Source organism: Lathyrus oleraceus, chromosome 5, assembly GCF_024323335.1.
Source record: "Lathyrus oleraceus cultivar Zhongwan6 chromosome 5, CAAS_Psat_ZW6_1.0, whole genome shotgun sequence".
In the NCBI taxonomy this organism is placed as follows: domain Eukaryota; kingdom Viridiplantae; phylum Streptophyta; class Magnoliopsida; order Fabales; family Fabaceae; genus Lathyrus; species Lathyrus oleraceus.
The window spans coordinates 526,408,712-526,469,659 of NC_066583.1; the positions used below are offsets into that span (position 1 = coordinate 526,408,712).

Here is a 60,948-nt window from a genome sequence, read left to right on the forward strand (position 1 = left end):
GGTTAAAAAGCGAACAAAAACCTAAGAAGTTTTACACGTAGAAAACTAATGAAAAGATCAGAGAGTCTGGGTAAGGGGTAAATTACGCAATGGGAAGGTGTTAGGCACCCATCACGTCCTAGGTACTCCTAGGGAGCCCTTTTCACACTTGTCGTATAAAAATGTTTATTTGTTTTTGACATATTGTGCAAACATGAATGGGATGATGAGAAAAGAATGTACAAGTTAGTTATTTTTGTGTTTGAACGGATGAACCCGTTGCCTACGTACCTTCCATCAAAGGTAAGGATCAAAACGCCGTAGTTCGGCTAAAAGATTTCCAAAAATTAGTGAGTTCATTTTAAAACACAAGCATTAAGGCTTTTCATTACCAATGGGAGAAAACTCAACCCGAATCAACGATCCACCATGCGAGGACGGCTTCGACGTACTAGAGGGGTTAACCCTGTTTTCAGTACGGAAGTCTTACAATCGACTCACTAAGGACAAGGTAAGATTTACATCAACCACTATGGTAATTGAAACCTATGGCTAATGTGTGAAAACATATTAACAATGGGCAAAGCCACAAAACAATTGAATGTGTGAAGTTAATTGATTATGAGTATTCACAAAATATGGTCAAGGTATGATTAAGATTGATTCAAAGAAGTGTTATGAAAAGTGAAGTTTGAAAAGTCAAGGACTTAAGGTCCAGGTTTCTAATTTGAAAAGACATGAAGATGTTTGCACAACAAGTCAAAGTTTTAGAAAGCAAAGTGTGAGAAGGTTTAGGACAAAGAGGGTATGGATGATGGAATGTAAAACTTCTTAGAAAGGTTCACCTCTTGAAATCATATAGAAGATGATTCAAGTGTGTCCTTAGGAATGGGGCAACTGAGCAATAACAAATAAAAGCAAGGTGATACCGGATGCCATCAATGGACTTATACCAATCTCACAAACAAAAGCGGATACCGGATACCAATAAATGGGTTTACACCAATCTCCTAAAACAAAACAATGATACCGGATGCCATCAATGGGCTTATACCAATCTCACAAAGCAAACGCGGATATCGGATACCAATAAATGGATTTACACCAATCTCCTAAGGTAAAACAAAACCTGGATGTCAGATGCCAATCTGTCTGGACTTATACCAACCTCCAAAGGATGATCATAGGAATACAAAAGCCAACAACATGGTCTTACACTTGCATCCTCACATACAACAAACAAGCAAAAGCAATGGACATAAGTAGCCAAATGAAATGGTCTTAGACTTTATCCCTTCCAAATCATAGGAACAATGGCCAATGAGTGGACTTACAGTTGTCCTCAATGGGTAAACCAAACATGGATCACAGAGATATGCAATGATGATCATGCAATAATGAACAATTTATGATGATAAGTGCACAAAGGCATGCAAGCAAACATGTACAAATGCACCAAGCAATCAATCAAACAAAGTCATTTAGCACATACTATAACCAAACAATCAGGCTCAATCAAAGGGTTAGACTTAAAAGTCAACTGGAATAGGGTGAATGGTGCTCTTAACCTTGACATTGAGAGCTAAGGTGAAGCAGATGAAAGGATATGAGGGGTGTGCCTCATCACTCTTATCCCTGGTCAGGGAGAGCATTGAATAGCAGAAGGTGTGGGAGTTCAGAAAGATGGAACTCTCTCCACAAGTTAAGGACTCGATAGATCTTGGGTTTTTACTCACTATGCATCAACACATGTGGTGTGAGCAAGGTGAGTGACTCACAGAATAGTAGGAGATAGGCTACATATCTCTTTTGTCTACCAATTTCCTCATATGAGGTCTTTTCCTGCTTGGGGACAAAGTTAAACAATCACAAACATTGCCTCTTAAGGAGGACTTCAGACAGGTGCCTGGCTAAGTAACAAGCCAGGTCTTCCAGACTACATGGAGACAAGAGATTCTACCTCAATGCTTAAGCAAAGCAAAGCAATAGCAAGTTCTCAAAGGAACTAAAGCAACTATGGTACCTGAAATCAATCAAATATAATCAGCATTCAAGTCACAAAGTCAAAACAGACAAGATAAGAACCAACAGTCAACACAATCAACCACATGTGCAAAGCACAAACTCAAAGCAAACGAGTTAGCATCCTACAAAACAAACCAAGTTAGTTCATCACAATCAAGTAAACCAAACTCAATCAACTTGAATTAATCTCCTTAAAGCAATTGCTTCTTTAACCTGAAAACAAATCCAAATGTGAGAAGTGAACCCTTAGGCCAAAGCCTAGGGTCAAAGGAGGAGAAAGAATTTAAAACAGAACATGAAACTTGATCAAAATCAAGATTTATCAAATAAGAACAAATTCCAGTTGGTCTCATGTCAAAAGCAATCATCGATTGCATTTCATAAGCAAAACATGTCAAACTAGGCAAGATGAGAACTCAATGATGTAAACAGAATGAACACAAGCATATCAATACCAAAATGGCTCAATAAATTCCAGGAAAAAACATGTTTAAACAGAACACATTGAATAAGCAACACACCAAATTTCATGGCATTTGGATAAAGGGAAGCAAGTCAATTAAAATCAACAAGTCAAAGCATGTTCATACAAGCTCATACAAGACCACAAATCATGTATCAAGTTCATGCAATCATAAAATAGGAATCAAACATGATAAATGAATGCAATCAAATCCATGGCAACCTTTAAGATGTCTATAATATACATGCCAAATTTCAAAGTCATCCAACAAACCACAAGGATTTCACAAATCATATGATATCATGACTCTCAAAATATTCACAATTGACCAAACAGAGGGAAAATTCTCAAACAAATAGAAAATGCACTCAAAAATCCCAGGAAAAATCAGAAACAAACTAGACATCCCTAAGCATTAGCATGCAAAAATCCAGGGCAATTGGTATAGCATAAGCAGGGAAAATAAAATCAAGAACATGAACAAGACATGGTGTGACATACATTGTCACACCTCCAAAGATCACATCATATCTCACAATCCAGAAATGAAAAATTAGCAAACCATATACCAAATATGCCAGGGGTGAGTCTAGATCATGCATATAAAGTTTCAAGCATTCTGGAGCAAGCATCAAGATTTCATGATCAAAATGGTAAAACATAGGCAAAAAGCATACATGATCAAAACCAATAGACCAAAACAAAAACCAGCCGTGCACAACTTTTGTTATCATGCCTATAAAAAACTAGATGAAAAATGGAGATGAATGCAAAAATTCCCACTCAATTTGGATTAAAAATGAATCACTTATGATTTTTTGAAGTTGCATGATGAAATGAAATAAACATTTAGAAAATAAAATGAAATTAAATGAGCTGCGTGGCATTTTTGTAATTACATGAAATATTTGAATATTGCCGCCTACACAAAACGATGCGTTTCATTAAAAGAAACGCAGCCCCCAATCAGAAGCGGACAAGTGGACGAATACATGTGAAGCAAACAGAATTTCGCATGCACAAGCGCGGGGAATGGATCAAAGACGTCCTGGAAACACAAAACCCTAGCCTCCTTCATGAACTCATCGTGTTCATCATCAACATGAACAAATCTCACAGAAATGCATAAAAACTATGGGGATCGACTCGTCTCATCATGCACAGCACTAATCCAACAAGCATTTCAATTAATTCTAAGCATATCGAATGGATCGAACAAGAACAGTTTAGCATGTCAAGATTCAAATCATGATAACTCACTCAATTCAACATGGAAATTCATGATCTAAAGTTCTGTGTGATCTACAAACTAAGATCTACAAGATCCATATCATTATTTCATGAACTAGAGGATTCGAGTTCTTACCTTTGTGAAGCAACAGAAGTGAAATCGAGTGAATCAAGGTCAGGAAGTCGAAAACAGATGTTCAATGATGATGAGGAAGGTGAATGGAAGCAATGCTTTGGCTCAAAACAGCTCGATTCTCTTTAAAACTTCAACTGCCATGTGAAGGTTCAAGGTTCAATAGCTGCGATTCTTCAAGAATCTTCACACTTCTGCTCCAACAGATCTTCAACAATGCCTGTAGAAGATGAATATACCAAGAATAATGCAAAAGCAATGCAGAAATTGATGAAAAGAAGTTGAAAAATTTTGAGAAAATTTGAGAGAATTGAGATGATTTTTGATTTGATCTGAGATTGTGATTGTCGATTCCGATTTTCTGTTATGATTAATGCTTTATACCCTCTGTTAATCCAGCTACTAAACATGTTTAGCAAAATGAAAAATGGATTAGGTGATTTTAACATGTTTATGCAATTTGGCAAAAATGCCCTTATGATCACCATGCAATGGAACAGTACGAAAATCATGTGTAGCAAGTCCAAAAATCTGATTCAAGGCCATTGGAAATGGCTTGGAATGAAAATTATGCACCTTTTCAAAAATTCAAATTTCCCACCAAAATTTAAAATGAAGTCACTTGAAAAATGGACTTTTGATGTGATGATTTTTGATGAAATGTAATGATGCATTATGATAGCTCATGACAAATGGGATTTGCTCAAAAAAGAATCACCCAATTTGGCCAAATGGTTCAAGAGTTATGCCTCCTTGAAGTTCAACTTTTCTTGAAAATGATTTGATCATAACTTGCCAACCATAAATGGGAAATGCGTGTTCTTGGACTTTTTGGAAAGCCAAGAGCAAGATCTTCAACTTTCATGTTGGACAAATTTTGATTTGAAGCTTTCTTGATGATGTAAAGTTGAGGAGAAGGACTTTCCATTTTTGGCAGTTGAAAATTACAGGTCCTTGCTATTTTGGGAAACTTTTTGTCTGACCTCCAATTCCTCAATGATGATGTTTGAAATGTTATATGAGGCTTGTATGGACATGAATGAGACCTTTCCAACCATCTCACACTTTCAAATCCCTGATTAAATGCACAGTTGACTTTGCTTGGGTTTTGGTTGACTGAGCCATGCTTTGATGAATCCCAAACCTCTACCACTTGAGATCTTGATTCAAAATGATGTCACAACTCATATGAACCTCTTATGAATGATCATGGTGCCCAAATTCTTCAAGAATGGCCACCATCTATGGCTTAATGACTTGCTTGACTGATTGACTGTTGATTGCTTCAGCTGCAGGTAACATGGTTAGATGACAATATTTTTGTACTTTTGGGTTAGTAAACAAATGAAAAGCAATGATATACAAATGCAAAACATGCTTGGTGACCAAGAACCACACTCATAAGATAAACCACCCACTAAGAGGCAAACGAAGGTGCACAAAGATCCTTGAGGCAATGTTATGATATGATATGATGCCATGGGGGATCTTAGGGCAAAAATTGGGGTCTTACAGATGCCCCTATTTAAGGTCATTCTAGCCGGAGAAGTGAAGTTTAGAAATCTTCACCTCGACGCGGTAGAATGGGCTTAAATAACAGTAATGAGACAAATTTTGGTCCCTAAGAGACCTCATGATGTATATGTATGCATGTAAAAGACACAAACTTTGTGGGGATATAGTTCACACAGAAGAAAAGACGATCCATCGGAGTAGTTCACTCACCAGGAACAGAGCCATTAACAAGACTCTCATGGGAATTCTTATTGGGGATAATGAAAGAAAAAGAATGCGTGAGCAGGTCACGACTCTGAGTTAGGGGATAACAAAAATAGACTGGAGACTTTATTGGGGAAGTAAAAGACTCAAACTGGGGAGAGAAAGAAATTCCAAAGGAAAACACTCCCATTGGAAAGACTCAAGCTGACTCACAAAATGCATGTACTGGGGATAACACCAATACAGCAACACGAATAGGAACACAAATCCGCTGGGAAATCTAGAAAAGACTTTCCAGGGAAAACCAAAGGAAGATATGTTACCGGTTAGTGAGTAACAAACTCAGGAAGAATGAATATCTAAAACCTGTATACGGGTGAGAGATATCGATCAACCAAACATCTGAGAAAGACCTGAAAAAGGTACATAAACTCAGGAAAATCCGACTCCACAGGGGACCAAGGTCATAATAGGGAGCAGACAGGAAGGAAACACCAAGGATACCGGGTTGTAGGTATGTAACAGGTGACCGACCAAGGCGTGAATTGGTGTGTGTTCCAAAACACTCATCATCCTGAAGAAAGCTAGAAAAGCAGACTTGTTTATAGGATGGACGTTTGATTCTGTAAAGAATGCAAATCTTACTCAATTGGGGAAACAAACAAAGGATCCGACAAAAGAGCGCATGAGACATATTATCTATAGCCGTCAAAACATAGATGATATGCTCGCATGGAAAATTATCCTGAACCGGGTTGTAGGTTGTTTATAGGATAAAAATCTGGAAACGTGAATTGGTTTGTGTTCCAAGACACTCATCATCCTGAAGAAAGCGAAAGCAAACTTGTTTATAGGATGGACATTCGATTCTACAAAGAATACGAATCTTACTCTGCGGAGAAAACAATCAAAAGATTGACCCAAGAGCGAAAGAGACATAATATCCATTACCGTCAGAACGTGGATAGTACACTCAAAAAGGAAGATTATCCTGAACCGGGTTGTAGGTTGTTTATAGGATAAAAATCCGAAAATGTGAATTGGTTTGTGTTCCAAGACACTCATCATCCTGAAGAGAGCGAAAGCAAACTTGTTTATAGGATGGATATTCGATTCCACAAGGAATACGAATCTTACTCTATTGGGGAAGATCAACAAAGGATCCCAACCAAAGAGTGCATGAGACATATTATTCATTACCGGTAGACCGTGAATAATATACTCGAAAGGAAAAGACACCAGAGATACCGAAGTATATAATAGGTGACTAACCAAAAAGGAGAGACAATCGATACCAAGCATCCGGGTAAACGAAAGACAACTCAAAGGGATAAATTGCAAGCAACCGGCAATTATCCGAAACAACAAATATTCGATTCCGCAAAAGGGAAATAACGAATCTTACTCGACTAGGGAAACACAACAGGTTTCAACTGAAGAGTGAATGAGATATATTATTCATAGCCGTCAAAACGTGAATAATAACCTCTAGAGGAAGATTATCCTTAACCGGGTTGTAGGTTGTTTATAGGATAAAAATCCGAAAAGAAAGGCATCGGGATACCAAACTAGGTATATAAAGATGGCCAATCAACAAGGAGTCACAACATTACCAACAAGAGGGTAAACGAAAGAAGACTCGCCGGGGATACATTGATGAAAATCAATGATCCGTGGAACACAATCACTGACAAACAGTGAAGGGACCCGCTGAGGATAAAATTGCTAGCATACGGCAATTATCCATAAAAGATTTGCTGGGGATATAAGTGCTTACTCAAGCGACTCATCCAAGCGAAGGAAAATCAACATCAAGTACTAGACGAAGATAACCACAAAGAGGGGATTACATCTACCAAAGATTGGATAGAAAACCATAGAAGAGGAATTGTCATCAGTTGGGATGAACAACAAAGTTGACTCCGTTAGGGGAGAAAACGGGGTTTATAACTACCGGGTAGTAGGTAGAAAACCGCAAAGATAGGACTTACAACTGCTGGTTTGTAGGCAGAAGGCCAAAAGTTCCACTGAGGATAAGATGAATGAGCGCCGGTTTGTAAGCAACTATTCATTTATGCCACAGTGGAGCGCAAGAGACAGTTGAAACGGGCCAATTTAGGATCAAACCAAAAAGGCGGACTGAATCAAGACTCGTCCTGATGAGGATATAACTCAAAAGGGTAAACCCGTCCCAAGGTGTGTTGGGAGAGAACGGAAACAACCGTCATCCACGAGGATGTATCTCAGTGGGGAAATGGCAGGAAAGGATAGACACTTTCTGCTTAAGGGCTGACTCTATTTTGAGAGATTAAACACCTGACACCTGCTTTGGGAGATCTATAAAGAGATTTATACCGCCCTAGCAGGAAACAACAAACAAAAGATATATGGCAAAAAATGCAATATGAATATCTGAATGTTTTATGATTATGCATGAATATGCGTGATTAATGTTTGATGAATGCTGACAAAACAGACAGTTCTAACACAAACAGGACCAGGAATCAAACATCTGGTACTATACTTCCAGGGAAAACCAAGGAGGTCCAACTGGAAATCCAATCTGCAAGAGATCTTCAAGCTGAAAAGCAAAGATCTGTGGGGAGGCAAAAGATCAGAGATATCAGGAAACACCAAACCTCTGAGTGATGGATCAGCAATCAACCCAACTGGAGTACAGAAAGTCACAACAGGCAATAACGGCCGCAAAGACAAATCTGTAGGGGAATGGGATAAATCCCAAAATATCTGTAGGGGAATAAGAGCTCACTGCACGGGCAAAAACTACCACGAAGGCGACTCTGCAATAACTCCACTAGGGAACAACCCACAAAGGGAGAACAGATCATCCACGTAGAATCTGGATGCACAAGCAACTCTACCTGGGGATAATGCAAATATCCATTCCATTGGGGAACAACTTGCTGAGGAGGAAGAAAAGATCACACAAGTAGATTCTGCGACAAGCCACTCTACTAGGGATCAACAGCAATCAGGGAATCAACCCAAATCTATGGATGATAGATCACCAACCGGTCCTACTGGGGAAAACAGAGGTTTCCGACTCTGGCGGAGATGCTGAGGGGGATATCACGGATGCAATCCTGACTCTGTTGAGGAAAACCCATTTTATAGGGGATTTTGCATATACACGATCCACCAAACCACAAACTTACTGACGGTTCCGGGGGAGATCCGTTGAAGAATCCACTGAGGGATATGGAAGAGAGCCGGGGATCAACCGCCAAATGCTGACTCTTTTGAGGAGAAAATCCACAACTACCGAGGAGGAACACAATCGCTGCCCTGCTGAAGGAATAAGCGCACTGACGGGGAGATATAGCAACTCCGCTGGCGACGTGGCCGGGGAAGAGAGTACTACTGGAGCAAACAAAATCTTCCACAACCCTCTGCTCTGGGGATACATCACAGATCCCGCTATCGACTGTGCTGAGGAAAGATAGCAACAATCCTGCTTACGACAATGTTGGGAAAGCGGTAAAGTACCGTGAGATCAATCCACCAACCATGGAATCTTCAAAGGGAAAGCATCCATGCTGAGGATAAAAACCACAACTCCGCTGGCGATTGCACTAGGGAGAGTGACAGGGTACCGGGGTCTCAAACCACCCACTACCAAAGCTTCCAAATGGAAAACACCCATGCTGGGGGAGAATACTGCTGGAGAAGAAAACGAAGTCTTCAATAACATTCTGCTTAGGGAACACCCCTAACAAAAGCTCTGCTTGGGGGAACAACCCCTAACAAAAAGCAGGAGAAAGAGGATACAACCAATGCCAGGAATATGAACAAATGTCTTACCTGTTGGGAATCATGCCACCCTCGGGAGAGCACTGAGAGATTCTTAAGTATCCTTTCACCATTGTGAATGTTCACTTTGTTTAAAACAACAATTTGAAAAATTTATTTGTTTAAAACAATGACATTTTATCAATTGAAACATGCAAAACATTTATTGAGTTTGAAACAAATAAGAGTGCAAATAATTGGATAAAAGCTCAAATTGATTTGATGGAATGGTAGCCTGCAAATGGCAAGACTCCATAGATCTGTACAAATTTGAAATCAGTGATATATATTGGAAGAGGGCTATATTGAACATAATGATCCTTTCTCTACCAATTTGATTCTCGATGTATGCGAAGCTTCAGTTGACGACGAATCGAGAATCTCTGACGAAAAGACAGCTGTGGAACAGAGAGTCTTGTCAGGACGCAGGTACTTGCCAAATCCCTAATTTTTGCCTAGATTGCCCCAGGGTGAGGTACTCAATCTAGCGGGATGCAAATATACTCTTTTTTCAAGTCTCTAATTTTTGTCTGGATTACCCTTGCGGGTTCTCCACCGAGACGCTCATTTTTTCCTAAGCCGCCCTTTCGGGTTTTCAACTTAGCGAGCTATTCTATTTTTCATTTGCATATACTTTTTTTTAGGCAAAGTATTTCTTGACTGCATCTGAATTCACAGGAAGAGTGAAATCCTCCCCGTCCATTGTTGTAAGCATCAAAGCACCGTCTGAAAAGGCTCTCTTAACAACATATGGACCCTCATAGTTTGGAGTCCACTTGCCCCTGGAATCGGGCACGAAAGACAAGACTTTCTTGAGCACGAGGTCACCTTCTCGGAACACACGAGGCTTGACCTTCTTATCGAATGCTTTCTTCATTCTCCGCTGATACAACTGACCATGACACATGGCAGTCAATCGCTTCTCTTCAATCAAATTCAGCTGGTCATAACGACTCTGAATCCATTCAGCATCAGTCAACTAGGGACTTGAGGGTATAATTTTTCTTTTTTCTTTTGAAAAAATTTTGAAATTTTTTTCCTGATTTTTGATTTTTTCATCTTTTTCACCCTCTTCTCTTCTTTTTTTTGCTTGCATTTGTAATGCCCCAGTTTGACTGTTGCTGGGTTCTTGAGACGCAGCTGGATGATCTGCTTTTCATTGCTCAAGTGCTCGGGTAATCTCGTCAGGAATCCCCTTCAACATCATCTTCCTCTGCCTCGGATACAAGGAATTCAAGATTGGGAGATGGCGTTGGATCATTATGTTCAATGGGTTTAGAAATCCCTGCATAATGATTTTAGTTATGAAAAGCTTTTGAATTTAAACAAGCAAATCATTTATGCAGATGAAAAGTCTGATTTTATGCTTTTAGGGTTTTTTGTGATCACTGATTTCATGCAAAAGCAAAAAGTGAAAACAAATGGAAAAACAAATGTTTAACAATGCATTAATTGAATGAAAACATCATTGTATTATATGCTGCCAACAATGTCATCGCTTCTCCTTTTGGCATGGGAGAAGGGTTTTGAACAAAGTGAACAATTACTCTGATCTATGGATGACTGTAGGAACATCTACAGCGACCCAATTGTGGCAGACACCACCAAGTATGACGAAATTGTTCAGATCCTCTACATCCTCTTCCAAGATAGCAGCAGCTTCTTCAGGTTGATCAGCATGGATGAATCCTCCACTCTTGAACAACCCTTGCTCATTAAATGCCCCAGAACAGTAGCCAATGCCAGCCCGGGATCTATTGTCTTCAAGCTCGATCACCTTCCCTAAACCAGCTACTGCACCACATTCAATGGTCAGTTTCACATCACGGTAGGAAGCAAATGAAGGAGACTTCTTCTCAATAGGTTCATCAATAGATAAAGCTTGGAACGGAGTTCCAACTTCATCCTCAGCATCAATATACGAGAAAGAAGACAAGTGGCTAACCAGGAGAGCCTTTTCTCCCCCTACCACAACCAGTTTCTTGTTCTTCACAAATTTCAGCTTCTGGTGTAGGGTGGATGTCACGGCGTCAGCCTCGTGAATCCATGGTCTGCCTAAGAGACAGCTGTATGATGGGTGGATATCCATTACCTGGAAGGTAACTTGGAAATCACTAGGTCCAATTTTGATTGGGAGATCAACTTCCCCAATCACCGTCTTGCGCGACCCATCAAAAGCCTTCACAACAACCCCACTCTGCCTCATGGGAGGCATTTGATATGACAACTTGGAGAGTGTGGTTTTTGGCAATACATTCAAGGAAGATCCAGTGTCCACCAGCACGTTGGACATGGCATCAGATTTGCAATTCAGGGAGATGTGTAAAGCCATGTTGTGGTCTCTTCCCTCCTCAGGGAGATCAGCGTCACAAAAACTCAACGTGTTGCAAGCAGTAATGTTTGCAACAATACTATCGAACTGCTCAATCGTGACGTCGTGATCAACATACGCCAGATCCAAGACTTTCTGCAGAGCCTCCCTATGGGGTTCTGAATTCAACAGCAGAGATAACACGGAAATCTTGGATGGCGTTTGTAGAAGCTGATCTACAACATTGTACTCACTCTTTTTGATGAGCTTCAGCATCTCATCAGATTCTTCATTCATAATGCCACTCGGGCCAACTGAAGAAGTAGGAGCCTTTTGTACAGAGGAGGAGGGTTTGGCAACAGGTGTCGGGTTCTGAACATTAACAGCTGTCCCAACCGGACGCTCGACAGTATCAGAAACAACAGGAGCCTTGGGCGGTGCAGAGAACACACGACCACTACGGGTCAACCCGCTCACATCAGCAATGTTAGTTGCAGACGTTGAAGGCAAAGGCACTTCTACCCCATCCTGCACAGCAACAGGGTTATATCTGAACGGCACAGCTCTGTCTGAAGCATAAGGCACAGGGCCTACAGGCTTGATTGTTAGGGAAGGAGAGACCTTCGGTTTGCTGCTATCATAGCGGATAACAACAGGCTCGGGCAACTTGAACACTGGTGAAATAACATTCACCTCCGGTTCATCCTCATCAACATTGCGATTCTGGAGGATCTCAATGGTACCCTCATCCAGCAATTCTTGAAGCTCTCTTCGTACCTGATTGCAACCCAAACGGTTGACCAAGCAGATGCGGCACTTGTCGTGGTCATGCTCCATGTGGCTGTATTGACACAGCAGCCGATGTAATTCGACCAACGATTGTCTAATATGGCTTACATATTTGACCTTGTACTTCCCAGGGCACCCCTGGACCATATTAACAGATTTCCCATGCGCGGGCAATGGGTTCTTGGTAACATTTGGGCTTGAGTCTTCAAAACTCAGAATACCACATCGCATCAGATCTTGTACTTTGGTCTTCAGCTGAAAACAGTTCTCTACATCATGGCCCGGAGCGCCAGAATGATAGACACAGTGCAGGTCAGGCTTATACCACCACTGAGGGTTGACCGGTATAGCCGGAGGATCTCTGGGAGTAATCAGCTTCCGCTCTATTAGAGAGGGATACAACTCTGCATACGACATGGGAATCGGATCGAAACTGATCTTCTTCCTATCATAGTTCATGTTGGCTTGATTACTGGTACTACCACGAGGCTGGTAGGCCTGTTGCTGTGGACGAGATTGTTGTTGACGATACTGTTGAGAAGATTGTTGCTGATTGTGTTGCTGCTGTTGATATTGCTGAGGTTGCTGAGGTTGCTGATATGGAGCACTGTCTCTGAATACAGGTGTTATACTAGCCACCTGGTGCTGATTGTTATTATGCCGTGCTGGCTTCCTCTGAACAGGGGGTCTCTTGGATTTGGCATGAGACTGCACAACATGTGCCTCCCCATCCTTCTTCTTAAACGCCCCATACCGTTTAGAAGAAGAGCTCTCATCTTTTGCCAAACGTCCTTCACGGACACCTTCTTCAAGTCGCATCCCCATGTTCACCATCTCGGTGAAATCAGAGGGAGCGCTTGCTACCATCCGCTCATAATAGAATGAGCTAAGAGTCTTTAAGAAGATCTTAGTCATCTCTTTCTCTTCTAGTGGTGGAGTAATCTGAGCAGCCAGCTCTCGCCACCTCTGGGCGTACTCCTTGAATGTTTCCTTGTCCTTCTGAGGCATGACCCTGAGCTGATCACGGTCAGGAGCCATATCAACGTTATACTTATATTTCTTGACGAAGGCTTCGCCAAGATCGTTGAAGGATCGGATATTAGCACTGTCCAAACTCATGTACCATCTGAGCGCAGCACCGGACAGACTGTCTTGAAAATAATGGATTAGGAGCTGATCATTATCAGTTTGGGTAGACATTTTCCTGGCGTACATGACCAGGTGAGCATGAGGGCAGGTGTTCCCCTTATATTTTTCAAAGTCAGGCACTTTGAATTTAATCGGTATCTTGACACCGGGAACAAGGCACAACTCGGCAGCAGACTTGCCGAACAAATCTTTACCTCTGAGGGTCTTCAATTCCTTCCTCAGCTCAAGGAATTGATCATTCATAGCGTCCATCTTCTCATTAACGTCCGGGCCCTCAGACGGCTCAGAATGATAGATGGTGTCGTCTACCCTCGGCATGGTATGCACGACAGGAGGAGCAGCAACAGGGACCGGGCTAGATGCCGGCATGTGAGCAAAGGTTGGAGCAGGAATATCCGGCATGAAACCCGGAGGCATACCCCAAGGGAACCCGGCTGGCATGGCGTTGGGCACATAATGAGCACTGACGGCTGGCACAGTCGAAACCACAATCTCAGAGATGACAGTCCTCTGAACAGGAGTAGCAGGCGGTTGAGCAGGCTGATTCTGAGCAGCAAGAAGTTGCTCCATCAAAGCGCCAAGTCTGGCGACCTCTTCCTTCAATTCACAGTTCTCTTGCTCTAGCTGATCCATAACTCTTGCAGAATTGGCTCGAGTATAGTACCGGTGAGTCAGCTTGTCTTCAAAATAAATGAAGAACACAGAGTCAGAACAAGAAGACCAGAAACAAGGTACCTGCTTATGCAAAATGATGCATGAAATGCTCGTGCATGTGCTTTGTTTTATTTTCAAGGAACCCTTAGGGTATTATTTGCAATTTTGAATTTTTAAAGCATTTATTATCATTATGGAAAATATCTCATTCAATATAATCGAGACAAAGAAGTACAACATTTTTTGATTCAACTACAAGGAGAAAAGGAAAACAACATCCTATGGATCCCTAGAAGCTCGGGATGCTGGAAGACGAGAAACACACAGCTTCTTGATCTCTCTCTCATATGCAGCTTCCATATCTGCTTTCTCCTTAGCAAGCTGATCATACTTCCTCTTCCAGAATTTGGACGACTGAGGAAGCAAAGAAGTCCAAGTATCATTGGGATCGTCGATCACCCGATGCTCGAGAAACTCAATCAGAGCATCCTTCTCCTTAAGTTGTTGCAGCAACTCCTCTCTTTCACGGATCCAAGCACGTGAAAGGTCTTCTTCTCTCAACTCCTCTACACGTTGGGTGGGGAGGGTTGAAGGCCCAGCCACATCCAACGGTGTAGGTCTCGGATGGTCGTATGGCATCAAGTACACGGCAGCTCTCTGCCTGACCCAAGAGCTGTAGGGCTCCAAAGCAATGCAATTCTTCGGACCCAATTCATTCCTGCTCTTCTTGCAGATCTTGCGCCAAGCGCGGACAAATCTGGCTTTCAGGCCTTGGGGATCTTTACCCTCCTGAAAGAACACACCTTCTAACAGAATGTTATGAGGTTTATCCTTTAGGGGGAACCCAAGCTGACGACGTGCGAGAATGGGATTGTAGCTGATCCCACCACATGTACTAAGAAGAGGCACATTAGGGAATTCACCACAATAGTCAATGATTTGGACGGTATCATACACGCGATCATACCAAGAGATATCATCATTAGTGAGAGACATAAGTCTCTGAGACCACCGTAGACATCCCTTGTTCTCCTTGAAAGCAAGAGTCTGCGGCAAGTGCGAAATAAACCATTTGTACAGCAAAGGCAGACATCACACGATAACTCCTCCACCCTTTGCATTTCTCAGATGCAAAGAGAAATAGGCATCACCCAACAAAGTCGGAACGGGATTAAGAACTGAGAAGATCCTAATGGCGTTCATGTCCACGAATTTGTTGAAGTTGGGAAACAACACCAATCCATAGATGAGCAGCACAAACAAAGCCTCAAAGGCGTCCTCACTCATGGCCTTCCCATAGATGGTAGCTTGAGCGACGAGGAACTCGGAAGGAAAACCCTGAATTCCACCTTTGGTAGTCAGAATAGCTTTAATCAAAGCTTCATCTATGTGCAACAAATCTGCAATCTCTCGAGCAGTCGGAATACTCTCTAGGCCACTGAACGGCACCTGATCCAGAATCGGAATCCCAATGAGGTGAGAATACTCCTCCAAAGTAGGCAGCAACTGGAAGTCCGGGAATGAGAAGCAGTGATACAGAGGATCGTAAAACTGAGCCAGAGTACTCATCAAACCCTCATCAACCTGAGTAGTCAACAGAGGCAGAAGCTTCCCATAGCGAGCTTTGAAACCCAAGGGATCTAATACATAAGATGTCAGATTCCTTAACTCTTTCACATCAGGTTGTCTAAAGCTGTACTTCTTTGTATGCCTTTTTGGTCTTTCCATGTCTGAAAATTTTGCAAATAACCCTTTTAAGTTCCTTGAAAATTTTCTTTTTTCTGATGACATGAATGCAGATGAATGCATGAATGCATGAATGCAACAATCACACTCAAGGATCAAGCAAGTCACACCAAACAAAGGTCATGGGAAAGCTCATTGTATCCCTAATATCAATCATCCATTTTGGTGGATTTAGGTTTTCACCTTATCAACACCCAAGTTTCATTGATATTAACGGTACATGAACCGGCTCTAACATCCTTAATATCAATCATCCATTTTGGCGGATTATGGTTTACACCTTATCAACGCCCAAGTTCCATTGATATTAACGATGTTTGAACGACTCAACCACGAATCACGGGTTTGCTGAGAGTCACGAGCATGGAGTCCTGGTTAAGAACCACCCAAAGGGAGTGTACTAGGGTTTAAACCTGCCAGACATGTTCTACCAGAGGTTCCCATAATCATCGTCCCATCTCTCGGATATTATCGGAGAAACGAATACTCGTATTCCAAAAAAAATCTCAAGAGAGACTCTTATGAGTGTAGTATCGCGTAACAATCGCATCAGAACTTACATCTGAACGACTTCCGCACTACGTCCTAAAAATAGGCCAAGATGGGTTTGGAAAACTAAGGTCCTTGGCTTCTAAGGCACATGATTGAAAGAATAATGCCTAACCACAAATAACTTGTGTGACATTATTAATCCAACATGACCTCCACCAAGTGAATGGACTCGCAAGTCAACTGGCTAAGGAATACTCCACACCAGTCAACAAGACTACGCCATTCTCCTATCCTAGAGTGCACTCGAGTTCGGGTATAGAACTCATCTCACAGAGATCACCAAAGCAAACAGCAATTGTATATCAAGCAATTCAAACATTACAATCAATACAGTCATCCCAAATTATACAAAAATATGTCAAATAACACATAAACAAATATCATACAACAAGGGTGAAAAGTAGGCAATACCACCAGGGAAGGTCTAATTTTATTCCCCGGCAGAGTCGCCACTTTTCTGTAGCGGTGTATTCGTCGCTATATGATTTATTGATTAAACCATAAGCAAAGTATACAAGGAATCGAGTCGCCACCGCACTTTTATTTATCCTAAGGACTGGTTAAAAAGCGAACAAAAACCTAAGAAGTTTTACACGTAGAAAACTAATGAAAAGATCAGAGAGTCTGGGTAAGGGGTAAATTACACAATGGGAAGGTGTTAGGCACCCATCACGTCCTAGGTACTCCTAGGGAGCCCTTTTCACACTTGTCGTATAAAAATGTTTATTTGTTTTTGACATATTGTGCAAACATGAATGGGATGATGAGAAAAGAATGTACAAGTTAGTTATTTTTGTGTTTGAACGGATGAACCCGTTGCCTACGTACCTTCCATCAAAGGTAAGGATCAAAACACCGTAGTTCGGCTAAAAGATTTCCAAAAATTAGTGAGTTCATTTTAAAACACAAGCATTAAGGCTTTTCATTACCAATGGGAGAAAACTCAACCCGAATCAACGATCCACCATGCGAGGACGGCTTCGACGTACTAGAGGGGTTAACCCTGTTTTCAGTACGGAAGTCTTACAATCGACTCACTAAGGACAAGGTAAGATTTACATCAACCACTATGGTAATTGAAACCTATGGCTAATGTGTGAAAACATATTAACAATGGGCAAAGCCACAAAACAATTGAATGTGTGAAGTTAATTGATTATGAGTATTCACAAAATATGGTCAAGGTATGATTAAGATTGATTCAAAGAAGTGTTATGAAAAGTGAAGTTTGAAAAGTCAAGGACTTAAGGTCCAGGTTTCTAATTTGAAAAGACATGAAGATGTTTGCACAACAAGTCAAAGTTTTAGAAAGCAAAGTGTGAGAAGGTTTAGGACAAAGAGGGTATGGATGATGGAATGTAAAACTTCTTAGAAAGGTTCACCTCTTGAAATCATATAGAAGATGATTCAAGTGTGTCCTTAGGAATGGGGCAACTGAGCAATAACAAATAAAAGCAAGGTGATACCGGATGCCATCAATGGACTTATACCAATCTCACAAACAAAAGCGGATATCGGATACCAATAAATGGGTTTACACCAATCTCCTAAAACAAAACAATGATACCGGATGCCATCAATGGGCTTATACCAATCTCACAAAGCAAACGCGGATATCGGATACCAATAAATGGATTTACACCAATCTCCTAAGGTAAAACAAAACCTGGATGTCAGATGCCAATCTGTCTGGACTTATACCAACCTCCAAAGGATGATCATAGGAATACAAAAGCCAACAACATGGTCTTACACTTGCATCCTCACATACAACAAACAAGCAAAAGCAATGGACATAAGTAGCCAAATGAAATGGTCTTACACTTTATCCCTTCCAAATCATAGGAACAATGGCCAATGAGTGGACTTACAGTTGTCCTCAATGGGTAAACCAAACATGGATCACAGAGATATGCAATGATGATCATGCAATAATGAACAATTTATGATGATAAGTGCACAAAGGCATGCAAGCAAACATGTACAAATGCACCAAGAAATCAATCAAACAAAGTCATTTAGCACATACTATAACCAAACAATCAGGCTCAATCAAAGGGTTAGACTTAAAAGTCAACTGGAATAGGGTGAATAGTGCTCTTAACCTTGACATTGAGAGCCAAGGTGAAGCAGATGAAAGGATATGAGGGGTGTGCCTCATCACTCTTATCCCTGGTCAGGGAGAGCATTGAATAGCAGAAGGTGTGGGAGTTCAGAAAGATGGAACTCTCTCCACAAGTTAAGGACTCGATAGATCTTGGGTTTTTACTCACTATGCATCAACACATGTGGTGTGAGCAAGGTGAGTGACTCACAGAATAGTAGGAGATAGGCTACATATCTCTTTTGTCTACCAATTGCCTCATATGAGGTCTTTTCCTGCTTGGGGACAAAGTTAAACAATCACAAACATTGCCTCTTAAGGAGGACTTCGGACAGGTGCCTGGCTAAGTAACAAGCCAGGTCTTCCAGACTACATGGAGACAAGAGATTCTACCTCAATGCTTAAGCAAAGCAAAGCAATAGCAAGTTCTCAAAGGAACTAAAGCAACTATGGTACTTGAAATCAATCAAATATAATCAGCATTCAAGTCACAAAGTCAAAACGGACAAGATAAGAACCAACAGTCAACACAGTCAACCACATGTGCAAAGCACAAACTCAAAGCAAACGAGTTAGCATCCTACAAAACAAACCAAGTTAGTTCATCACAATCAAGTAAACCAAACTCAATCAACTTGAATTAATCTCCTTAAAGCAATTGCTTCTTTAACCTGAAAACAAATCCAAATGTGAGAAGTGAACCCTTAGGCCAAAGCCTAGGGTCAAAGGAGGAGAAAGAATTTAAAACAGAACATGAAACTTGATCAAAATCAAGATTTATCAAATAAGAACAAATTCCAGTTGGTCTCATGTCAAAATCAATCATCGATTGCATTTCATAAGCAAAACATGTTAAACTAGGCAAGATGAGAACTCAATGATGTAAACAGAATGAACACAAGCATATCAATACCAAAATGGCTCAATAAATTCCAGGAAAAAACATGTTTAAACAGAACACATTGAATAAGCAACACACCAAATTTCATGGCATTTGGATAAAGGGAAGCAAGTCAATTAAAATCAACAAGTCAAAGCATGTTCATACAAGCTCATACAAGACCACAAATCATGTATCAAGTTCATGCAATCATAAAACAGGAATCAAACATGATAAATGAATGCAATCAAAGCCATGGCAACCTTTAAGATGTCTATAATACACATGCCAAATTTCAAAGTCATCCAACAAACCACAAGGATTTCACAAATCATATGATATCATGACTCTCAAAATATTCACAATTGACCAAACAGAGGGAAAATTCTCAAACAAATAGAAAATGCACTCAAAAATCCCAGGAAAAATCAGAAACAAACTAGACATCCCTAAGCATTAGCATGCAAAAATCCAGGGCAATTGGTATAGCATAAGCATGGAAAATAAAATCAAGAACATGAACAAGACATGGTGTGACATACATTGTCACACCTCCAAAGATCACATCATATCTCACAATCCAGAAATGCAAAATTAGCAAACCTTATACCAAAGTGACCAGGAGTGAGTCTAGATCTTGCATATAAAGTTTCAAGCATTTTGGAGCAAGCATCAAGATTTCATGATCAAAATGGTAAAACATGGGAAAAAAGCATACATGATCAAAACCAATATACCAAAATAAAAACCAGCCATGCACAACTTTTATTATCATGCCTATAAAAAAATAGATGAAAAATGGAGATGAATGCAAAAATTCCCACTCAATTTGGATTAAAAATGAATCACTTATGATTTTTTGAAGTTGCATGATGAAATGAAATAAACATTTAGAAAATAAAATGAAATTAAATGAGCTGCGTGGCATTTTTGTAATTACATGAAATATTTGAATATTGCCGCCTACACAAAACGCTGTGTTTCATTAAAAGAAACGCAGCCCCCAATCAGAAGCGGACAAGTGGACGAATACATGTGAAGCAAACAGAATTTCGCATGCACAAGCGCGGGGAATGGATCAAAGACGTCCTGGAAACACAAAACCCTAGCCTCCTTCATGAACTCATCGTGTTCATCATCAACATGAACAAATCTCACAGAAATGCATAAAAACTATGGGGATCGACTCGTCTCATCATGCACAGCACTAATCCAACAAGCATTTCAATTAATTCTATGCATATCGAATGGATCGAACAAGAACAGTTTAGCATGTCAAGATTCAAATCATGGTAACTCACTCAATTCAACATGGAAATTCATGATCTAAAGTTCTGTGTGATCTACAAACTAAGATCTACAAGATCCATATCATTATTTCATGAATTAGAGGATTCGAGTTCTTACCTTTGTGAAGCAACAGAAGTGAAATCGAGTGAATCAAGGTCAGGAAGTCGAAAACAGATGTTCAATGATGATGAGGAAGGTGAATGGAAGCAATGCTTTGGCTCAAAACAACTCGATTCTCTTTAAAACATCAACTGCCATGTGAAGGTTCAAGGTTCAATAGTTGCGATTCTTCAAGAATCTTCACACTTCTGCTCCAACAGATCTTCAACAATGCCTGTAGAAGATGAATATACCAAGAACAATGCAAAAGCAATGCAGAAATTGATGAAAAGAAGTTGAAAAATTTTGAGAAAATTTGAGAGAATTGAGATGATTTTTGATTTGATCTGAGATTGTGATTGTCGATTCCGATTTTCTGTTATGATTAATGCTTTATACCCTCTGTTAATCCAGCTACTAAACATGTTTAGCAAAATGAAAAATGGATTAGGTGATTTTAACATGTTTATGCAATTTGGCAAAAATTCCCTTATGATCACCATGCAATGGAACAGTACGAAAATCATGTGTAGCAAGTCCAAAAATCTGATTCAAGGCCATTGGAAATGGCTTGGAATGAAAATTATGCACCTTTTCAAAAATTCAAATTTCCCACCAAAATTTAAAATGAAGTCACTTGAAAAATGGACTTTTGATGTGATGATTTTTGATGAAATGTAATGATGCATTATGATAGCTCATGTCAAATGGGATTTGCTCAAAAAAGAATCACCCAATTTGGCCAAATGGTTCAAGAGTTATGCCTCCTTGAAGTTCAACTTTTCTTGAAAATGATTTGATCATAACTTGCCAACCATAAAAGGGAAATGAGTGTTCTTGGACTTTTTGGAAAGGCAAGAGCAAGATCTTCAACTTTCATGTTGGACAAATGTTTATTTGAAGCTTTCTTGATGATGTAAAGTTGAGGAGAAGGACTTTCCATTTTTGGCAGTTGAAAATTACAGGTCCTTGCTATTTTGGGAAACTTTTTGTCTGACCTCCAATTCCTCAATGATGATGTTTGAAATGTTATATGAGGCTTGTATGGACATGAATGAGACCTTTCCAACCATCTCACACCTTCAAATCCCTGATTAAATGCACAATTGACCACAGTTGACTTTGCTAGGGTTTTGGTTGACTGAGCCATGCTTTGATGAATCCCAAACCTCTACCACTTGAGATCTTGATTCAAAATGATGTCACAACTCATATGAACCTATTATGAATGATCATGGTGCCCAAATTCTTCAAGAATGGCCACCATCTATGGCTTAATGACTTGCTTGACTGATTGACTGTTGATTGCTTCAGCTGCAGGTAACATGGTTAGATGACAATATTTTTGTACTTTTGGGTTAGTAAACAAATGAAAAGCAATGATATACAAATGCAAAACATGCTTGGTGACCAAGAACCACACTCATAAGATAAACCACCCACTAAGAGGCAAACGAAGGTGCACAAAGATCCTTGAGGCAATGTTATGATATGATATGATGCCATGGGGGATCTTAGGGCAAAAATTGGGGTCTTACACCCGTGAAGATTACTGCTGAGCCCAAGGTAGCTCCCCTAATTATTACTGCACCTGGCCCAGTACCATATTCCTCAAGCAAAGCCATTCCGTGGAATTATGGAGGTGATGTTTACATCCATGGCGTAAAGCAAGTTGATAATTCTGCTAATCCTAATGGCATTTGTTGGGACTAGTAAAATTACTCGAAGTGGAAGGATCTTCTCTCCAGAAATCTCACCTCCCGCCCCTGAAACTCGAGGAAAGGAACCAGTCAACCCTTCTCAGTCAGACACACCGGTCGAGGTTACTACCGAATATGTTGCCAAACAAGAAATGGAAGAAGTGCTGAAAATCATCCGCAAGAGTGATTTTGATGTGGTAGAACAGTTGGGGCATACTCCGTCTAAAATTTCGATGTTATCCTTGTTGTTATCTTCTGAATCTCATGCCAATGCATTGATAAAATTCCTGAAGGCCGCTCATGTACCTCAGGAGACATCTGTCGATCAGTTCGAAAACTATGTTGCTAACCTGACTGTTGACAATGGCCTAGGCTTCTCCGATGCTGACCTGACACCAGCAGGAAAGAATCACAATAAAGCTCTGCATATCTCCATTGAGTGTAAGGGGATCACTTTGTCTCATGTGTTGATCGATAATGGCTCTTCTTTGAATGTGCTACCGAAAGCTGTACTCGATAAGCTTGACTGTAAAAACATTGAACTGAAGCCTAGTGACGTTGTGGTGCGTGCTTACGATGGTGCGAAGAGTGTTGTCCATGGTGAAGTGGTTCTCCCTATCAAGATAGGACCTCAAGTCTTCAACACTACCTTTCACGTAATGAACATTCGTTCTGCCTATTCCTGCTTGCTGGGACGCCCTTGATTCATGGGCAAGTGTTGTAGCTTCGTCTCTCCATCAAAAGCTGAGGTATCCAATAGAGGGTAAGATTGTCACTGTGTGTGGAGAAGAAGAGTATATTGTCAGTAGTGTGCATACCTTCAGATACGTCGAGATGGATGGTGAATTCGTTGAGACTCCTTCTCAGTCATTTGAAGTAGTTCCTCCGACTAGTCCTGTCATTAAGCCAACTTCCCGTGTGCCCAAGGTTATTCGTGCTCCTCCTGCTATGACTTCTCTGAAATACGCTAAGTCGTGGTTGAAGATGGTGGTCGTACTGGCTGGGGTCAACTGATCGATGTACCGTACAAGTCTGATAGATTTGGCCTGGGATTTAGCTCTAAAAAGGTAGTCAAAGATCAGATTAATGTTGTAGAAGATGCTGATAGCGATTGCGACTGGGATAGCTGGATTCAACAATTGGTGACAGACTCAATAATTGGAAGGCTGAAGACACTATCTCGATTTCGTTTAGTCAGGAGTAATTGTTATTGCCTATTTTAGTGTTGCAAAGTTTTAATTTTTACAATTGAACTTCTTAAAGCATTGTGTCTATGCCCGGGGCACAAATAGCTAATTTGTTAAGGGTTTTGTCATTTTCATAAGCATATCCACATTCAATAAATCAATGGACTTTTTGCATTCAAATATTGCGCTCTTTATCTTTCCTGTCATCTTTCAAACAAGCTATGCTTTCTTACACACACTCACGTAACAAATTGCAGATCCATATCCACTCTGGATCCCGTTGATAATAATTCTGCTACTGTTCATTATGACTTTGAAAATCCGATCTACCAAGCCGAGGATGGAAGTGAGGAAGATTGTGAAGTACCTGGAGAGCTTGCCAGACTGTTACTGCAAGAGGAAAAGACTATACAGCCGCATGAGGAATCAATTGAGACTGTAAATCTGGGTACCAAAGTAGACAAGAAAGAAGTCAAAATAGGAGCCGGCTTGGAAAACAGTGTCAAAGAAAGGTTGATTCAGATGTTACATGACTATATAGAGATTTTTGCTTGGTCTTATGAAGACATGCCAGGACTGGATACTGATATAGTAGTGCATCGTTTGCCGATGAAGGAAGATTGTCGTCCTGTTAAGCAAAAGGTTCGTCGCATGCGTCCTGAAATGTCTGAGAAAATCAAAGTCGAGGTTATGAAACAATTCGATGCAGGTTTTCTGGCTGTTACTTCTTATCCTCAATGGGTTGCTAATGTGGTACCAGTGCCAAAGAAGGATGGTAAGATGCGAATGTGTGTAGATTACAGAGACTTGAATAAAGCGAGTCCCAAAGATGACTTCCCACTTCCGCACATTGATGTTCTGGTGGATAACACCGCTCAACACAAGGTATTCTCATTCATGGATGGATTCTCGGGTTATAACCAGATTAAGATGGCACCTGAGGACATGGAGAAAACTACGTTTGTGACGCAATGGGGCACTTTCTGTTACAAAGTAATGCCATTCGGTTTAAAGAATGCAGGGGCAACATACCAGCGTGCTATGGTGGTTTTGTTCCATGATATGATCCATCATGAAATAGAGGTATATGTGGATGACATGATAGCCAGATCTCATACTGAAGAAGAACATCTCGATCATTTATACAAACTGTTTGAGAGGTTGAAGAAATACAAGTTGAGATTGAACCCGAACAAATGCACCTTTTGAGTAAGATCCGGTAAACTCTTGGGCTTTATTGTTAGTGGTAAAGGAATTGAGGTTGACCCGGCTAAGGTGAGAGCTATTTAAGAAATGCCAGTTCCCCGTACATATAAAGAAGTCAGAGGTTTCTTGGGACGCTTGAACTACATTGCCCGATTTATTTCCCATTTGACTGCTACCTGCAAACCCATCTTCAAATTACTGAGAAAGAATCAAGAGATGATATGGAATGATGAATGTCAAGAAGCTTTTGACAAAATCAAGAAGTATCTCCAAGAACCTCCGATTTTGATGCCCCCAGTTGAAGGAAGACCTCTAATCATGTATTTGACCGTGTTAGAAAGTTCAATGGGGTGTGTGCTGGGGCAACCGACTGTGAAACAAGATACTCACTGCTTGAGAAAACTTGTTGTGCTTTGGCTTGGGTTGCTTGCCGACTAAGACAGTATATGTTGAATCATACCACTTTATTGATTTCTAAGATGGATCCTATCAAATATATATTTGAGAAACCTGCCCTCTCCGGAAGAATAGCAAGGTGGCAGATGATTTTAACAGAGTATGATATCCAATACACTACTCAGAAAGCAATCAAAGGAAGCGTGTTAGCCGATCATTTGGCTCATCAAGCAGTTGATGATTACCAATCTATGAATTTCGAGTTCCCAGATGAGGATGTCATGCTTGTTACTGATTATGAAGAACCTGGACCGGATGAAGGACCCGAACTGGGATCCCGATGGACTATGGTTTTTGATGGATCTTCTAATGCATTGGGCAATGGTGTTGGTGTTGTAACCATTTCCCCCAAGGGTGGCCATACGCCTTTCACTGCTAGACTATGTTTTGATTGTACTGATAATATGGTTGAGTATGAAGCATGTATTTTGGGACTCAGAGCTGTTATAGACCTAAGAATCAAGTTTTTGAGAGTGTACGGAGACTCAGCCTTAGTAATCAGTCAAATCAAAGGAGAATGGGACACTAAACATCCGAATCTCATCCCTTATCGAGAGCGGGTGTTGGCATTAATCCCATACTTTGAAGAGATTACATTCGAACATATCCCACGAGAAGAGAATCAGTTGGCAGACGCATTGGCTACCATGTCATCTATGTTCAGAGTCAGATGGGGCAATGAAGCTCCCATGATCACCATTGAACGATTAGATGAACCAGCATATTGTTATGAACTTAACGCTGATAAAGTAGAAGAGAAACATTGGTTCCACGAAGTAAAAAGATATTTAGAAACTCAGGAATACCCTGAAGGGGCATCCATTAATGACAGAAAAATTCTGAGGAAGTTCTCTGCTAAATTCTTTTTGAGTAATGGAGTATTATACAAACGTAATCATGATTCGACCTTGCTTCGCTGTGTGGATAAAAAGGAAGCGGAAAAGATTATGGAAGACATACATGATGGTATTTTTTGGACTCATTCTAGTGGACATACGATGGCCAAGAAGATTCTGAGATCAAGGTATTATTGGTCTACCATGGAAGCTTATTTCCACCATCATTCCAGAACTTGTCACAAGTGCCAGATCTATGCGGATAAAGTACATGTGCCTCCTGCTCCATTAAACGTGTTGACAGCCCCTTGGCCCTTTGCAATGTGGGGCATTGATATGATTGGAGAGATTAAACCTAATGCTTCTAATGGACATTGTTTCATTCTGGTTGCTATTGATTACTTTACGAAGTGGGTAGAGGCAGTCTCATTTGCTTCTGTCACCAAGAATGTGGTGGCACGGTTCATCAAGAATAGTCTCATTTGTCGGTATGGCATCCCCGAAAGAGTTATCATTGATAATGGTACTAATTTGAACAACAAGATGATTACTGAACTCTGCACGCAGTTCAAAATAAAACACCATAACTCTTCTCCGTACCGGCCAAAGATGAACAGCGCCGTGGAGGCTGCTAATAAGAATATTAAGAAGATTATACAAAAGATGACAGTAACATACAAAGACTGGCATGAGATGTTACCATTTGCTCTTCATGGTTATCGCACTTCAGTGCGCACTTCGACAGGGGCAACTCCTTTCTCTTTAGTCTACGGAATGGAAGCCGTCTTACCGGTGGAAGTTCAGATTCCCTCTCTAAGAATCATGAAAGAGGCAGGTTTAGACGAGGATGAATGGATTCAGACTCGACTCGATCAGATAAATTTGATTGATGAAAAGAGACTTGCGGCTGTTTGTCATGGGCAAATATATCAGAAGCGCATGACCCAGGCATTTAATAAAAGAGTCAAGAGACAGGTGTATCAAATTGGCGACTTGGTGATCAAGCGTATCATTCTACCACAAGGTGATCCCAGAGGCAAATGGACTCCCACATACGAAGGGCCATTTGTAGTTAAGAAGGTATTCTCTGGTGGAGCCATGATACTTGCTACAATGGATGGCGAAGACTTCCCACATCCCGTGAACGCAGACATAGTTAAAAGATACTACGCATAAAAGAGACCCGCTAGGTCGACGTATCTAGGCAAAAGTAAGGGCATCCCGGCGAACCAAAAGGGTTCGGGCAAAAATTAGGGATTAACATATAAAAACGTACACCCGGCAAGTCGAAAACCTGAAAAGGCGGCTTGGGCAAAAAAGGGTATCCTGGTGGACTGAAAACCTGAAAAGGCGGTCCAGGCAAAAATTAAGGATAAAAGCGTATGACTATGTCCCGTTCTCAGTCAGCTTCATCCAAGTTCAAAGGACTGAACAAGCCAATCACTTTTATCCGACAGCAGGAGATGAGAGGCTTGAAGACATAATGACAGTAGTGGAATTAAAATCAATAGGACTTTTTCTTCATAGCTTTTTCTTCGTTTTCTTGACAATCTCCTCTTACTAGGATTTTTGTCTCCCTGTACACAAATTGCCTGTTTATAGGCCCTCTTTCCAAATCAATACAATTTTATTTCCAAAAAGATGCTTTTGTTTTACTTTCTCTGTTTTGTTTGCCTAAACATCCATTGATTTGATTCGAATGAGTATATGCGTTTGAACATGATTGAGGTTTACCGAAAATACATGCATAAAATAGCAATAGCAGTTACTAAAAGACTTTAGGGTCGAGGATAAGGTCTAACCATGCTTTCCAACGAGTCCGGTTACAAATCCTTTCCCTAGCAAAAACCGGTTATTCCCCAGAAGAAATGGGCATCACCAGACAGACTGGTCATCTCTTCTATCCCCAGCCAGGCTCTGTTGAATATTTCTATCATCAGATAGAAATCAAGTATCCACAGCTAAGAAAGGGTCATCAATGCAAATGTCTCCAACCAGGATATGCGGATTTATTTTCCCCTGGCAAAATTTTCAGACGCATAATTCATTCATGCATCATCTCACATCATATACACGCATGCAATGTTCGCATTCATTTTCAAAAGCATAAAACATCTCATGCATCATGACATGGCATGAGGCTAATTTTTTTTTCAGGTTAATTATCCTCCCGATACAGTCAAAATAAAGGTTCATTCAGACAGACACCCTCGGCGGTTACTTTCGAGATTCAGATGCATCTTTCAGATATAATCCATAAGAATATTCATTCTGACAAGCATTCTGATATCCTCCTAATGATGGCATCTTTAAGCCCATCCCAGACATTTATTGCAAATACAACATATACAAACATTATCAGATATAGCCTAACGTACGGTTCATTCTGGTTCCTTCAACTGTTCCAATACGGTCTAGCGTACGACCCATTTGGATGTTCATTCCCTCAGATACGATCTAGCGTACGATCCATTCTGATCTTTATTCCTCAGATACTACCTAGCGTACGGTACATTCTGAAATGTAGTCTAGCGTATGACTATCCCTTATCATCAGATACAGCCTAATGGACGGCTCATTCTGCCACTCAGATACGATCTAGCGTACGATCCATTCTGATCTTTATTCCTCAGATGCTACCTAGCGTACGGTACATTCTGAAACGTGGTCTAGCGTATGACTACCCTTTCGTCCTCAGATACAGCCTAATGGACGACTCAGTCTGCAACTCAGATACGATCTAGCGTACGATCCATTCTGGTCTTTCATCCCCAACGAAGTCACCCGCCTAATGGACAACTCATTCTACTATTCAAATTCGATCTAGCGTATGATCCATTCTGATCCTTTATCCCCAGCAGTGTATGACTCATTCGGGTCCTTATCTCATCAGGTTCAGCTCACCCTAATATCGCCTAATAGATGACTCACTATACGGTCTAGCGTACGACCCGGTGTGGCGCCCATGTCTTCAAATTGGTCTGATGTACGACACACTCTGAAGCTCTCATCATCAAACTTCCTGGATGGCATCTTTAAGCCCATCTCCGTCAAGATTAATTAACAAGTGCAAATTTTTGGGGCATTCTAAGTGTTCAATAACCTTCCACCTCCAGACCACGAATGGCGTACCTACCATTCTAACTCTCTCGGTTCAAGAATATTGGACAGGGGCAGCTATCATACCCCAAAATTTGCCCGTTAATCTTGCAAGACATCTTTCAAGGCACTCCAACTCATTTTTCAAGGCATGGATCTTAAAGGAACAAAGACCCAGCACACAGGTGGCCAAATCCAGAAAATGACTTAAAATGGCTTGCTCGCTAGGCGAGAAAAATCATTCGCCTAGCGAATCCTTCGCTGCACCACTCGCCTAGCGAAGCTTGCGAATACCAGAAATTTTGGGCTTCATTCTGAGCCCATCATGTCACAAAATGTATTATAAATAGCAGAGCTTCATTCACAAACGGGACAGAAGAGGACGGACAGAAACCCTAGCAAGGAAACCCTAACAAAAGCAACCGAGCAAACCCTGGAGGCTGACCAAGAGAATTCAGAGCAACCCTAAAGGAAACCCTGAAGTAAACTCATCTGCACAAAGGTTACCTCCGCCCAACTCAATCCGACACCAACCCTAAGAGTGATCTGCCAATCCAACGTTGCAATTCAATTGCAAACAGGTTTGCACTACCGTTACCGCTTTATGCTCCCAACTTACATGTGGCATTATGATTGAATTTATAAATATATCTTAGGTTTTGCACGTGGATTTAAGTATGCATGGATGTTTTGAATGTTTAACCATAAAATTTCTGTAATGGATGCCATAGGGTTTGGAGCTTGTTGAAATCGTATTGTTCTTAAATTCAAAACCCGCAGTCGTTCGCTAGCACATCGCTAAGCGAACATGTAGCGAGCGTTCGCCAGGCCCTCGCTAGGCGAGGCAGCAGGGAACATGACAGTCGCTGATTTTCCTGTTCTGATTTTTGCTCATCTGACATGTTTTATTGTAACCATGCATGGTTTACCTGACACTATTACTGTTGTGATTCCTTTTGTTTGGTGCAACTCTTGATTGCACCCTGATTTGGTATTCTGACCTGTTTGCTGAATTTTGTAAGGATTCACATATTCCCGGAGAAGGTAGCTTGCTAGGTATTCCGCTTTATTTGTGGGATACCCTTGTGGAGATTCATCCTAATTACCTAACTGATTATTAATTGTTGCCTTTGAATATATGATCTTGGTCCTCTCATTGTTGCCTTACGGTATTACGGTCATGTCCCGCGAATGTGGGGATACACTTAGCAAAGACCCTTCGGTTAAATCATCATGTCCCTATAAGATAAATCATAGTCCCTCGGATGTCGCCTGCGAATATATGATTTTGTCCCTCGATGACCCTTCGTTGTAGCCTACGAGTTAATGATGATTGTCCCTTCGAATGCTAAGGTATCCTTACAAATGTGGTCTCCAATGACCAATCGATGATCCTACGATGTCCCTTTACATCCAAAGGATAAGACTACTTATTTCTCAATAGTAAGGACAGTCTTACCCTCCTAAGGATAGGAAATACCTATAAAAACCTTGGTAAGGTACAACTCTTAAATGCTGACTCACAACTTACAATACTTTTCACACCTCACACTTTGCAAAACATCTATTAGAAAATCACCACTTGGTATACATTCATACTAGAATCATTACCAAGTTATATTTTTCTAAACAACTTTCAAAATTAAACAAGATAAATACTTTGTATACATTCGCACAAGAATCATTACAAAGTTAAACTCTCTTTTCAAAACATTTTCTAAACAGCTCTCACACACTTTTTCGGACAAGAAAAACATAAGTGATCAAGCAATTAAGAGCCCATGGATAACCATGGATACAAAGGGTGCTAACACCTTCCCTTTGTATAATGTACCTCCCGAACCCAAAATCTAATCAAGGTTTTTCCTGTTCTTTTCCACCTTTCCTTATTGGATAAAAGAAAAGTCGGTGGAGACTCTTGCTATCCGCGACATTTGCTTTCCAAAGCAAAAACATACAAAGTCAGTTCACCGTATGACAATATGCCTCCAAACACATCACAACAATATCTTAGTCAATAACAACATCAACAATAAGACGCCCATGATGAATTGTCTTCCGACTCATCTCCGTCTCCCGCAAGACAAAGACAAGAAGACTTGGGCAAGAGAAAACGCAAAAAAGTTGGCACAAGATGTGGAACAGGCGATCACTATAAATAAAATGTATTCCTTCCATTATATCAATAAAATGTATTTCCTCCATTGTAATTCTTAAAAAAATAAATCATTTCTATTATTAATATTTTTAAAAAAATCATTTTATTATTAATATTTAAAAAAACAATATTAGAAAACTATTATTATTATAAAAAACTATTATTATTAATATTTTATTTTAAATATTTTTATAAAAATATTATTATTATTTTAAAAAAAATCAATTATATTAATTAAATATAGAATTAATTAGAAAATTGTTTAATAATAATTTTAATAAACTTATTTAATTATATAATAGTTTTTAAAAAAAAAAAAAAATTAATCCCTTCACTAGCTCGGCCAATGAATGGCTGAGCCTACCCAACGCAAAATGGGCTTCAGCAACTCGCCCAATGAGAAAATTTTACCTTGTACCCCTACAATTAATCCCATACCCCTACAAAAATTTAAAAATTCCCATTTTACCCTTAATTGGTTTTAACCAATTTACCATTTCATTTTTACCATTCTGTTGAAAATTGCAAAAATTACACTTTCACACCCCTCGCACCGGAACTCTTTGGAGAAGACTTCCGGTATGTATTTTTCCAAACCGGAAGACTTTAGGAAAGACTTCCGGAACACAAAAAAAAACAAACCGGAACACTTAAGGAAAGTGTTCCGGTTCATATAAAAAAAAAATTCAAAAAAATTTGCATACCGGAAGAAGAGTTCCGGTATGCATTATGTGTGTTCCGGAAGTCTTTCCTAAAGTCTTCCGGTGCGTTTTTTTTTTTAATTTTTTTTTTTTTACAGAAATGGAAAATCTTCCCAAAATATGTGTAGATACTACTGATGCGTTTATGACGACGGAAAGATTTTGTACACGAGAAGAGGTTATCAGATGGATTAAAAAGGTTGGAATCGACAATAAAGTAACTGTTATTATCAGTCGTTCAGATACTGAAACGGGGAAGAGAGGGAGAAGTAACAAAATAATATTTGGTTGTGATAAAGGTGGGAAACACAAGATTAGTGATAGTGGTACCCAAAGTGCTTCCAAGAAATGTGGATGTCCATTTAAAATCAGGTCGACTCCGGCGAAAGATGGATCTGGTTGGAAGATTAATGTAAAATGTGGGTTACATAATCATGGTTTACCTGATAGATTAGAAGGTCATTCGTTTATTGGTAGGTTGACCACAGATGAGAAGCAACATGTCGCTGATTTGGCAAAGAGACATGTAGCACCTAGAAACATTTTGCTTTCCTTGCAAGACAAGTTTCCTGAGAATGTCACTCGGATTACACAAGTATACAAGCATAAGAGTGTGATAGAAAAAGAGATAAGAGGTCCAAGGAGTGAGATACAACATTTGTTTAAGCTTATTGAGGATGCAGGATATGTGTATTGGAGTAGAAAACAGGATGACTCGGAAGTGGTGAAAGAGATATTTTGGGCACATCCTGATTCAGTTAAGTTGTTGAATATATTTCCGATTGTGTTAGTTATGGATAGCACCTACAAGACAAACAAATATAGACAACCTTTGTTTGAAATTGTTGGCATGACATCGACTGAGTTGACTTTTGCTGTTGGATTTGCGTATATGGAGTCTGAGCAAACAGAGAATTTTTGCTGGGTACTGGAGAAATTAAAAGAGTTGTTTGTGAAGAAAGACATGTGTCCACAAGTGATTTTGACAGATAGAGATCTTGCTTTGATGAAAGCAATTGAAGTTGTGTTTCCCAACTCGATTAATTTGCTATGTAGATTTCACATTAACAAAAACGTTGGTGCCAAATGCAAACAACATGTGGTGAATGACCTGCAAAAGACGATAGACACATTATGGATGGAAGTTGTCTGGGCTAGTGATGAGGTTGAGTATGGTCAGCGGTTGCATCAACTTGAGCAAGCATGTGTTGATTATAGTGGATTTATTAATTATGTGAAAGACACATGGTTGACTCCACATAGGCATAGATTTGTTGGAGCATGGATTAATCGAGTCCTACATTTGGGTAACACAACGACTAATCCGTACGTCTTATAATTTTGTATGTGTTATTTTTATATCTGATATTATTTTTATGTGTTATTTTGAATATCTGATATTTTTTATATCTGATATTTTTAGGGTTGAATCTGCTCATTGGAAGTTAAAGCAGATGTTAGGAAACAGTATAGGTGACATGGTCAAATGTTGGGAAGCCATGAATAACAACATGAGGTTACAACTGGGAAACATTAGAGCTTCATTTCAAAAGAGTTTTTACGAAGTTGAGCACGCGCACGTAAGTCCCTTTTATGGTTATTTACGTGGTTCCGTATCTCGAGCTGCTTTGAGACGTATTACTGAAGAGTTATTGAGAGTTGATTATGTTGGAACTAACAGGCAAATATGTGGTTGTACTCTTAGAACATCTTATGGGTTACCTTGTGCTTGTGAGTTAGGAAGATACAGAGTAGGTGGTATACCGATACCCATTGATGCTGTTCATGTTCATTGGAGGAAACTAACTATGGAAGTTGAGTTAGAGATAGGTGAAGATGATGGATCAGAGGTGGATATGACGGCTGCAATGGATGAGTTGTGGAGACGATTTAGGTCATTAGATGTTATTGGGAAAAGGGCATTAAGGAGTAGGGTATGTGAACTAGCATACCCAACAATGACAACATTGTGTCCACCACCTGAGAAAATAAAAACCAAAGGAGGAGTGAAGAAGAAAGGGAAAAAACCAGCAGATTATGATGTTTATAGGGACCCTTCGTATCATGAGTATGTTGATAAGGCATCTCAATCTTCACAAAGGCAATCTCAACCATCAGAGACTTCGAAGAAGATCAAATTATCAAAGAAGCAACCACAATTCATTGTTCAATTTCCTAATCATATTAGGTCATACATTGAAGATGTAGTTAATGTTGAATCAGATGGTAATTGTGGATTTAGAGTCATTGCATCATTGCATGGATATGGTGAGGATGGTTGGTCAATGGTTCGCAGAGAGTTGGGGTTGGAATTAATAGACAAGGATAGGTCAACTTTGTATGACAAGTTATTTTCTAATCGGTTGTCAGCTATGAGAGAATCTTTGATGATAGAATCGTTTGGTTCACAGCCACCTGAAAAATGGATGAGTCTACCAGATATGGGTTACTTGATAGCGAATCATTATAATGTTGTACTTGTCTGTTTAGGCAATCCGTGCATCACTTTCTTTCCGATGACAAGTTCACATTCACCAAATGTCTCTATTTATTGCATTGGTTTTGTTAACCAGAATCATTGGGTTCAGGTACGTATTTATATGTCTAAATATTTTAATTATTTCAGTTAATATTTTATGTTATATGACTTAATCTTTTAATTATTTTACTTTATTAGGTTAACATGAAAGAGGTGTTTCCATTGCCACCGGTCACATTAGATTGGAAGAAATTTCGTTCTCATATAGCAACTACTTGGATGCTAGGATTTGCAGGACGTATGCAACATTGGCAATTACTTACACATGTATTAGCATGATTATGTAATCAAAACATAAATATGTAATCAAAACATGAAATCTATATTATTATGTCTATTATATTCAAAGCTTAATACATATAATCAATGTGAACGAGAAATATGCAAAGCTTCAAATAAATCAGAAAACTGTGGATCTTCCTCTTCAGCATTAACCTGTCTCAGATAGCGACGAATCAATGTAGATACACGAGCCCAATCAGGATCAGATGGCCCGGCGTCATATACAGGAACGGGTACCTCTCTAGGAGCGTCACGATGGGGAGGGACCAACCGTGGATGGGAAACACGATAATACCACTCCAGATAACCGTATACTACCTCAGATGGAGTGGTGGCCACGGAAGATGAACCGATCACATCGACAACACTCTGATGGTAACTGATCCAATCAACATCAATATCCGTCGCCATCATACAATCCAGAGGTGGGGATGGAACATACTGCCTATACCCGAACTGACGTAAACATCTATCAGGCAAGTATGGAACAACTGTTTCACCCCACTTCAAACAGCCCCTGTAAAGACATATCTCATCAAATACACGCCATGCTCTATGATCCTCAAATGGTCGCCAGATGACGTCGGTAGGTGTCAGCTCGTCCAAAATAGGTCGTAAATCATCGACCTTCAGGACTCCCTGTCTATACGACCATCTCATCGCTCGGGGAAGACCATAGTTTCCAGCAGGATTCCAATTCTCCCCTCTTTTTCCAACAGTTGGAAAATACTCGTGAATCCAACACTGTTACAAAATAAAAACATAATAAATAAAACAAATTAAGTTACAATATTTTATAAAATGAATCCAACACTTAATTAACAAAATTAAATTATATACCTGTAGGAGAGTAGGATATCCACCTAGCTGTTTGCAACTGTACATGGACGCATCTCCAAGATATCGGTAGAGGGTAACTAGTGCAGCTGCTCCCCAACTATATCCTGAACATCCATCCAAGTCCCTAAACAGGAGGAGGTATCGTGCCTCTACAAGTGTAAAGGTCTTATCAGCAAATATGGTGGAACCCACCAACATCAATAGATATGCTCTAGTCGCATATGCCCAGCTGGAAGCAGCCCTATGATGTACGAATATATCATATAACCACTCCAACTTGTAATACGACCCCCTGGAGCTCCGAACATGTGACTGTGCCTGACCCTGTGACACTCCTAGGTAGTCAACAGCAAGTTCAACAGCTAGCTCTTCAGTCACATCCTGAGGACTCCAAAAGATACCCCTAATGGGCAAGTGAAGTAGACATGCGACATCATCTAAAGTAATGCTCATTTCACCAAACGGCATGTGAAATGAAGATGTCTCTAGATGCCATCTTTCCACAAATACAGAGACAAGATTTGTGTCTATCTTGTTCAGACTCGTTCTCTGCAGTGAAGCTAAACCGGATCTAGATACCCAACTCTCCATCTGTGGTGGAAGAGCCAATGGAACCCTAGAATTCAACTTCAGTCCATGTCCGGCAACCTTCAACTCTTTCTTTGGTCCTCTTTCCTAAAAACAATTAAAACACATATTAGAAAACAAATTATAAAATATTCAACTATTATTCATTTTCAAATATAGCCCGTTTACTTACCTCACCGAACCATATATGTCGAGCAACATGATGCTCGTACTTCACCAAAAGAGACGTATCGTACGGCCCTCCTGGATATCCAGTCGGCTCAGCTGCAGCTGCAGATGAAGATGCACTCCGGTCTAACGTGCGGACTGGAATCCGGCCATCTGCACCTCTTCTTCGAACCACTGCAAAAATAATGTTAAAAAAAATAATTAAAATTAAAAAAAAAAAAAAAACGTACCGGAACACTTCCAAGAAGAGTTCCGGTTAGCAAAAAAACCAAAAAGCCTTCTGGAACACTTTCTTAAAGAGTTCCGGTATACATCAACCAAACCGGAAGTCTTGAAGAAAGTGTTCCGGTATACAAGTATACAAACCGGAAGACTCTCTAAAAGACTTCCGGTTCAGTGTCCATTAAGGACAACAAATCGGAACTCTTTAGAGAAGTGTTCCGGTGTACAAATTTCCAAACCGGAAGACTTACTCTTAAGTGTTCCGGTATACAGTGCAAAAACGCCAAAAATTTGTCTTCTCCGGAAGTCTTCAACGAAAATGGTAAAAAAAATTTTGAAATGGTAAATATACCCTATTTATATGAGGGTATTTTGGTCAAAAAAAAATTAATGTAAGGGTATGGGTACAATTGTAGGGGTATAGGGTAAAATTTTCGCCCAATGAATGGACGGGTCCAAATAAGAAAAGGGGGCAGATTGGGAAAAAAATTCAAACTGGGGTATTGTGGGAATATAATTTCAGCTTTGGGGCATTGTAAGAAAAATGTCGAATTATTGTTTAAAAAGTAACAATAATGATTAGTTTTCTTTGTATGTGTAAAAAGTCAAAAAATGACATTTAAAAAGGAACAGAGAGAGTAGTTAACTTGGTAGTTTGTTTCTCTCTATAGATTCCGACACGGACACTAAGAAGCGATATGGATAGAGACACTCTGATACCAATATGTCAAAAATCTAGGACACCGACACTGCTATATATATATATCATAGTATTTGAATTTCATTTATTCATTTAATATTAAAAGAGTTAAAAATATTTTAATCAAAATTAATGTTTTTAATTTTTCAATAATAACATTGTTTCAATAATCGTGCGTGAGATTCGTCTAAAAAATATATAAAGTGTGTTGAAGAAAAGAAAAACATAATTTTTTTAAAAGAAAATTTGTTTGAATTATGAAACACGCTTTGCATGAGTGTCATATGGGTATCGGACAGCGATTCAGTCGAACAAAAAATAACTAATTTTTTTGAAACACTTGTATGACTTTTTCGATACTTATTTAATTTTACGACGTCAATCGTATGGATGTGATACATGTGTCGGACACCGACATACCGCGACATGCCTGCTTCATAGTATGTTAAGAACACCGAACTACCTCTTCTTGCAAAAACAGAAACATGCCCCGTCTACTTACTATCATATGATCTTCTTTATTCTTATTATTGCTATTATGAATCAAATTTATGTGATGATATAATTGATTGCAGAACACAATACATGGCCCATCTAATCCATGCATATTATGTTTGTGAGCGTAGCATATATGTGTCCAATTTTGACAAATTCATTCAATTAATCATTCTACTTTGTAGTAAAAAAGACAACTAGTATTAAATTAAGAATATCACATTAAAATAATATATAAATTGTGGGTAAAATGTTCAAGAGACATCCTAGCATTAAGAACATTATTAAAAACAAGGTGATATCAAACTCTCGGTGCAGATTTCTGGAAGGGTTGGAAACTTTACGGTAGTCTTAAAAGTGTCACTCTTTAAATCATAAACTATCAACTTCTTTTTCCATCTCTCCACCAACAGAACTTGATCGTCTTCAAAAATATATAATGCCTTGGTCAAGAAAGAAGACATAGTTTGTTCTGGCAAGTTAGAAACTTTGAACAATTTAGTCCAAGACTCTTTAATTCCATACTCCTTCATTACCCAAACATCATAATAAGAAATTATGCACAAGCAATCCCTCAACACACACAACTTCGACCATGCATTAATCCGTCCATGTTCAGGAGTAAAAATCTTTTGATAAGAATCCTTACCTAAATCAAAAGAAACAATAAAAAGTGGAAGACACCATTTAGTAGCGGCCAACCAATTAATTGTACCGCTGACATGTACTCCTGATTGATCATAGCCGAAGTAAGTAGAGAAAGGAAATGTCTGAATGGTTCTCCAAGAATTGGTTCTCAAATTATAAACCTTTATTTTAGCTGTGTCTTCATTGATAGCACTCCTATATGAGTTGTAAACAACAACCACTTTGTAATTATGAGAAATATTATCATAGCCGAAGCCAAACTTTGCTGAACCAACCACTTGTGGCTTTTCAAAAGAGGGCAATTCTTTGAATTTTCGAATAGAAGGATTCCACAATACAACAAAACAGTTACAATAATCGGCAAGACAAAGAATTCCATCACAAGAGCCAACAATGTAATGCAAGTAGTGCTTATAAGGACTGTTAAATGGAAAACCAAGCTGAATGAAATTAGTAGTTAGGTCGGTGAAAACGGATTGGAGGGGATAAGACCTTAAAACATACCGCTGTGAGGGATCGTCGTAGCTTATGACGTGGAGGTTGGGGTTGGTTGACAGGTTAAACTGCTTTCTGGCAAATTTGTGATCGGATATTAGTGAATTCCATGATTTGCAGACGCATTGAAATTGGAGAAGGATTTTCACGGGTAGCCTAGAGAGTATTTCTGTTATGATATCAAAAGGAAGAGTGGGAAGTCAATCAATGATGTTAGGGTTTGTTATATCTGACTGCTTGCTTGTTGATACCTTAAAGTGTTTTCTGGCGAATCTATCCAGAGATAGTAGAGAATTCCACAAGTTGGAGACACATCGTAATTGGACAAGGTGCTTCACTGCAACGCAGCTAAACGTGGGAAGTGAATCGCTAATGTTAGGGTTTTATCGCTAATGTTAGGGTTTTTTCTCTCCATAGGAGATGCCATAATCGTATCTCAATCTCAGGATATATATATATATATATATATATATATATATATATATATATATATATATATATATATATATATATTAACTAGTAACTTATCAGTGCTAACATGCGGGTCTCGTCTATTATAACATTTTGTATACATACAAAAATAGTAATAAAAGTTTAATGATGTTTTAAACTTCGAATTACTACATAATAAAAGTTAAAAGAAAGTGTTGATCAGCATATCAAAATACTTTTGTCAATCAAGATAATTGCGAGTACAACAAAGCAAGTATAAGATCACGAGTCATTTATTCGTTCTACAACACTATGAATAAATAAATAAGTTATAACTCAATTTCCAAAATTAGAGTTATAAAAGTAGAAAAAAGACCCCCTAAAAAATTCAAATAAAGTTATAGCATAAAAAAATAGAATAGTGGTTTACCATCTAAGATAGTTATTGAAAGACTTCCTTAAACACAATATTCGTAGTACTCAGACACGGTGCATTCTTCTTGTCATATATTAGGATCTTGAAACCATTCTTGCTATTCATTCTTGAAATTGCTACATACAACTCATGACTAAAAACATTAGTAGGCAAATACACTTGAAATTTATTTATTGTCATTGTGTATGAGACAATGATAAGAAATTGTCTTCTAATCAACTTGAATGGTCATGGTGATTTAGAAGGTGACATAGTCATTCGTGAAATGTAAATTATTTTTCCAATATTTTTTCCAGACATAATTTTAGTCTCTAGTACGTGCTTTGCCAATATTGTTAATTTTTAATCTTGTTTCATTGCATAAGCCTTCTGTCTGATCCAAATTTTGCACTAGCACGATGGGTGTTCCAACTTTTAGCTTTATCTTATGATTTGGTAGACCCGACGTTCTTAGAGAATTAAAAATTATGGAATTAGAACTTCATAAGCTTGATTATAATTGTACTCTGTTTTATCTATTGAATTAGAACTCAGTTACTCCTTTTCTTCTCCTTCAAAATGGAAAAGAAGTGAAACATTAATATATTAGAAACTGTTATTGATTAAGAAACATTTATATGCAACATACATAATTTTCACCTGGAATTAAGTCTAATACATACTTATTAATTTTTTCCACAACTTCAATCATTGAAGCAAGAATAGCTCTACATTGCAAGAAATCTTCATTCTTTTAATTTTCTAACATATTAGAATATGTGCTCTCTACAATTGCCTTTATAGGATCGTCAAACCTTGAGATTGACAGCTCTTGGGAAACTTCAATATCTACAATACCGTCATTTGGCTCACAAATATTCTCATCTCCAACTTTTAATATCCATTGTGAGAATTCAGCCAGTTCCCGTGAACTTTTATTTCATGAACCTTGTTGAAGTCGCATATTTGTTAGAGTAAGTAGTTAAAAATAATATCATACATATGAAGAGATAATTAAAGCATGTATTATATCTGAGCGACCTACATTTGGAACACCGTGAAAAAATTGTCTAAAATCTCCTCCAAAAACAACAAATTTGCCACCAAATATCTTATATTATCAAATATAATTGTGCTCTGTCATGATATCTTTAAGTGCTTTATCCAAAGTCCCAAAGCAGTTTTTATGGGACGTTGGTGCTTCATCTCATATTATCAAATTAGTTACTTCCAACAATTTTGAATGTTCCATTTTTTTCTCAATGTTGCAAGTGTGATTGTCAAGTGTTGGTACATGGATTTTAAACTTTGAGTGTGTTGTTTTTCCACCTGGAAATAATAAGGAAGCTATACCACTTGAAGCAACAACAAGAACAATTTTTGTGAGAACGCAATGCACTTGAAAGAGTTCTCCACATGAAAAATTTTCCAGTCCCTCCATAGCCATGTAAAAAAATACCTCTCCTTTTCCATTGTCCACAACTTGCATGATCTTATCAAAAATTAAATGTTACTCGTCTATCAATCGAAAAATATAGGTTATCAATAAAAATTCAAATATATATCTTAGTAACATATGTTGGATACAAAATTGTTTTGCTCTTAGTTTAACTACCTATAAATGAGCGAAATAAATCATAGAATTTTTGATGTTCAATATCACAATCATAATCACGTTCATCATAAATCAACTTGTTGCCAACGTGTTATGTGACATATGAATTTGGTTTAGGCATTCCTTTAAATTCATACAAACTTCTTCGGTTTAATTGAAACAAATTCTCAATTTCAATAAGTGTTTGATTCTTTATTTTTTCCTCTGTCAAATATAAGTCTGAATAATATAAATTAAAATTTATAAATTACAAACCAAACTGTATAGAAATCAATCTTGGTATTTGTTATAATACAAAGGAGTTATGCATAATATATATAAATTTAACATTCACATGAAAACATTCTCATTGATGTTAGAATACTTAAAAAAGCAAAAAGTTATGAAGTTACCGACAATTATTAACATATCACAAATATTATAAAATGAACTTACTTTTGTTGTTTTTGTTGATATAGAATACCATCGCATAGCCAAATCCATGTTCGTTGTCATAGATGACGTGGTCTATTGATGGTACTGGATAGATGCATAGTTACAAATAACTTTCTCAAGAAGTGACCTGAACCCCAATCTGTTACCTCACGTATAGCTGCAACATATTCTTTGTCATCTTCAAGAAATCCCATTTCAAAACATGTATCCATGAAACTATCGTGTACCTTTCCATGCACGTATTTGATATCATTATAGCATGTTGAACCTCTTACAAAAATTAGCATCATTCTCAAGTAATATAATTCACCTGAATTTGAAGGAATCCAAATAAGTCTACCAATGGTACGGACCCTTTTATATGGTCTCCAACGTCAGTACCTTTTATCATAGACAAACTTTGAAATAAATTGAGAATAAGTCAAATTTGCTGCCTCTGGATAAGTCTTATTTGCTTCCATCCATGAAGTAAACATCGATTCCTTAACACTTGGTTTATCGAGTACTTAGTTTATCATTTCCTGATCAATATAGTAAACAAAATTCTCCCCCTCAAGATGGTAAACCAATCTCTCAACAATAGGATTTCTACCGTGAATGGGAAATGAAAATATCCTCCAACATGCTTCACTTGAGTGACATGTATCTACAATCAAGATATTTATTTACTCCATCAACATTTATATGCACGATAGTACCGTCAGATTTTGATTGCACAACAATAGTCGTAATTCTATCATATCCCTTTTTAATATACTTGAATAAGTACTTGATAGAACTTCTATGATTACATCATTCCATGTTTATGTGTGCTTGAAATTTTTTCAACAAAATTGGATTATAAGGGACTACATACCTGTTATCCAGGACAACATGATTTTTCATCACTGTATTACCATTTTGTCTTCTCATATATACAGGGTATCCACCTGAATCAACAATGGTAGTATGGTGAAATGTTTTGGGAAGGAACTTAGAGCACTTACCGTTTTTCATGCAAGGCGAGACTTGTTTTCTAAACAACATGGACCATGCATCATGTGGGTTTTGACCAAATGATACAACTCATTATCTGCTTCTTCGTCTGGTATCTCAATTGAATTTTTTTTGTTTATATCATCCCTTGTTGGATACTTGCATGATGGATGTATGAACAACAAAATATGCACATGTGGTAAACCACGCTTTTGAAATTCGACCGTGTTAAGATCTAAAAGAGATGTTGAATCAAAACATTAAACGAAATACAAAAAGAAATAGAAATGCTGATATGAATAAGATTAAAAAATATATGAGACGTGATTCTTTGACTTACATGCAATCATCGTATCCAAAATATGTTTCTTTGTTAGATCGGATAACAACTCATTAAATTTTATATTGAAGACTCTTGAGATGATGTCAGGACGGTCTTGTGGCTGCAAGTTAATCTTCGAAAGAAGTCTTTGAATTTCATGTCAGTTTGGGTTGCAAGTAAATGTGATAAATAGACCAAGAAACCCAATCTGGATACAAATTTCCATTCCATCAAAATATTGTTGTTCCATGAACCTCCTACTTCCAACGTAACTGGACGGTAGAACTACCCTATTACCTTTAGTTAATCCTTAAGTGCCAACTACTTCTTCATATTCATTCAAATTAGAATACTTATAAAATCTAAGCTTTTTCTGATTCTTGCGAATAAAATTCAGTCTCTTTGATTCCATCACATCAACTAAAATTTTTTGAAACAAACGCCTTGAGCGCAATAAAGTTTGAGGTTCATTGCTTCTTGTTTGAATTCTAAATGTAAGGCATTCTCTAATGGTAAGGTTATTCATCTTGGTTACCTTTTTTCCATTTGTTTTCTTGTGAAGCACACCCTTTCTAAAACCATCTTCGCCTCTTGGAAACAAAAATGGATACTAATATGCCATATAACTTAGATGAAACTCACTAATTATTTTCAATCAATAACTGAACCATTCAAAACAATCAATTATAATTGTCTACATCTTGGTATTCATCCATTTCTTCACTTGAATAATGATCAGATGAGTCTCCATCATCTGACATATCATTTGCAGTATGTGGACTTTGAGTAAAAGTAAAAAGTATATAATCATTTGTTGGTCTATGACTTGTTGATGAAGAAGCTTCATGATGATTCTCATTTACAAACTTTTTGAAGAGATTGACACCAAGAGATCTTACCACACTAGCTTTGATTCTTCTTGAAAATTGCAATATTACTTTATTTAGTTATGTGTTATTACATTGATTTGTAATATTAAGAACATTAGAAGTTACATCATTAAGTGGTGTGGTGAATGGAAGATTTGTTGGAGCACTTAATGTATCAGTACTTTCTTTTGTCCTTTTGAAATTCTCATCAGTTTTTTGTTTTTTTTCTCTTCCTTCTTAAGAATATCTTTTCTCCTATGACGTGCAACTGCAACATTGTAATGTCTTTTAACACTTATAATACCCATCGGGCTGTTGTAACAAACACAACATGTGGCGTAAACAAATCACACAACATAAGTTTAACGTATGATATAAGTGTTACAACATAAGTTGAACTTAGATGGTTTCAATTATAGGTTGGTTGGATATCATGCAGTTTCTGTCTATAAATAACTACAACATGTGGTAGAGTGGAAAGGTTAACACGTAGAAAATTGTGTTAGTTTTAAAAAATGTGATAGTATTCATTAATTACTAAGTTTAGTAATTACTTCCCCAATGTTTACAATTGTGTTCATTCACCAAGCTTCAATTATGATCATAGTAAAACATTTAATTAAGGCGAATGAGAAACTTTACAATCATTATTATAGCAAATAACAATCTGCAACAAAACTGTCAACTTAATGTGTATATTTAATGATGATAGCAGCCAATGTGTAGTAATTGAAACATGAGGTAATACATCATCAGTTTATTGTTTATACTTCGTGTGATTAACACACAGTACAACTGATGACTTCTTGGCAGGTGTACCAATAATTTCGAAGTAATAAAAAGATCGAATCCACAGGGACTGCCTCCAAGCAAGACAAAATGTGTGCAATTAAGAAAAACTAGTAAAAAGGGGGGTATTCGAGTTTCAGTGTGAAAAGTAAATAAATGAGAAAACAATATCATGAAAGTGGACAGATTGTGTTGTAGAATCCCATATTCCTCTATTGTTGATGTTTGATACCTTGTATGAATTATCTAATCATTATAAATTCATAGTGAATCAACAAAATCGTTATAGCCGACCCCTCATGAAATAACTCACTAACCACTAGTGGGAGGTTTCTATTCCTAGTCCGCCAGAGTAAGAAGAGTTAGGCGATGTATAAAATGTTAATTCTCTAAGCCACTACTCAGGGTCTCCTATCCCTATTTAACCAGCGTAAGTACAACAATGCCTTAGGTCCAACACATAGACTAATGGTCAGTATTTCCTATGTGTCCAAAATCAGATTAAAAGAGTATCTCACATAAAAATAATTACGAACAATAAGCAATTAATAAGATTATAGATCAATAGGTTCATACAGTGGTCAAATCAACATAGAATCCAACAGTTGAGAAACATGTTCATCATAATAACACAACCTAACCTAGAAGAATTTAGCTACTCATAGTGTAATTAAAAATACCATAATTAATAAACAATGATAACATAAGAAGTCCCTTGAAGAGATGGCTTCCAATGCTCCCAAAATCACCACTTGTGCTCTCTAATTCGTGCTTAAATCTCCAATTTCCATAACCCTTGTGAAAGTGCAAAAATCCCCCTTTTAAAAGCGTCGGAATGGACCATAACACGTCAGGAACAGGCCCAGATAAGTGACCATCATGCGTGTGATACCCTGCATCATGCACGTGATGCAGCTTTAAATGCCCTACCGCGTGTGTGATGCTGTGCGATGGTGGATGTGATTATATCTGAAGCTTCACTCTTTTTTACTCCTTTTTCACTCAATTTTTTACTAAGTCATTTGTATACTTAGCTATTTTCCCCTCATTCTTCCTCATATTTCCTCGACTTTCACTTGTTTTACTTCGATTCATTGACTTAATATATGCAATGACAGATTGTCATCACAACCTCAAACTTGAATTGTTGCTTGTCCTCAAGTAACTCGCATGCAACGGCATATTTCAACAAACAACAAGTCGCACAATAACAATCGAACATCACCAAATTAAATAATTCTTTGACCTGACCATTGTTCTAGCTCCTAACTTCCATTTGTAGAATTCGAAAAACATCCTCAACATTTACGAGTACTCAACCTGTCTCACTCTTCACTATAACTTACTCAATGGATAGGGTGATCTCTCAATCAACATGCAAAATCAATTAAACTAAGCTTGATCATGTTCTAATAGAGTTGATCATAGAAACCACAACACACACTTTAGAGGACTTTTTAGGTTGTAACTTGGCTTATATTAATGTAGGACTTTTTAGGAAAGTAGGTTTAAACCTTGGGAGTTTGGCTCCTAGTTCTCATTCAATCATCATACCTCTTTGTCCCTTTTTGATAGTACTAGAGAGTTTTGATCATACTTATCATTCTTTTATTTTCTCATTCATTTTTTTGAATATGTTCCTTTTTCCACTTCTTTTTCACAACAATATTTTGAAATTTTGGATCATATTCTCTAGTACCCCAACCCCAAACTTAAACTTTGCTCACTTCTAAGAGCAACCCCAAACTTAATCTTTTTCATATTCTTTAAGAACTGGACTTCTGCCTAACTCCAAAAAGAGGCTGGAAAGAAAACATCTTTCGAGTAATATGGCTAAGAAGTTTAGGCTATGTCACCGAAAGAAAGGCTTAGGCTCAAAATGTTTAGCAATGGATATACGTATTACTACATGGTGGTTTATAAAGGCTCAAAGTTATAAATAAAAAATGGCCTCGTTGTGTGTTGGTCAAAACAGATAACTTAATCGAAAATAGATCAAAGTAGATAAAAGAATAATTCATGGATACACTCATAAATAATCAAAAGTGAACAATGGAAATATTTGGCTCGAACCTTACTAGATGAGGTATATGTAGGCTGAGTACAAGTCTATTGATTCATTTCTCATCCTTCGCCTTCAAGTTGCTAGTTTTTATTGTTATGATCAATTTTCTTTTGGATTATTTGTTTAATGTTAAAATGATAAACTTGCAATCTGAAGAAAAAATAAATAAACAGTGACAACCTTGTTAACTACAGATAATATAGATCTTCTTGGAAAAATTATGCTTTGGTAGCTACTTCCTCTTGGGATGGTCTTGAATTGAAATAAAATAAATTCTACAAAAAAAAACTAATTAAAAATTGATGGGTTGCCTCCCATTCAATGCTTTTTTCCGTCATTAGCTTGACATCTTATTCTCAAAACACATCAGGCGCAAGGGATACTCTCACGCCAGTGAAAACTCTTTTTTCACACTCTTGTGAACTTCTCTACCTTCCTCTTTCAATTGATAGCATGTCTCAAGATCCTCCACATATGATATCGTATGAAACAACACCTTCTCCTTATCAAACTTAAAGATCAATTCACCTGTCTCCACATCTATTTTTGCCTTCCTGGTTGCCAAGAACGGGCGCCCGAGAATTACTGACCCTTCCAAATCATTTTTCATGTCGATCACCACAAAGTTTGCAGGGAAGGTAAAACCAATGACATGAACTAGCACATCTTGTACAACACCAAGCGGACAAGTCACAAATGAATCAACCAAAGTAAGTGTCATGTTGCTCGATGTTATCTCTCCTATCTCCAATCTCTTAAATTTTCTTAGCGGCATGACATTGATGCTCGATCTTAAGTCACATAAAGCATGTGGGATTTTTAACCCACCAATGGTGCAAGTGATGTTGAACTCTCCTGGATCCTTCATCTTTGGTGGAAGTTCCGACGGTTCAACCGTCTCCTCTTTCTCTGTCATGTTGATATGTTCTTGAGTCAATCTCCATTTTTCACCTTTTAGCAATACCTACATAAACTTAGCAAACTTGGTAATTAATTCTAATATTTCATGAAAAGAGATACTTACCTAAAGTTATCTCAACACTTCTTTAAAATTTTCAAAAATTCAAGTCTCATCCTCATGTACCAGTTTCTTATTAATGATGGGATATGGTGGTTTTATGTAATGTGGTAAAGGTGGATTCAGTTCATTCAAGATTTGTTCCTTCTCTTCCAAGGAGATTTCTTATCTATGAAGTGACCAAATGTGACTCCTATTTCCTCTTTGTCACCTTGATTTTCACTCTCCTCCTTTTCAATTCCACCTTCCTTTTCTCAATTTCATCCTCTTTAACCTTTTCAGCTTCCTCCATTCTAGTAATTGTAACACCCCGATGAAATAAGGATAATTAATTAATTTAAATTAATATAATATTTATTAATTTAATTGATTAATTGGATTTTATTATTGGAATTATTATTATTGGGTCATTATTTTATTTTATTGGAATAAAAGTTGGAAGTTAGAAAAAGGTCCCATTTAGTAAAAAGGTTCATTTTCACGTGAAAAGGAAAAAGAGACAGAAAAGTGGAAAAGGGAAAAGGGCAAAGAGCCAGAGAACGAGGGTTGAAGGAAGGAAAAGCTTGAAGCTCAGAGATTCGCCGGATTAACTCAGGTAAGGGGGGTTTATCATCGTTTAATGGGTATTATGGGATAATATGTAATGGGTAGTGATAAACCATTGATTTACCTGTGATTTGAATGATGCATGATGAAATTGAGAACTTTTGGGATGAACGAAATCTGGACTAAATTGAAAGGAATTCGTAGGAATTAGATGCAATAGTGTTAGAAATTGTGAGATTGAATAAGATATGGTTCGTGTTAGATGATATGAACGATTATTGAGTAAAATTGGACTGTGGAAGGTTGAATTGGATAGATCTCGTAGCAGAGGAAGCCATTGCAGATCTGGAAATTCTGGTTTCTGGTCATACGCGTATGGCACTAGGCAATACGCGTATGAGATGGCATGGTACGCGTATGGCACTAGGCAATACGCGTATGGATGAGGAAGATGATGTTTTGAACGTGTTTTGCTCTCTGTTGGTACGCGTATGGGGATGTGGTACGCGTAGCATACGCGTATGGGATGGTGTTACGCGTATGGGTTTTGGCTGAGGAATGGGCCATACGCGTATGGGGTTAGGCAATACGCGTATGGGCAGGATTGTGGTTTTTCTGTGCTGTTGTTGTGCAGTTTTTGGTTATTCAGCTGAGTAATGTGATTTAGCCGATGTATGATGTATTAGGGATCATTTCCCGTTGTTTTAAGTAGTATAGGTATTAGTAGAGTGTGCTAATACTGTGGTTGTTCTTTGGCATGATCTGATATGCTTATGTGATAAAACACTGATGATGTGTGATGGTATGCATGATGCTGTGAATGTATCAGTTATGTGTGTATTTGTGAATAGACTGTTTTATGGCTTAGAGTGTGAGCATATATCTATTCTTGAATTGTTGTTGATGATGTAGCATTGCTAGGTGATTAGCATGCATGTTGTGGCCTTTATGGTGGTAGCTAATTCCCATGGTGAGGAATTAGTGATGAGTTATTGTGGATTGTTGTTGATGTTTGCATGCTAGGTGATTTAGCGTGCATAGCATAGCCCTTGGGGTGGTAGCTAATTCCCATGGTGAAGAATTAGTGATGTGAGTCACTAGGTCTCAAATGAGTGGGACTAGTGAGCTTGGTAGCCGTACCTGGATTTGGTCGGTGAGGTTGAACTATATGTTCACGAGTAGTCGGTACCGCATGCATGGAGTCTCATTGCATAATATATGTATGTATGGCGTATAATATGAATGGATGCATTCCAATATTATACGTGTGTTTTATGATTGTTTGAGTTTGAGTATGATGATGGTGATGATTATGAGTTGATATTGTCGTTGCATGAATATGTGTAATCTGATTAGGGTGATGATATGTGTTATATTACTTAGCATTACATGATATTTTATAATGCTTATTATATCGATTGAGGAACTCACCCTTACAACTATGTTTTCAGGTAACGAGCCGTGATTGAATAGGAGCTAGTCCTGGGAGTCTAGTGTAGTCCTTAGTGGGTCATGCTCTGGTAGATGTAACATCGGGATGGGATGTTTTGCTATGTTTTCTTTGGTTGTTGAACAACTTTACATGTAATGTAGTACATGATTTGAATGTTGTTATTTTGTATCCGCTGCGAATTATGCAAAAGTGTCTTAATTTGATTAAATAAATGAGCATGATAGGATATTTTGATGATTGTTTGTGAAATGATTGTGTGACACCCTTCGGGGCATAATTACTCTGATTGATATTTTTATTATTTTAAATAAATATTTGGGGTATTTTAGGAGGGTGTTACAGTAATCACCCCAAAATCCATTTCCACAACCTTGCATGTTACATTCTTGGGATTATCAACGGTGTTACTGGTGAATCCTCCACTTGAGCTTGGTAAAGAAGTTATTTGTCTGGATAATTAACCAATTTGCGTCTCCAAAAAATTTATTGATGCATCATGGTTTCTGCTCAAAATTTCATGGTTCCTAGTTACCTACTCAAAGCTACTTTGATTAACTTTAATGAAATTCTGCAAGGTTTCTTTCAATTGTGATGACTTTCTTTGAAACAGAGCTTGTTGGCTTTGTTGCATCCCTTCGTTGGCATTTGAACTTTGATTATTTCTACAACGAAAATTTGGTGGTCTTTCCAACCTGAATTGTATGTGTTGGAATATGGATTGTTCTTTTGGAAATTAGCAAATTTGACCTCCTCACTTTCCCCTTCCAACGAACGCATTCCATTCGCATGTTCTCCTCCACATAAATCATACCTAAGTGTTTGTACCTGGCTTATGTTAACTCTACCTAAGCTATTTTCCGCTATATTTTTATTTAACAATTCAATTTGAACTAAAAGAGCAATATGAGTATTAAGAGGTAACATACCTTTAGGTGTGCCCACAGTTTCAAGCTTGACCAGCCTTTCACTTTTTAAACGGTACTCATTCGTACACATATTCTCAGTGAGGTCTTTTACTTGTGGCTCGGTCATTTGGCAGATAGTACCTCTCGTAAAATCATCAAACAACATGTGAGTTTGACTCTTGATACCTTTGATGAAGTTTTGCATATGCTCTATATTATTCGTATTATGATTTGGGCATTTGCGCATCAAAATTTTGAATACTTCCCAAGACTCATAAAGTGACTCAGTTTCCTGCTGCTCAAAATCAATAATTTCTAATCGGCGCTCGGTAAACTGAGTGGTAGTAAAAAATCTTTCAAGGAATCTATCTTCCAATTCCTTCCAAGTCCAGATTATTCCATTCGGAAGGCAAAGTAATCAAACTTTCGCCCTTCCAATCAATGAGAACCTAAACAACCTCAGTTTAACCTAGTCTTCAGTGACATCAGTAGGTTTGCACATTGAAGTTCATATAAGCGTGCAAGATGCGCCCATGGATCTCTAATCGCGTTTTCGTCAAACATATTCTCCTTTAAACCTGAAAGCATAAAATTTTTAATATCAAAGTTAGCAGGGTCTGTCGGTATAAACCCCCCAGAAACCTGTCCTTCATCAGTTTGTTTACAGTAGTCCTCCATAGTGAGGGGTTATGCAGCTGCCATTATTTCTTCTTCAGATTCAGAAGAACTTAATTGTTGCTCTTCTTCTGGTATTTCTCCGTCTAGAGCTGCTTCTCTAACTGCTTTTCTAAGAGCACGTACGACTCTTTCAATTTCTTGATCCAATTGAATTAATTGTGATCCCAAACTGCACATACACAAACAGAAAATACCTCAGTAGCACTATAATAAACAATAAAATAAAACAAAAATTAAAATTACAAATAAAAATAAAAATTGCACAAACATCGCCTTGTTGAAAAATCAACAATCCCCGACAACAGCGCCAAAAACTTGGTGACTTCTTGACAAATGTACTATAATGTCGAAGTAATAAAAAGATCAAATCCACATGGACTGCCTCCAAGCAAGACAAAATGTGTGAAATTAAGAAAAACTAGTAAAAAGGGGGGTTTTCAAGTTTTAATGCAAAAAGTAAATAAACGAGAAAACAATGTCATGAAAGCGGTCAGGTTGTGTTGTAGAATCCTACATTCCTCTCTTGTTGATGTTTGATGCCCTGTATGAATAATCTAATCATTATAACCTCACGACGAATTAACACAGCCGTTATAGCTGATTCCTCACGAAATAACTCACTAACCATTACTCGGAGCTTTCTATTCCTAGTTTGCCAGCGTAAGCAAAGTTAGGCGATGTATAGAACGTTAATTCTCTAAGTCACTACTCGGGGTCTCATATCCCTATTCAACCAGCATAAGTACAATAATGCCCTAGGTCCAACACATAGATTAATGGTCAGTATTTTCTATGTACCTAAAATTAGATTAAAAGAGTATCTCACATAGAAAGCATTACGAACAATAAGCAATTGAATAAGATTATAGATCAATAAGTTCATACAATGGTCAAATCAACATAGAATCCAACAGTTGAGAAACAAGTTAATCATAAAATAACCTAACCTAGATGAATTTAGCTACTCATAGTGTAATTAAAAATACCACAATTGATAAATAAAAAATGATAACATAAGAAGTCCTTTGAAGAGATCGCCATCAATGGGTTCCAATGCTCCAAAAATCACCACTTGTGCTCTCTAATTCGTGCTTCAATCTCAAATTTTCGTAACTCTTGTGAAAGTGCGGAAATTCCCCTTTTAAAGGTGCAAGAATGGACCAGAACGCGTTAGAAAAAGGTCCAGAAAAGTGACCATCGCGCGCGTGATACTCTGCATCACGTACGCGATACAACTTTTAATGCCTTATTGCATGCGCGATGTTGGATGTGATTATTTTCGAAGCTTCACTCTTTTTTGTTCCTTTTTCACTCAAATTTTCACTAATTCCACAATTTGCATACTTAGCTATTTTCCCTCATTCTTTGGTCATTCTTCCTCATATTTGCTCGACTTTCACTTGTTTTTCTTTGATTCTTCGACTAAATATATGCAATGATGGATCGTCATCAAGAACGCATTGTAATTTAATGCACACGTTAGCTAAAGGTAATATTAGGTTAATGCATTGTGATTATTTACAAACCAAATAGTATGGAAATGAATCTTGGTATTTGTTATAATACAAAGGCTTTATGCATAATATCTATAAATTTAACATACACATTGAAGCCAGCGGAAATATATCCTAATCAACTTGAATGACTATGGTGATTCAGAAGGTGACATAGACATCAGTGGAATGTAAATTATGTTTCCAATGTTCTTTTCCAGACATAATTTTAGCCTCTACCACGTGCTTTGCTAATTTTGTAAATTTTTAATCTTGTTCCATTGCAAAACCCTTCTGCCTAATCCAAATTTTGCATTAGCATGATGGGTGTTCCAACTTTTAGTTTGATTTTATGATTTGGTAGACCTGGCATTCTTAGAGAACTAAAAAATGTTGGAGTTAGAACTTCATAAACTTGATTATAATTGGACTTTGTTGTATCTATTGAATCAAAACTCAGTTACTCCTTTTCTTCTCCTTAAAAATGGAAAAGAAGTGAATTAATACATTAGAAACTGATATTGATTAAGAAACATTTATATGCAACAAAAATAATTATTAATTTTGTCCACAACTTCAATCGTTGACGCAAGAATCAAAGAAGTCTCCATTCTTGTAATTTTCTAACAGATTTGGATACGTGCTCTCTACAATTGCCTTTATATGATCGTCAAACCATGAAATTAGCAGCTCTCTGGAACTTCAATATCTACAATACCGTCATTTGGTTCACAAATCTTTCTATCTCCAACTTTTAATATCCATTGTGAGAATTCAGTCAGTTCCCGTGAACTTGTATTTCCTGAACCTTGTTGAAGTCGCATATTTTTTGTTAGAGTAAGTAGTTCACAATAGTATCATACATATGAAGAGCTAATTGAAGCATGTATTATATCTGAGCGACCTGCTCTTGGAACAATAGGAAAAATTTGTCTAAAATCTCCTCCAAAAACAACGACTTTGCCACCAAATATTAAATTCTTATAACCGTGCTCTGTCATGATATCTTTAAGTGTTTTATCCAAAGCCTCAAAGTAGTTTTCATGGGACATTGGTGCTTCATCTCATATTATCAAATTAGTTACTTACAACAATTCTGAATGTTCTGTTTTTTTCTCAATGTTGCAAGTGGAATTTTCAAGTGTTGGTACAGAGATTTTGAACTTTGACTGTATTGTTCTTCCACCTGGAAATAATAAGGAAGCTATACCACTTGAAGTAACAGTAAGAACAAAAAAAAATTAGAATGCAATGCACTTGAAAGAGTTATCCACATTAAAGTTTTTCCAGTCCCATCATAGTCATGTAAAAGAAATACCTCTCATTTTCCACTGTTCACAGCTTGCATGATCTTATCAAAAATTGAACGTTGCTCGTCTATCAATCGAAAAATATTGGCTATCAATAAAAATTCAAATATATATCTTAGTAACATATGTTGGATACAAAATTGTTTTGCTCTTAGTTTAATTACATGTAAGTGAACAAAATAGATCATAGAATTTTTGACGTTCAATATCACAATCATAATTGCGTTCATCATAGATCAGCATGTTCCTAACGTGCTATGTGACATATGAGTTTGGTTTAGGCATTCCTTTAAATTCAGACAAACTTCTTCGATTTGCTTGCAACAAATTCTAAATTTCAATAAGCGTCAAATTCTTTATTTCTTCCTCGGTCAAATGTAAGTCTGAATAATATAAATTAAAAGTTATAAATTATAAACCAAACTATATAGAAATCAATCTTGGTATTTGTTATAATACAAAGGTGTTATGCATAATATCTATAAATTTAACATACACATGAAAACATTCTCATTGATGTTAGAATACTTAAAAAATGCAAAAAGTTATGAAATTATCGACAATTATTAACATATCATAAATATTATAAAATGAACTTATGTTGTTTGTCTTGTTTCTTTATTGATATAGAATACGATCGCATAGCCAAATCCATGTTCGTTGTAATAGATGATGTGGTTTGTTGATGGTACATGATAGAAGCATAGTTATAAATAACTTTCTCAAGAAGTGGCTTTAGATCGCAATCTGGTTATGTGCTCTGCTTAAACGGTGGCGTTGTGGGCTGGAAAAGTTCAAAGCAAGATACAGTTGCTGATTCTACAACCGAGGTCGAGTATATTTCTACCTTAAGTGCAACAAAGGAAGTTGTTTAGATCAAAAAGTTCATTAGTGAGCTTGGTATAGTTCATATATTGCTCTATTGTGATAACAATGGTGCTATCGCACAAGCTAAGGAGCCTATATCTCATCAACGATCCAAACACATACTTAGGCATTATCACCTAATTCGAGAGATAATAGATAGAGGAGATGTGAAAATATGCAGAGTACCTACACTTGACAATATTGTTGACCTACTGACAAAGCCTCTTGCGCAGAAGAAGCATGATGGTCATACTAGATCTATGGGTATTAGGGGTATGCCTGATTGGCTCTAGTGCTAGTGGGAGATTGTTGGTGTAAGCCCTAGAGGTCAATACTTTTGGTACTTGTATAGAATTATTTCTTAATAATAAAAGGTTTTTTTATTATGTTTGTTTAATAAAGTCCCTAGAATAGCTAGTCCGTTTAATGTATCAAGTGTGACTTAATCATGAGATCCCATTAAACATAAGGACATTATTCTTACAGTATCCGTAGTCGAGATTTGTTTTGAAGTGGGATAACATTAAAGCATTACAACTATTATGTATATAAACTGATTATCACATCTCATGGATCAAGGATAAGGAGTTATCAATTATTAAACATAGGTATGAATATTATGAGTAATATTTATACTGGATTGACCCGCTACGAGAATACTACATAGAATTTTATGCAAAGTGTCATAAGTTATTATCATGGTGATAGTGGTGTATACCACCCTTTGACCTGAAACCACTTTGGACCTAGATGTAGAGCTAAGTGTTTTATTACTAATTAAACATTGTCCGTAACTGGATGAACATAAAGACAGTTTATGGGTACTCCACGGAGCATGCTCAGGGACATGAGTGACCTAAATGGAATTTGCCCATCCTGCATAACAGGATAAGTGTCTAAGGGTCCAATATTGAATTGGACAAGGATGATACGGTCTATGCCTTGTGTTCAATATAGACATAAGGGCAAAAGGGTAATTATACACATAAGTATTGTCACATAAAGGGATTTGTCAGATCACATGACATTTTTATGTCTTGGATAGCAATGATGTGTTGCTAGATACCACTTACTGTTTATTATGTTAAATACGTGATTTAATATACGTGTCAATATCGCGAAAACCTACAAGGTCACACACAAAAGGAAGGATTGATGAGAGACAGAGTAAATGAGGAACACCGTAAGGTACGGTTTACTTAAGTGAATTGTAGAACATCATAAGGTACGTCGCACTTAAGTAGAATATAAAATATGGTAAGGTACCACGCGCTTAAGTGATTTACGATATACAATAAGATATGGGCCACATACACTTAAGTGAGTTTTTTAGCTTGAAACCCACACAAGTGGTTCTATAAATAAAACCCCTGTGCAAAAGCATTTCACTTGATGAAAATTTGTTTCTCTCTCTCTCTCTCTCTCTCTCTCTCTCTCTCTCTCTCTCTCTCTCTCTCTCACTCACTCACTCAAAGCCTTTATTCGTAGCAGCTAGCACTGAGACTGAAGGAATTTGTTCGTGTGGATTGAGTAAAGGCGTTGTCACCATTCAACGCTCATGATTACTCCTTAGATTTGCATCAAAGATTTCAATCTCCACAAGAGCTAACGGTTTATATCATTGATCATGCCCATTCGTAAGGATCACTAGAGAAATAAAATTATTTTCTACTGCATTTTGGATCGCAATTTTCCTTCAAATACATCATCAATTTATTGTTTATACATTGTGTGGTTAACACATAGTACAACTGATGACTTCTCGACAAGTGTATTGATAATATCGAAGTAATAAAAAGATCGAATCCACAGGGACTTCCTCCAAGCAAGACAAAATGTGTGTAATTAAGAAAAACTAGTAAAAAGGGGGATTTTTGAGTTTTAGTATGAAAAGTAAATAAACGAGAAAATAATATCATGAAAGCGGACAGGTTATTCTGTAGAATCCTGTATTCCTCTATTGTTGATGTTTGATACCCTGTGTGAATTATCTAATCATTATAACCTTACGACGAATTAACAAAACCGTTATAGCTGATTCCTCACGAAATAACTCACTAACCACTACTCGGTGCTTTCCATTCCTAGTCCTCCATCGTAATCAAGGTTAGGCGATGTATATAATGTTAATTCTCTAATGCACTACTCGGGGTCTCCTATCCCTATTCAACCAGCATAAGTACAACAATGCCTTAGGTCCAACACATAGTCTAATGGTCAGTATTCCCTATGTGCCTAAAATCATATTAAAAGAGTATCTCACATAAAAAAATTATGAATAATAAGCAATTGAATAAGTTTATAGATCAGTAGGTTCATACAGTGGCCAAATCAATATAGAATCCAACAATTGAGAAACAGGTTCATCATAACACAACCTAACCTAGAAGAACTTAGCTACTCATAGTGTAATTAAAAATACCACAATTGGTAAACAATGACAACATAAGAAGTACCTTGAAGAGATGGCCTCCAATGCTCCAAAAATAACCACTTGTGCTCTCTAATTCATGCTTAAATCTCCAATTTTCGTAACTCTTGTGAAAGTGCAAAAATTCCTCTTTTAAAGGCGTCAGAATGGACCAGGACGCGTCAGAAAGAGGCCCAAGTAAGTAACCATCATGCGCGTGATACCCTGCATCATGAGCGATGCAACTTTTAATGCCATATCGTGTGTACGATGTTACGTGAAGGTGGATGTAATTATTTCCGAAGCTTCACTCTTTTTTACTCTTTTTTCACTCAAATTTTCACTTGGTCCACAATTTGCAAACTTAGATATTTTTCCCTCATTCTTTGGTCATTCTTTTTCATATTTACTCGACTTTCCCTTGTTTTACTTCGATTCTTAGACTTAATATATGCAATAAAGGATTACCATCACAATCCCAAACTTGAATTGTTGCTTGTCCTCAAATAACTCGCCTGCTACTACATATTTCAACAGACAATAAGTCGCACAATAACAATCGAACATCACAAAATTAAATAATTCTTTTACATGACCATTGTTCTAGCTCCCAACTTCCATCCAGCGAATTCGGAAAATATCTCAACATTGACGAGTACTCAACCTGTCTCATTGTTCACTATAACTCACTCAATAGATATGGTGATCTCTCAATCAACATGCAAAATTAAACTTAGCTTGATCATATTCTAATAGAGTTCATCATAAAAATCACAACACACACTTTAGAGGACTTTTCAGGTTATAACTTAGCTTATGTTGGTGTATGATGTTTTTAGGAAAGTAGGTTTAGACCTTTGGAGTTAGGTTCCTAGTTCTCATTCTATCATCATACCTCTTTGTCCCTTTTTAATAGTACTAAAGAGTTTTGATCATTCTTTTCTTTTCTCATTCATTTTTTTGAATATGTGCATTTTTCCACGTCTTTTTCACAACAAATTTTGGAAATTTTAGATTATATTCTCTAGTACCCCAACCCCAAACTTAAACTTTGCTCACTTCTAAAAGCAACCCCAAACTTAATCTTCTTCATATCCTTTAAGAACTAGACTACTCCCTAACTCCAAAGAGATGGTGGAAAGAAAAGATCTTTCGAGTAATATGGCTAAGAATTTTAGGCTACGCCACCGAAAGAAAGGCTTAGGCTCAAAGTGTTTAACAATGGATATACCTATTACTACATGGTGGTTTACAAAGGCTCAAAGTTATAAATTAAAAATTGCCTCAGTGTGTGTTGGTCAAACCAGATAACTTAATCGGAAATAGATCAAACCAGATAAAAGAATAATGCATGGATACACTCATAAAGAATAAAAAATGAACAATGTAAATATTTGGCTCTAACCTTACCATATGAGGTATATGTAGGTTGAGTACAAGTCTGTTAATTCTTTTCTCATCCTTCGCCTTCAATTTTCTAGTTGCTATTGTGATGATCAAGTTTATTTTGGATCATCCGTTCAATGCTAAAGTGCTAAACTTGCAATCTGGAAAAAAAAACATAAACAATGTCAACCTTGTTAATTATAAACAATAGAGATCTTCTTGGAAAAATTATGATTGAGCAGCTACTTCCTCTTGGGATGGTCTTGAATAGAAATAAAATAAATTATGCAAAACAAAAAATAATTAAAAATTGGTGGATTGCCTCCCATCCAGCGCTTCTTTTCTGTCATTAGCTTGACGCCTTATTCTCAAAACACGTCAGGTGCAAGGGATGCCCTCACGCCGGTGAAAACTCTTTTTTTTATCCTCTTGTGAACTTCATTACCTTTCTCTTTCAATTGATAACATGTCTCAAGATCCTCCGCATATGGTGTCGAATGAAACACCATTTTCTCCTTATCAAACTTAAAGATCAATTCACTTGTCTCCACATCTATTTTTGCCTTCCTGGTTGCCAAGAATGGGCGCCCGAAATTTATGACCCTTCTGAATCATTTTTGATGTCGATCACCATAAAGTTTGCAGGGAAGGTCAAACCATCGTCATGAACTAGCACATCTTGTACAACACCAAGTGGACGAGTCATAAATGAATCAGCCAAAGTGAGTTTCATGTTGCTCGGTGTTATCTCTCCTATCTCCAATTTCTTAAATTTACTTAGCGGCATGACATTGATGCTTGATCCTAAGTCACATAAAGCATGTGTGATTTTTAACCACCAATGGTGCAAGTGATATGGAACTCTCCTGGATCCTTCATCTTTGGTGGAACTTCTGACGGTTCAACCTCCTCCTCTTTCTTTGTCATGTTGACATGTTCTTGAGTCAACCTCCTCTTTTCACCTTTCAGCAATACCTACATAAACTTAACAAACTTGGGAATTAATTGTAAAATTTCATGAAAACAGATACATACCTGAAGTTGTCTCAACAGTTCTTTTAATTTTTCAAACATTCGAGCCTCATCCTCATGTACCAGTTTCATCTTAATGATGGGATATGGTGGTTTTATGTAATCTGGTAAAGTTGGATTTGGTTCATTCAAGATTTGCCCCTTTGTTCTCTTCCAAAAAGAGATTTTTTATCTATGAAGTGACCAAGGGTGACTCCTCTTTCCTCTTCGTCACCTTGTTTTTTCACTCTCCTTCTTTTCAATTCCACCTTCCTTTTTCTCAATTTCGTCCTCTTTATCTTTTTCAGCTTCCTCTATTCTAGTGATCACCCCAAAATTCATTTCCACAACCTCGCGTGTTTCATTCTTGGGATTATCAATGGTGTCACCGGTGAATCCTCTACTTGAGCTTGGTAAATAATTTATTTGTCTGGATAATTGACCAATCTGCATCTCCAATTTTTTTATTGACGCATCATGGTTTCTGCTCAAAATTTCATGGTTCATAGTTACCTGCTCAAAGCTACTTTGATTAACTTTAACGAAATTTTGCAAGGTTTCTTCCAACTATGATGGCTTCCTTTGAAAAGAAACTTGTTGGCTTTGTTGCATCCCAAGATTTCTTCCAACTGGAATGGCTTCCCTTCATCCCTACCTCCCCATACATTGTACACCAACCACAAACATTGTACAACGATGGT

General features: G+C 37.8%; 3 protein-coding genes across 3 annotated transcripts; all 3 read right to left on the reverse strand.

Annotated features, from left to right (window-relative positions):
- Positions 1-35,118: 35,118 nt before the first annotated feature.
- LOC127081808 (protein MAIN-LIKE 1) lies at positions 35,119-36,390 on the reverse strand. Its single transcript, XM_051022035.1, has 2 exons — positions 35,938-36,390; positions 35,119-35,841 (listed from the first exon to the last, which is right to left on the reverse strand). The coding sequence occupies exons 1-2, from the start codon at positions 36,388-36,390 to the stop codon at positions 35,179-35,181; spliced, it is 1,116 nt and encodes a 371-aa protein (XP_050877992.1). The 3' UTR covers positions 35,119-35,178.
- A 2,004-nt stretch (positions 36,391-38,394) lies between these two features.
- LOC127081809 (F-box/kelch-repeat protein At3g23880-like) lies at positions 38,395-39,450 on the reverse strand (the record flags this gene model as incomplete). The annotated part of the gene is made up of 1 exon (XM_051022036.1): positions 38,395-39,450. A coding segment is annotated over one exon (1,056 nt), but the record flags the coding sequence as incomplete, so codon positions are not given.
- An 8,105-nt stretch (positions 39,451-47,555) lies between these two features.
- Positions 47,556-48,480, reverse strand: LOC127081811 (uncharacterized). Its single transcript, XM_051022037.1, has 2 exons — positions 48,400-48,480; positions 47,556-48,134 (listed from the first exon to the last, which is right to left on the reverse strand). The coding sequence occupies exons 1-2, from the start codon at positions 48,478-48,480 to the stop codon at positions 47,556-47,558; spliced, it is 660 nt and encodes a 219-aa protein (XP_050877994.1).
- Positions 48,481-60,948: the final 12,468 nt, after the last annotated feature.

Bases quoted from the DNA above. Each gene is read 5' to 3' on its own strand.
- LOC127081811 (XM_051022037.1), bottom strand. From the start codon at position 48,480: ATGGAGGAAGCTGAAAAGGTTAAAGAGGATGAAATTGAGAAAAGGAAG. The intron at 48,135-48,399 runs GTGACAAAGAGG...AAGTTTATGTAG, and splicing joins GGAGGAGAGTGAAAATCAAG to GTATTGCTAAAAGGTGAAAA.
- LOC127081808 (XM_051022035.1), bottom strand. From the start codon at position 36,390: ATGAGCATTACTTTAGATGATGTCGCATGTCTACTTCACTTGCCCATT. The intron at 35,842-35,937 runs GTATATAATTTA...ATTTTGTAACAG, and splicing joins GATATCCTACTCTCCTACAG to TGTTGGATTCACGAGTATTT.